The sequence below is a fragment of the Passer domesticus genome, chromosome 6, assembly GCF_036417665.1.
Source record: "Passer domesticus isolate bPasDom1 chromosome 6, bPasDom1.hap1, whole genome shotgun sequence".
Classification (NCBI taxonomy): Eukaryota; Metazoa; Chordata; class Aves; order Passeriformes; family Passeridae; genus Passer; species Passer domesticus.
Window position 1 is genome coordinate 2,931,758 of NC_087479.1, and position 72,089 is coordinate 3,003,846.

At 45.3% G+C, this 72,089-nt stretch overlaps 2 long non-coding RNA genes across 2 annotated transcripts; both read left to right on the plus strand.

Annotated features, from left to right (window-relative positions):
* The first annotated feature begins 2,056 nt into the window (after positions 1–2,056).
* On the plus strand, positions 2,057–18,361 carry LOC135302022 (uncharacterized). The gene is made up of 4 exons (XR_010363709.1): positions 2,057–2,283; positions 12,038–12,126; positions 12,942–13,052; positions 18,232–18,361. It is a non-coding gene; the product is annotated as an uncharacterized LOC135302022 (long non-coding RNA).
* Positions 18,362–44,929: 26,568 nt separating this feature from the next.
* Positions 44,930–53,446, plus strand: LOC135302432 (uncharacterized). The gene is made up of 4 exons (XR_010364044.1): positions 44,930–45,174; positions 49,854–49,932; positions 51,855–51,973; positions 52,410–53,446. It is a non-coding gene; the product is annotated as an uncharacterized LOC135302432 (long non-coding RNA).
* The last annotated feature ends 18,643 nt before the right edge of the window (positions 53,447–72,089 follow it).

Here is a 72,089-nt window from a genome sequence, read left to right on the forward strand (position 1 = left end):
GGCTGAATTCTCACTTCCCTGACCCAAACCTTTTTGCTTTATCAGTACTGTGGCTCTGCCTGGGAGCTCCAGCTGAAACTCAGGTGGTGGCTGTGCTGGGTGCTGTACACAAACATGCCCCTGGCATCTCCCTGGTGAGAACAGGCACCAGGCTGATGCATATTTGCAAACTCTTCTTCTCTCTCTATCACACCCCCCCACACATCACCTATTTTTGGAGTAACATTCCTATTGCTTGTTCCCCACACTCCAAAAGGGCCCTACTGAAACTGCCTGACTTTGTGGCTCCGGATGGAGCTGCTGCTCTGAGCAAGTGCAGACAGACAGAGCGATTGCCATAGCAACAGAAGTTGTGTGTGAAATCCCTGGGAACTGCTCCTCCTCCTCCTCCTCCTCTTCCCCCACCCATTCAGGTCCCTTTTCGGATTTCTTTTTTCCCCCAAGGTGCTAGTGCCAATTCATTCCTTGTGCTGAGCACCTAGGGAGATGCTTTGAAAGCAGCCTGCTGGGTTATGATAACACGCCACCAATTACCGCAGTGGCAGGACAACTTTGTAGAGCATCATATTGGAAAAATGCACCCTGCTGGGTCTTGAGAAAGTCTTAATGAGGAGAATTGAAAGAGGGCAGACAGTGGGAGGGTTGCTGCCTGCATTTAGGACCTCAGGGGCATATGCCAAATTTGTTCCTGATCAGATCTGCACTGAACTATTTACTTTTTGAGACGCTAAGTCAACAGATGCGCATCAAAACAAATTAAAACCATTTAACATCGAGCTGCTAATGGTTAGAACCACACAAAATAATGCAGGTTATTAACCCCATAATAAGGAGCTCATTAAAATGGGAATTGCCAATTAGGTTACTTAGGAGTTCCATTAGGAGAAATACAAGCAACAGAAAAACCACTGAATATTTGCCAGTTGCTGGGTGCAACGCACTGTGAAGACTGATGGCCAGGGAGATGTGTCCAATTGGTGCAGACTGGAAGCATTGCCAAGGGTTGCAATACAACCTAACTGTCTTAAACTACAACAAGATAAAATTCAAATGTCTCATGAACTCAAATCAGACCTCGAAGAAGTGCATTTTATGCAGGGAGTGCTGGAAATTTCATTGTTGGTGAGGGTTAAGGATACCAGTGCTACCACTCACATTTACGTTTGTATTGACATTTAACTTCCCTTGGCAAGCAGTGCTTCCTTCAGGTCAAAAGGGGCATTTTTAAACACCCTTTGGACATGTTCATCAGCCCAAAATGTACCAAAAGCTTTTTGTGTTGTAATCCCTGACAAGACAGACATTAAATAGGACAGCTATAGGCAACATGACCTTGCACATAGATATCCCCAAACTGCCTTGGAGAAGAGTTTTACTACCCTAGTCTGTGCTCTGCATTTTACTATTTCTCACATCTCTGGGTTTTTAACTTATTCTTCCTAGGTACTGGCACTTTTATGTCATCTGGAGGGAGCTGGCAGCCTCTCAGAACTTGCTTTGTTTTATATATGTAAAAATATATTCTCCCCAACTGAAAATGGCATGCACAGAAGAGACCTTTAAGCTTTATTTTGTTGCTGTATAAAAGTAGCACAGTAATGTCCTCATGTTGAAATCCCCATTTCCCAAATGGCATCCCTCTTGCTTTCCCACTCACACTTGAGCAGATTTCAGATACCACAGAATCACAGAATATGCTGAGTTGGAAAGGACCCACGGGGATCTCTGAGTCCAAATCTTAGCCCTGCACAGCACCATCCCCAGGAATCACACCATGTGCCTGAGAGTATCGCTCACACACTTAACTCTCACAAAACCAGATTTGAGCTGAGTGTTCCTAAACAGGCTTTTAGACATGTTATGAATGAGACAAACATTTAAAGCTTTCTGATTTTTAAAAAATGCTTTAAAAAAGGAAAATCCTTATTTTCCCTTCTGAAGTCAGAGAAAGCCCCAAAGTGTCTGGTGCTTCATAAGATGAGAGGTGGAAGAAGGGAGCAGGGAAGGCTGGTGTGATGCCTGAGTGCACAAGGAGGTTTTTGTGGCAGACACAGTTTCCTGAAGCACTTTGGAAGCATCCAAAAGCAGCACTTTTTCCTCAGGAAAGGATCCAGCACTGGCCCTGGGGGGACACAGCTGTGATAACCCCATTCTGGGGCACACCTGAAGGGGCCTACACCACCTACACCTATACCTAAGGGACCACACCATCTGGGAATAAGAATTGCTGTCAACCTAAATGCTTGTCTTCCCACTGAACTTCCAGAAGGTACATTTAGTCAAGTAAGTCACCTTCCACTTTGACAACACCCATTTTTATCCATGCTTTACTTTCAACCCCTCACAGAAATGGGAAATGTCTGCAGTGTCAAGCTTGATAGCATGTCAGGATATATCCCACTGTGGGTTTATACTGCACTGCCCGGTGCTGGGCTGAGCTTAGCAGGGAAAGTGGATTTTGCTGTGCTGGAATGCTGCCCCTGGAGCTGGCACACCTTTGGGAAGGGTTCATTGTCAGGGTCGGCTGTCACTTGTCTCTGCCCCAGCACGGGAAAAGGTGGTTCTGGGCAGGCCGTGCTTTGAAGAAGGAGTCTGGACTCTTGCTTTTGGTCTTCAGTTGCGTTTATTGTTCCTTATCTACAAAGTTTTTCTGTCTGTCCAGCCGAGGTCTGATCAGCAGGACAGCCAAGGGCACTCTCTCCCGCCCACGGGGCTGTTGTCTCTTTTATAGTGAAAACTGCGTATTAGATATTTACCTTTAATTTCCAATACTTTTCGCCCTTGTTGGCAAGTGCACTTTTCCTATGAACCAATCCACACATGCCAACATCATCCTGAACATGGATGCCAAGGAGAAGAAAGATGAAGGACAGGGCATGCCCAAATCCCTCCATCTTAGAACTCCTGACCCCCATGTACAGAATTTCAAACCCCCCTGTACAACAAACAAAACCCCCCTGTACAGGGCTCCAAATTTTTTGCTTTCACCCTGTGATTGCTACTACTGTGCTACTTAAACTTTTGTGACCTGTAATTCTTCATATAAGGTTGGCAATTTGCTCCATGAATTAAGGTCGAATTTCCAGGTGTCTTTGGCTTCCTGCCAGGGTCTCCGAGCCCCTGCCAGGGCTTTGAGACATCCAGGGCATCCAGAGAGATGCTCTGGGTTCCGACAGTTCATTCCTTAGGCCAGTCTGCAGTCCCTACTGAGAGCACTGCTCATGATGCTTGGTTTCACTCATGGTACCAACAACCATCCCAAAGACACCAGGGGAAAATGAACCCAGGAGTTAACTGCTCCATCCCACAGCATCCTCAGTTCCTGAGAGGGGATGGAGATGAGACACCAAGCATGTGGCAACTCCAGGCCAGTACAAAGCTTTGCCATATCAGGGGCTGGTGAGAAAAATGTGTGTGTACTTCTTTTTGATATAGCTAGACTGGCACTTCAAGGGGAATAATTATGGGAGCATGTCAGTAATAGCTTCATGCAGTCCAAGGTGAGCATTTGAATGTTATTTAATAGGAAGAACTGTGCTTTGAGCAGTCAGCAAATCAAGGTCATCTCAGTCAAAAGAACAGCAAAAGTGTTAAATCAGTATGGTCATATATTTTCAGTGAATATTTCAGCGGCTCCAGAGTTGAAACCAAGAAGATTTTCTTCCATGATTTGAATTTAGCTTTGTTTTGATCACCACTAAAAATGGTAAGTTATATTCTTTTATCCCACTGGTCTTATGGGAACTCAGTGCCTCCTGTCATGACTTCATAGGGAATATGAAGCCTTAAAGTTTGAGCAGGGACAGGTCCCGCTCTCTTTCATCTCTTCCAAGATGTTAACTCTTGTACATATGCTTACTGAGGACAGAAATTGAGATAAAACAGGTTTTACCAGCATTGTTTGAGAAAGCATTAAAAAGATGTTAAGTATATTTAAAATTAGAACTGTGCTGTAATCTCAGCTGGTATAGACTGACATATTTCCGATGGTGTAATGGATCTATGCCAAATTACATCAGCTGGCCACAGCAAAAGATGTTAAAACCAACTGGAAAACTCATCTGATATTTAAAAGCAACATATGGGAGCAGCAGAGGCTTTAGGAAGATACTTCATTTACGATATTTTGAAAACAGAATATGTCCTACAGTAGCATGGAAGGAGGTGTATTAACTTGTATCTATGTCCTGTGGGCAGTAATTATAATTTAAATCTTATTAATATTGCTCCACATCTTACTTAACAGTATTTTTCATGGTCTTCTGGGATAAATGAGTAGAAAGTGAATGAGGCATTGTCACATATGGGTTTAGGAAAAACAAATTTTAAATTAACTAACAGAAGTGTTGACCCAAAAATCAGGACTTGTTTTTGCAACTCAAATTCTACATCTTCTAAGGACTGTGCACAAAATATTGTAAAGAATGTGTGCAAAATTTACACATTGGAGAGAGACAATTTACAAGGGCATGTAGTTACAGGACAAGGGGGAATGGACTCAAACTGAAAGAGAATAGGTTTAAATTAGATATTAGGAAGGAATTCTTCCTTGTGACAATGCTGAGGCACTGGCACAGGTTGCCCAGAGCAGCTGTGGCTGCCTCATCCCTGGGAGTGCTCAAGGCCAGGCTGGATGGGGCTCTGAGCAACCTGGGATAGTGGAAAGTGTCCCTGCCCTTGGCAAAAGGATTGAAACTGGATGATCTTTATGCCCCTTCCAACCCTGGCTGTTCTATGACTCTATGAAAAAGTAGAGACTTAGCCACCAAATATGAAGAAATCAGTATTCAGTGGGCACAGAGGCTGTGCCTGGCAAATGAAATGGTCACTGTGAGCAGTCCTGTCTGCCTAAATGTCTTCATCACCCCCACATTCAGCAAAGTGGCCTCGAGAGGGTATCAGTATAACCTGGACTGCTCTGCTGAGCCAGGGTCTGTCTCACCTGTGGTTTACTCAGGAGTTCCACCTGCAAGCCTGTCATGCTCAAACACACAAATGGTGCTGTTTGTAGAACAGACACCATGAGAGGATGACACAGACAAACACGGGAAAGGAGCCTGCTTTCTCACCCTCCTTGGCAGCAGGTTGAAGAGCACAGTGCATATTTTGTAGTGATTCAGCATTTGACTACCTAAAGAAAAAAAAATAAAAAAATCAGTATTTCCAATGCTGTTTCCCTTATGTCTTTCTAATCCTTTAAAGAAGATGCAGTGGTGAGAACTTTATTGTAAAGATTGGTGTCATCTGTAAATGAAAAGTACAACTGCTGGTTCTCATAAAATATAAGCCTGCTATTTCTACAGGGTTTACAACGGATAATTAAATAGTTCCTGTAAAAAATTCAGATGGGTCATAATATTAAAGGATATTTTGTCAATGGAAGTAATGTTGATGTAGATCAACGTTTGGGATAAATTTTCAGCTTGGCTGAAGATCTCATGCTTTATCAATATGCTTTGGTCTATGCATTAAACCCACCACAGATCTGCTCTGAAACCCAGAGATTTCAAGGTGCTCTCTGTCAGGTCACTTAACAACTTGAGAACAGAAAGAGAAAGGGACATGTATCAAACATAAATCAAAAGTGGCATCAATACTGCCAAGAACTCCTGGTTTGCAAGCACTGACACCTCCCTTTCCACCCCACTGATTAAAATAAACTCTTGCAGGCATGGATAAGAACCACTAAGACTGAAATATTAAACTCCTATTAGCTGGCAAGATGGGATGGAGAATTTTCCTCAGAGATGTCTGCAACTCAGGCCCTGCTGAAGGCTGCATACAAAGGCACAGTAGGTGCCTAAAAGCAAGGGCTTTAGGCTTTAGTTCTGTATGAAATCTGTGGGAATGGTTTGTGTGGAAGGACGTGGATCACCCTCAGACTGCTCCCTGGGCACTGCACACATTCCAGAGCAGCTGATCACACTGAACCTGCTGGGTGCAGGGACAGCTGTGTGTGAAGCCCTTTGCACTCTGGCAGAGCCTTTTTTCATAATCAGATTGTCACCCTGTGGTAGGTTCTGCAGCAGGAAGGGTTAATTGCCTGGTTGGCAACACTGGTGATTCTTCAGGTTCTGACACCAACCACAGAAGAGCAGGTGAAGGAAGAATTGCTCTCCAGAGTTGTTTCTCCAATGACTGTGGTGATGAACAAAGATTAAGCTCCTGAGTTTCAAGCATCTGAAATTGTATGAGATTTCCTCAGGCCTGAATGTGGCCCTGAGCATCCTCCAGGCAGCAGAACCTGCCCACCATCACCACAGCACTGACTCAGGCCCACAAATTCTGCATTTTTAGCCTTAAATGGCTAAAACCCAGTGAAGTTTAAAGGCAAATAATATGTATTATGTACAACAAAATGACTGCTTTATACCATTATGTTTTGATTTCCTCAGGAAAACTAGGACAATTAAAAGCAGGAAGGAAGATCATAAATTTGAAAGGAGACATGGGGATCACCACTCACCTGAAAAGGAAGCTTTAAATAGTCTATCATTGACTCATCACAGTTTGGAAACAGTATAGCTTACACTTTTGCTTACAGAGCACAGAGTATATGTGACACTTATGAATTAAAATAGACTTATGGTAATCTGTGCCAAAACAGTTAAAATACCTGTATTAATTTTAATTATATGTGTTAGCCTTTCATGATGTAGATATACAGTGAATAATAGCTAGTTTTGGAACCATCATGTGAAAATGAAGAGTTAGTCTTCAGCCTTTCAGCCACAATAAATTCTCTGTCACAAGACTTGGTTGCTTACTAAACCACTCAGCCTCTAGCACATTGCCCACACCTAGACAGATAAATATGGCTCTTTAAACCAGAGAGACAGATGCATGTAATATCTAGTTAACTGTGCTCCATAACTGCAGTTTTCTGTAGTAGTCTTCCTTTGGATAAAATAATATGTTGGGACAGCTGAAATTAATAAAAACATCAATAATGTGTAAGTCCTTAATCAAGATAAAGCACTCCACTGTGCAAGAGGTTGTGCATCTTTATATTAAATCTTCTCTCTGTCTCTCCCCATTATTTAATAGATTAAATAGATGAAGTGTGGAGAAAAGTAATATTATCCTTATCTCCTGATAGTGAACTGTAATATACAGGAAGATTGAATAACTTGGGAAAGCTGGGCTAGGATCAGGAACTTCCCCTGGACTACTTGTCCCATCATCTCAAGGAGGAGCCTGCCCTTCCTCTCATTTAGTAACACCAAAATGGAGTGCAATTTGAAGATTAGACAATGAAACATTTCCTTTGAAAATTTAAATTTCCTTTAAAATTAACTTTGGGTCCTTGATTACAAGTCTCAAATCCAACAATTGTTCCCATATCTGCATATTCCCATTGTGGTTGTTTCTCTGAAATAATACTTAGGCAAGCACTACATTGCCCAGTCAGAGTAGGAGCTCTGGAGACCCTTAAAAACTATTTGCAACAGCTTTTTGCACACATATGGCTTTTCCATGACAACCAGGCTCAAAAAGCAGGTAGTTCAGCCAGCATTTGAGCAAGATGGTGCCTTACTGTGGCTTCTGTGCAGCCAGCAGACACTTCTGAAACCAACACAGTAACCACAGATGAGCAGATCCCAAATATTTTGATAGACAGAGCCCCATAAAACATCAAGATAGAAACTTGGCAGCCCACAGACAGCCATGACTTCAGTGGCTGCCTCAACCTGTATCCAAGCAGCAGCCCACACGAGTCAAGTGGTGGGAGGGAGTTTCTCATCCCCTTCCTGCAGAGCTTCCCTTGGTGATGCTCCAGTTGCTGTCACGGGCACTCGAGTGATGCTGTGTGGTTCTAATGTGCTGCCACCCTCCCAAACACGTGGGTGGATTTCACATCCCTGAAGTGTGGTGAAAGCCTCTCCACTGAGAGGAGCTGCCAGGAATTCCTTGCCCTGCTGTGAGCAGCACTGCCAGAGCCACGAGGTGAGGAGCTGCCACCTGTGGTGCAGGCCAGATAACAACGAGGAGTGTCTCTGCTGGGTGCAAATTCAAAAACAGAGGGCCTGCTGCAGACTCATCCCGATGTGGGGTCCCCAATGCTCCCTGTTAATAAGGGCTTAGAGGTGATGTGTGGGAAAACAAAGAATTTGCTAGCTGGCCATGCACATTTGAAGATTTCTGGATCATAATTTGCACTGTGAATCCTGGCCAGAAATCAGTGGGCAGACAACACAGAGAAATGGGAGCATTAGTGGAACAAGTGGTCCAGCAGTTTTGTAAGGAAATCAGTGAAATTCCCAATAAGTCTTCTCATATTTTCCAGATTGCGTGGTATTTTCAAGTGTAGCATTAATCTCCTGTCTGTGGTAAAATCTAGTTGAGGTTGTGAGCTAACAGGAGTTGAGTACTTGAGGTATGGCAGTGTAGCACACCTTTCTCACGTTCCCACTCTGGAGATCAATGATACTACCCCACGGATATCAAAAAGAAGGTGAGATTAATCTCTCCTCTGGCCCACATTAATTAGTCGCCTAGAAAAAGGAACAAATAGCACCACTGCAAAGGGCACCTGCAGTGCTTTTGCTGGGTCTGGGCTTCTCCACGTGATAATTGATGTCCTTTTCTTTGCCTGCCTAATGTCTGCCTTGCCTTGTCTGTACACATCTGGAGTATTTAACACCATGCCACTGGGATTTTCCACCTCATCTGCAGAGAAATTCCTTCCACTATACTTTCCCCCCCCCAGTTTTCAAGCCCTGATGAGTTTGCTTTCATTTCCACATCTATTGGCTCAAGGAACGTTGCCAAAAATGAGACTGCAAACATGCTGTGACCCCAGAGGCAGAAAGATGGTGACTCCATGGAGGTGGAGAACCAAACACAGGTGGTTTTAAACCCTATTCTTCCATACAGTGGAGACATTTCCAAGGCAATCCTGCTGGAGATCCAAGTCATCAGGTCATTATCCCCTTCCCAGTCTGAAAGTGGCCACGTGTGTAGCCCCCACCATTGCTTACTGATGAGCCTTGGTTCTGTCTCCCACCCAGCAGCATCCTTTCATGCCAAGGTTTGTCTCTGTACCTGACTGTACCCTGCTGCCTTCCTTTGTTTATTTTTCCCAGGCCATGTATGTGTTTTTTCTTTTGATGTTCCTAGTAAATAGGTCATTCCTTCCACCCTCTTGTCTATACCATTTAATCTATACCATTACCTGTTTGCCTGCACTCTTTTCAGAAGGCTCTGCCCCAAGTGGTATTCCTATTAGCACTTCAAAAGAGGATTGATCTGGGTGTTTTTAATGAATTATCAGCTGTAGCTTTCTATCAAATTAGCATCCAAGGAGCTCTTCTGGATTACTCCTCTCCACAGCCTCTGGGGTTACTGCTTTGGCCTCTCCTTAGTGAGCAATGTTACCCTGTGGAGGTTTCTGCACTTAGATTTGTTCAATTTCTTGTTATTCCCACTATGTCCCACTTTTCATTTATTGAAATCCCTTTAGGATAGTGCTTCTAATAAATGATTTGCAATTCACACTCCAGCTGAGTGTTATCTTTGAATTTGATTGATGTATTTTTCTTCTCCTTCCTCAGTGCTACTGCAGATGAATACGATGTCCAACTCAGCAGGAGTCCCTGAGGAGCCCAACATGGCAATATTTATAAGCATACTTCACTTTCTATTGTAGGGGCTGATTTTAATCTCTTTCATTGTTATTCTCTGTATCCACCCTACATGTTTCTTGTAATGCTTTGGGCCCGGTCCAGCCACTGTTAAATTCAGCTGTATCTGCATGGAACCCTTTAGGGATGGATCAGGTTCCAAAGGAATATGATGTCTGAAGAAACTGAGTAAAATTACTTACTGAAATCAAAAACCTTTCTGCAGAAGAGTTCTCTGTAAAACCAGTTGTCTTGTCAGCCAGCGAAACCCTTAAGGGTAAATTTACTGAGTGACTCAAGGGATCATATCCCTTCTTCCTCCCACCAGCGTGTCCCACTATGCTGTATACTCATCCCACATGATGGATAAGCAGCTGCTTATCCTTCACTCTCCCCACCCAACACTTCCCACTCCATGTGGTTTTCCTCCTCCCACCAGCAATGTGAGTATAATCTGTCTGTAGAGTCTATCACTTGGGTGCAACTGCCCCTCTTAATGTGACCTCTCTATGTGTGTGACACATTTCTGTTTTGTTCCTCCTGCAGAACAGCTAATGGTGCTTTCTGATTATTAGAGACCAAGTTTCACCTGGAAAGGATGCCAAGTTAATTGATCTGTAATTCCCCTTTTGGAAGAGAAGCGTGATGTTTTCCCTCTGTCAGTCACCAGGGCTTCCTCGGTTCTCCAGGAGCACTTGAATATAATGGATAATGGGCCTAAGAGTTTTTCAGCTAATTCCTTTAATACCCTTGGGTATGTACCATCTGGCCCTCTGTGCCAATTTGAATGCATTGTGCTCTTTATACTTCTTTGCTGTTTCTTTAATGATTTTGCTAACTCCTGGCTCTCATTTTCTTGGCTTTCCTTTGATTGCTCATTGCACACAATGTTTTTAGGGGACTTTTAGAAAACTAGAATAGGTGACCTTTTTTTAGCTCACTGTATCCATGGCAGAAATTAACTCGCTTTTTAAATTAACCTTTCATCAAGAAGCATTGTGTCACAAAAGTTTGAGCTCAGATTATTAGCTTTTATCCTATCCAAGCAAGACTGCATCTACAGGACATTTCCTGCTATTTGAAAGAGAAAGGCATCCAAAATCTTTTTTTAAGACCCTATATCCTAGTTTTGTCTTCTCAATACTGGTAGGGAATTTTTCCTTCTTCCTATTATGTCCTCTTTTCTCTCTCTTCAAGTGCATTTGTGTGACCCTGCTTGCATCTTTCAGGTACTTGTAGACTCAAGTCTGCAATTTTCTTATCTCTTTGCCATCTAATATCTAAGCCCAACTTATCTTCATGAATCAAACCCACTCCAAAGGATCTGATTATGTGTCTATTCTCCTTTGAGGCCTCTGGCTTCGCAGTGTATGGCATTGAGATTCCAAGGAATTAGCAGCAACCTTCCAGCTGTATCTAAGACAGGCAGATTAGGGTGATGCCCACTGAGGATGGCAGGGAATTTCACAATGCCAGCTGGCTGCCAGAAGTTGCACATAGATTCTCCTCCTATATCACTTCCCAGCTTTCCTTAACATGGCTGCTTCCAAGAGTCCTTTGGGGATAATTTTCCCGGAGTGATGGTAGCCCATATTATTCCACTTTCATGATGTTATTTCCTGGCCACATTGCTAATCTCTGTAGGTGCCACAGGATAAATTCTCTGTCAATTGCATTCAAATCTCCTCCTGTTTTAGCATCTACAGTTTCTTTCTGTAGTGTGGATTTTCCCTGCTTACTTGTATGTGACTTGCTTTCATTTTCCCCCAAACTTTTCTTTCTATTATGCAATATTCTTCCCAGAATATTTTCCATTTTAAATGGCTTCCATAGGATTTCCTTTTCCTTTTTTAAAAACAAACAAAGCTTTTTTTCCTTTTTCTACATAGACATATTAGATATGACAAGTTTATACCTATCTACCTCTAATACACAGTGTCCCTGAAATAGGTACAGATGACGAAGGGTCTACCCACATGCTGAAAGATGGAGTAAAAGGTAAGTGAAGTTCATTAGATGAAGCAGCACAAGTGGGCAGCACAACGACATGGTCACAGGATGGTTTTGATTTGAGTGTGAATCATTCCCTGTACAATCCACTGAGGCTGGAAGAGGACAGTCTCCTTCTCTCTTGTATTTAGGCATCAGGTGAGGGTGGTTGTTGCTGCCTTCACTCCACCTGACTTTGGAAGATTTTCATGACATGGACCCCAGCGCTCCATTCCTTTGGCACATCCAGCGAGGTGGTGCCTGGATATGGACTAGTCCATGCCTGTCAAAGTGCTGCATGGGAAGCAGAGCAGGATAGGACGCTCAATAACTTCCCTGAGCCTTCAGGCTACAGAGAAAAAATGACCCCCTTTTTCTTTGCAGAGACAATAAACAAAAGGCTGCATTAAAACCTTTGTTTGCAGGAGATCACGAAGATTTCAGCGATACCATACTCCCCTGCAGGAGGAGGGATTAAGAGGGTTACAGAACAGATTTACAAGCCCTGGAGAGAGTAAGTATCCAACGGAAATCTTTGGCAATCCCCTTCCCTTCCTCTTCTGCTTCTCACCCTGGCTTCTGGAAACATTGGAACAAAACCACCAGCTCTTGCTTATTTTAATGTGTTCTCTATTTTACCCTGAACCCAAATGAAACATCAAAGGTCTGCCTGAAGCACTTGCAAGTAAAAATAGCTCTAAGGCCAATATATTTAAGGCCCTTGAATGATATCTCTGAAATAAGTCATCCTAAGCCCATGAGAGGGGAATGGTGTTGTTTGTTGTGTGTGGTGCTGATAGTGGGCAGTACTGACATGTAAAGAGCAATGGGGGATACTGCAAAACAAAAGGAAGGTGAGAAAAGGGGCACGAAGACTGCATTGCACTGTATTGTGGAAGAAGAACAAAATATATTTAAGATAAAAGCCAGTTTCAAGCTGCCTTTATTTTCTTTCCAATCAGATCCTTCTCCTTCCTTCTGAGAAATTTGGATTTGAGTGTGTCTTTCTTGGTACATGAGAGAATGGTAAATCTCGGTACATCCTTGGTACATGAGGCTATGACCCTCTCTCTTCCACAAAGTACTGCAATTTGTTTATAACCACCCAGGACTCATTTATTCTCTGTGATGTGCCTGTTTTTGAAGTAAGATAAATCAAGGCTATGAAAGCATCAGGCACATCCTATGTAGTCCCTTTGAATCAGCCTTTTGTCTCCATTGCTCTGCGTTTGAATAAAGCACTATGCTTTTATTCTCTGTTACTACAAACTTCTGTCCTAAATTCCTTTCCTTCACAAGTAAATAATATTTTCTCTTTCCATCTTCTAGTGACAAGGTGAACGCAGCTTTGCAGTCATTAATCTATACTGCCTTCACATCTGCAGTCTCTCACACAAACTTGGGCAAGGACAGTTTGAGCCACTGTCATACCAATACCAGGTAGGATTTTCTGGACCAGATCAGTTTAAGTCCTGTCTTCCTTTGACCTGATGTTTTTCACCACCATTTCCCAGTAAATGGTTCCCAAATCCAACATTTCTAATCAGGTTTTCTCAGATATGATGGAGGTATATCATCTTAGGATGTAAACACAGGGTACTCCACAGATTCCTGCGTGTCTTGGCCTGTCCTGGCAGACAATTTATGAAATCCCTTGAGTCATGAAGGAGGCTTTATTTACTAGGAAGGTACTCGAAAGAAGTTGGAAAGTATACTTGATTTTAAGCACACACATCCTTCAAAGGCTGATGCACAGACAAACCCACTGAAGTGAATCCTTATGGCTCAGCAGTGAGGGACATGAATGTGGCCTCATGGAGCAGATGCAGGTTTCAAACCACTGTCTGTGAGCAGTGCAGCTGAGTCCCGTTAGCTGAACCAGAGGAAAGGACAATAAGGGGTCAAAACTGCCCAGATACACAAGGGGCAATTGCTGGAGGGTGTGAAAAAACCCCAGCCTCGTGGCCCTCAAGGCTGCTCTGTTAACATGAGGGCTTGCTGCAGTTATTTAAGCAGGATGAACAAGATAAAAAGGGCTTGTTGGTGTTGGATGCTGAGGCAGTGTTTAAGACATCCCTGACTCACAGCTCACAAGCTGGGACTCGTTTTGCAAATTCAGTCCTTGTTCAGATAGGATCAGGGAATGTCTCTGGGCTGGATTGCGAAGGAAGCAGTCTTGCCAAATATGCTCTGCCCACAGCACCGTCCAGACCCGTCAGATGATGTTTCTTCTAATTTTACTAATGTATGCTTGGCCTCAATTCCACGCTACCTGAGGCTACAGCCGTAATAAAAACACAGCACACATGCTGTGGGTGGGTGCATGCAGCTGGTGGGAGTTGAGGCACGTGAAAGTGAAAAACAAAACCCTTTCTTAATTGAAGGAGAGGAATCAAGAAAAAAATATTCTGCTGAATCCTTTCCTTCTCCCTCTTTCTCTGTGGCTCACCCTCTCCCATGGCCCTGCCTGTCACTGGAGAAGATGACAGCAGGTTTCCTCTGTGCAGAGATTGTTCCATACCTGAGCAATGCTTGGATTTTCAGGCAGGATTGGGCCTTGTGTTGCCACACACAGCTTGTGTTCAGGTGTGGCTCCTACATCAGGATCATCCCACGTACCCACCTTGTGGGTTGTGCTGGTGGATGGGGTGTTGGTGTTCCAATCCCTACCTGAGGATGAAAACATCCTGCTGCTGTCTTGCCATGGTCATGCAGGACATACACCCCTGGAATGGAGTGAAAGAACCCTGGGCAGGTATTTGTCTCCTACCCATGAACTGCTTCCATGAACCCTTCTGGGGGAGGTGGGTTGGGCTGCAGCTCTGGACTGGGTGAAAATCTCATTGAGCACCTCTGGGTTTTGAAAGTTTGACTTCTTCAAGCCACGAGCCCTCATGAATATGGCAACTGCCAGCATCACTGCTGTGTCTGTAGAGAAGAAATTAAAATAGACACCTCAATGAAGGCAAGGGACTGTTGGGGAAGAGAAAAGCTATCCCCGGGGAAGGGGCAGGGAGGAACTCCTTGATGCAGGCCTTGTTTCTTCTCTCAGGCACTAGAGGGATACTTCATCAGAGGAGAAGAACATGTTAAGGTCCTGATACCATCCTCACCACTGAAACCAGCCAGCCACCACAGCTCTGGACCTCCCTGCCACATCATCCCACTAACATGTGCCCCTGATATCACTTGTTCTCTGACAGCTATTCCTACTGGAATGTCTTGCAGGAAGAATCAGCATGGGTTAGAGAAACCTGTAGGGAGTTTTGAGAAGGCAGTTTATGTGCTGGGAAATTTGGGATTTTCATGGGCTTGCAGAAGTTTCAAGCTTCTGACATTAGTCTGAATCCTTTTTTTCTGACCTTATAGTGAACACTGCAGCTATTAAGAGTACTTTCAGTCTAAAAATTTATATTCACCACACATAGCACAGTCTATTTGTGTTGACTTCCAACAGCAGCATTTTATTTACTGGCAGCATTTTTGTTGGCTGATATTTAGTATCTCCAGCTGCTGATGCCCAACCCTGCAGGATGATATGCAAGTAAAGATGATGCAAGAAATAGAAAATGGTCACTTCCTTTTTCCACTTCTTCTGATTAATTTCACACACTTGGTATATTAATGATTGCTTTTTTCACTGGTCTGTGCTGTCTCAGACGCCTTAAAAACACTGGCTCAGGCAATGTACTGTCACATCAGAGGGAGTTTCGTTTCCTTGCTCTCTCCAGGGGAACCTCCACCCCTCTCTAGGCAAAACACATGAGGTGCTAAGGCTTAAAATTTATGGAGCCTGATTTAAAAGCCAGGATGTCTCCTGGTCTCAAGGGAAGGGAAATGACCCTTGGCTTATTTTGCAGTCACTCCTTTTCAGAGAAGGAAGTGCTAATAAGCGCTCACTTGAGGCACAACAGCTTAGCACAAATGAAGGCCAAAAAGCAGACACATAATTGCTGTGACTGAGAACAGAGGAGCCAAGAAGAACACGTGAGAAGTTTCCCTTGTGAGCAGTGCTCTGTTAGTGTTGCACACTACAGTCTGAGATGGGAGCTACCCAACATCCAGGACTGCCCCAGGGATCCTGCTTCCCCTCCCAAAGCAGCTCACCTGGAGCTGGGGATGGGTCCATGGTTGCAGCATGGGAGAGGAGAGATAGAAAGGAGAGACAGCCCTGGGAAAAGGAAATGCCTGAAAAACATCACAGGTGTTTATTGTTATTCCATGTGGTAGGAATTCCACATGGAGACAGTCCATTGCACGCTCTGCACATACATGAGCTCTTGAGCAGTTTGAGAACAGCTCTGAAAACCCATTCTGCTCACTGAGGGGAAATCTCAAATGGCATTTCAAAGCAGAGGACCCTCAGGCTCTTGGGAGCCCTCCTGGAAGAATATCAGGGCATTTTCTTCCACGGCACCCAGCCCCTTCCCCTTGAGGTGAGCCTTCCCACAGCCTCCCTGATGGGGACATCTCCTTGTCTGTGACACTTCTGAGTAACCCACCCTGGTTTCCCCTCCACACAACCCAAAAGTGACCATGCTCCAGGCCTCACAGAGCACCAACCACAAAACAACATGAACACAACCTGTGATGCAGCTGGAAACCAGAAAGGGCCATTAGTTTGTCTTACCTGCCTTGGCAGTCACAGACCATCAGATTTCACACAAATACTGCATCCAGCGACTTGGTCACACCAAATGTCTTGATCTTCTCAAGACTGTAATGTCTTAGTCAGAATCTGGGAATGGAATGGACTGATGCTCAGCAGCAGCAGAAAAGGGCTTGGGTGAGTTGTGCCTCCATGACACCATCAGGCAACCTGCAACTCACTAGCGCGAGGAAGGTAAAAGAGGACAAGAGGAGAAGAATCAAGATTCTTGTTCTCTGGGCTGAGGATAAAAACAGTTTTGAACCTCAGATGGAGTATTCACTTTGACCCTCAGCAAGTTAGAGTCTAGAGTCAAAAGGGGATGTGGAAACATCCATGTACAACTGTTGCACCACTTTTCTTGTTGCGCTTCCACTTATTGCTCAAGAACAGCCCACGACCTTTTTGGCCAGTGTTTGTGACTAAAACTTCAGCATGATAGTGGCTGACACCCTTATTAGTAACTTTTAATAGTTCCCAGACAATGTGTAAAATGAACATAAGTTGTTTCTTAAAGACTTGAAGCACAAAGTCTTGTGCCTGCTATTTGAATACTATAAACAATCTATAAGAAAATCAGTTATGAGGCAGTAAATATAGGAGTCCCGGGCAATAAATTATTTTGTGTTCCTCATTTCTGTGGCTGTGGCTTTTCTTGCTGTTATGAAGTGTCAGAAGAAGCATACAAACTGTCACAGATGCACACAAACACACATTCCCACCTGATTTTTCAGAGATTAAGCTCCTCTCTAATGTCCACATCTTGGAATAGGGAGAGAATGGCAGCACCTCAGCCTCTCCTGAACAAACAATCAATGAATCAACAGAGGGGATTATCCTGCTGTATTTAGCATTGATTCAGCCTCTCTTTGAGAACCATGTGCTGTTCTGAGCCCCAAAATTTAAGAATGTTAAGGTACTTGAATGCATCCAGAGGAGGGCAACAAAGCTGGTCAAAGGGCTGGAAAGAATGTCCTGTGAAGAACAGCTGGGGATTTTGGGCTTTTCCAGTTTGGAGAATAGGAAGCTGAAGACTGAACTCATTGCTCTCTGCAGCTCCCTGAGGAGGGGAAGTAGAGAGGCAGGTGCTGGTCCCTTCTCCCTGGGATCCAGAGAGAGGGTGCATGGAAATGGTTCAAAGCTGCTCCAGAAGAATTTCACTCTTGACATTGCAAAATATTTCTTTACTAGGAAGATGGTCAAACACTGGGATTCCTTGAGAGGTGGTTGATGCCCCCAGGCTGTCAGTGTTTAAAGAAGCATTTGGACAAAGCCCTTAACAACATGCTGTAACTTCTGATCAGCCCTGTGATGGTCAGGCACTAGGACTGGATGATCATCAGTGGTCCATTCCAACTGAAATAATTCTATTCTATTCTATTCTATTCTATTCTATTCTATTCTATTCTATTCTATTCTATTCTATTCTATTCTATTCTATTCTATTCTATTCCCTTTGTCTTAGCATTCAGCTGCTGGCAAAGGCCCCTGCTTGTCCTCCACACAAAGTCTGACTTTGCTGGGTTGTTCAAAGTGAGTCCAAAAGAAAGAACTGCTTGGTGATTGTGCTTTGATGAGTCCAGCCTGCCAGCTCAGCTGCCTACGCTCGTGCTCTGTCCAGGGGAAATGACACCTGGGCATTTCCAGTAAGCCCAGCATCCTTTCACTGGCTGCTGCTGGGAACTCCCCACTGAATCATCCAACCCTCTGTAGACACACATTTCCTTCTGTTTTCTTCTGGAGAAACCAATCTGTGTGTACCCTCTGAGAGCATGTGAGGTCTGACAGAGGTATCAGGCAGGCAGAAGTGTTTTCAGGAACATTTCAATTTTCAAATTTTCATACTTTTTAAAACTTTCAAAGTAAAAGTCTGTCACTTTGTACTGTCATATGGGGAACTGGAAATATCCTGTACCTTCAGAGGGAAGTAAATGAGCAAAAAATATAACCTTAATGCATGTACTCCTGCAGGAACTGCGAGCTTGTATTGCTGTCATATTCTGCAGACTCAGCCACGTGTATGATAACCACATTGAGGAAAATTGCAGCTGGCCTTCCTCTCCATAATGTCCAGGAAGAGGGAGAGCAGGAGTTGGATCCCCACACCGTGCAGGTTTGCCCTGTTGCACATACTTCACTGAAGAGTAGTGCCAGTAGCTAGGTCAAAGCACGTCATGCAGGAAAATATCCTTCCTTGTTACACAAAGTGGGATGGTGAGGTGTCAGTGGGCTCCTTACTGGGCTTGCCAGACTTCATGCTGTTTGCTCTTGTTGCACCCTCAGTAGCAAGACTCAAAAGTGCTCCCAGTTCCCCTCGTTCAGTTCTCTTCCAGGTGGAATCACCCACCCACCGTGATTTAATCACTGCTCAGCCTCCTGCCTGACAAGCAAAGAGCATCCTGGCCCCCAAAGCTCATTTTCCATCTGCAGCCTGACTTCACTGACCCTCCTTTGCACCCTCTGGTGTCTTCATGTCCCCTCACTGCCCTAGCACAAGCCACTCTGGTAAGAGATTGCTCTCCTGATTGCATGTCACTCCACCTTCCACCCTCTGTGAACGAGCCAGACATTTCTTGTCACATCTCTGCACAGAAAACATCTCTAGACATTGCTGGCACCACTTCCCCGAGCAGTCTTCCATCCTGTGGGCAGACCCAGGGTTTGTTTGGGATGGAGAGCTTGCAGCCATGCCAGGCTTCCCAGGTAGCATGTGCCAGAGCATATGTGGTTTAGAGAACAGAAATGTAAAGAACAGGCTGACTATCCCTTCCCCTTGCCAGCCAAGTTCTGCACATGTTCCCCAGTGAAATTTCCAAATGAGGTCAAGGCATTTAACTCATTATCATCATAGAGTTCCCCCACCAGACTGAAGGATGTCCAGACAAATGACAAACACTCCATCTAAGCAATGTGGGTCACCAAAACCCACCACTGCAGCACAGCTGCTTTGGACTGGATCACAGCAGCTCTCTCAAGCCAAGAGTGTTACACAACCATTGCCTAGAAAGGAGGAAATCAACAAAACTTCAAAACAGCAGAAAATGAGAGTAAATTAAAAGTAAGCTCAGCCAATAACATTCAGACTCCAACAGCTGGGAACAGAAGGTCTTGGTGGTTCTAGTGGCCACAAGCCACCAGGAAATGAAAAGTAACTTTCTCTTTGGCAGTCTGGAGGCCAGCAACACCATGGCCCCTACCAGCACTGAATTAGTCCTAGGTTGACCCCACCTGACAGAACTTCCTGCGACATCTGGATATTCTTTGGATGTCTCTGCCAAGTTGCAGCTTGTTCCCAGCCTGCTGAGGAAATGAGACCTAAAAACACACATCTGCCTGGGAGCTGGCAGTGTCAAAGGAGAGAAGTGTACTGAGAGCTTGGCTATCCCTGTGCCAGCAATCACCTGGGCACAGATTGGGCACAGGCTGCAGGGATGGTCCAGACTGGTGACAGCAGCCCCACAGTGGCCAAGGGGCTCAGAGGTGGCCAGGTCCTGTCCCCATCCCTGACAGCTCTGCCCAGGGGTGACACACACAGAGCAGCCTGCATCCAATCAAGCTCCAACAGGATCCACTCTCAGGGAGGGATTTGCCTTTCCTTACACGAGCTGACTGTGCAGGATGGTGAGTCACGGCACCTGGGGGGCAGCTGAGTGAGCAGGGCTCCCCAGGACAGATGTTTCTCTGTCTGTCCAGCATGTTCCCTACAGGTCCATGGGCCAAGCTTGCCCACATGTAACTCCAGAAGAATTTTCCCTCTCTTGTGCAAACTACCACCCAAGTACAGTGCTATCCTGTGGGTTAATTTAAAATTTTGGTGCCCTCTGCAAACTACAGGGCATGTGCATTGTAACAAAACATCAGATCTGGTCTGAAAAAATATCATGCTGTGTCAGAGAGGCTCTAAAGGACACAGGGATGACAAGGACATGAGCAAATGCCTGACAGTGATGGGTCATGGTGGCTGGCAGAGCCAGCTGGGGTGTCCATGCTGGCGCTGGCACAGAGGGTGACAGGCACTGCAGCTTTCCTCAGTAGCACAGCTGAGCTAAGCTGCCTTTTTGAATCAGAAAGCAAAGGCTGATTTGGTGTTTTTGTGCATGTGGAGGGTGTGCCGTGGAGCCAGAGTGTCTGGGACAGCCGTGGCCAGAGGAAGCTCGTGCAGGAGGAAGTCGGGGAGTGCTGGGCTTTGCTGGAGAGCAGGGGAGGTGGCAGGGGGAGCTGGAGAAGGGAGTCCAGCCTAAGAAAAGAGCACGGAAGGAAGAGGCTTGGAAAGTCCTCTGCTGATGTGGACGCGGAGGAGAGGGCTGGGAAAGGAGGCTGTCCCTACAGACGGCTTTGTGAGATGTGGGAGAAAGGGCTGAGGTTTCGAGGTGGAGGGGCTGGAAGGAGCAGGAAGGCACAGCTGGGTGAGGTGGAGAATTGCTTCCAAGTGGAAAATAATCCAGGAAATAGGGGCTGGAACTGGAGGGTGAAACCCAAGCATACTAGGAGATATGGAAAATGTCACTAGTGATTGAATGTCATCATTCAGAGCTGCTGGAATTGTTTGTGAAATGAGAGGCATCCTGGTGCAGCCAAGATGAACAAAACCCAAAACTTTGCCCTCAGGTATCTGTAGCAAATACACAATTGGTCTCACCTTGTAGACTCACAGCTTTATTTCACCATCATTTTTGTTTTGCTTAGTTAAAACCCTTAAGCTTTACCTGGCACCATTTAAATGTGATGCAAAGGAACAGAAAAGAGGGATTGGGTACATGTTGTTTTTTGCTGGAAAATCCCCAAGTGTCTGTACACAAGCAGAGAGCAGACCAAAGCCATGCAGTCAGGAGCAGGCTGGAAATATCCAGCAGTACATGAGGCACATCACCAGCATGTGCATCTCTTCCACTGCGTGGAGAAACCAAGCCAGCAAATATTGGTGTACACAGCCCCAAGGGCAATGGCAACTAGCCATGGGGCAGTGCCAGGGCAGCATTTCTAGGGGGCTGGGGCAGGAGAAGAGATCTGCTTTGTCACAGCCACAAGACAGCTCCCATAAGGGAGTCAGGTAATGGTGCTCTCTGGGGATGAGTTTTACCAGCCAGTTCTGCTAAACCAGATACAAGTATGCATGTCCAGAGCAGGGTGACAAAGCTGGGGAAGCACAAGGACTAAGAAGAACACCCGTGGAAGCTGCAGGTGTTTGGCCTGGAGAAAAGGAGGCTCAAGGGGCACCTTATCCCTCTTACAACTCCCTGACAAGAGGTTTAGCAAGGTGGTAATCACCTCTTGTCCAGGGGAAAAAATGATGGACAAGAGGAAACGGCCTAGAGTTGTGCATGGATTGGATGTTAGGAAAAATTTCTTTACTGAAAGGTTGGTCAGGCACAGGAAGAGGCTGCCCAGGGAAGTGGTTGAGTTACCATCCCTGGAGGCATTTAAAAGATGTATAGATGTGGCACTCAGTGACATGGTTTGCTGGTGGACTTGGCAGTGCTGGGTAATCATCTTAGAGGTCTTTTGCAACCTTAAAAATCCTATGATTGTAAGTGCTTCCTGCCCATCCCAGCCCAGCCCAGGATTAAAAACTGTGTTTGTTGTTATGTCCTAACACCTATATCCCTTTGAATGTGCCCTGGAGATGTCCTAACCAACTACTGGTTGAGCAAACTCCTTACCCACGGGCAGTGCAGGATTTAGCAACAGCCTGCAGTGCAGCTGGCAGCACCCAGCAGTGCTCCCAGTGCATGGCAGCCCCTTGGTTCTTGCTGCTTGGTCCCTGGCACCTGCAGCCACCAAAGGGTTTGCAGGAATCCAGATGGGAGGTGGCTGATGGCACAGCTCAGCAGGGCCAGGACTGGTGAGCAGAAATGCTGTGCTGGGCTCAGGCTGGCTGCAGCTCAGAAGAGATGTGTGAGTGAAAGAAGTGGGTCCTGCTGATGTGGTTTGTAACTCCTGGGCTGAGTTTCTCATGTTGACATTTGATGTGTACCTAGTGAGGCTTAAAAACAAGTAACTCCAAGAACAAACAAAGAGGGAGAGCTGAGCTGCCTGGGGTTGTGCCTGGAGACACCAGAGTCCAATAAAACATGAAATGCAGCTGTGGCAGAGCTGTTACAACATCTGTGGGCACCCTTTGTGCCAGCTGTGGTTGAGGTCCTTTTGCTGCTTTTCCCTGCAAGCTAATGAGGTTTCTCTCTTCTTAAAGCAGAGGCAAGAATTCACAGAAATAACAGGAGTGCAGCATATCTGAGTGCCATCCCCTTCTGCCAAGTGTTTGTTGCAAGCAGCCAAAATGATCAAAAGTTGACCTGGAGGGGAAAAGAATGATACAGACATGTTTGCAAATCCTGACTAAAGGCACTGCATGAAGAAAAGCTACGAAATTGTAGCTTCTTTTTAGTTAAGTACAGTTCCAGTGAGGAGTGGCATGTATTGTGGCTAGCACATACAGAATTTGGATGTATTAAATATTTCTAAAATTATATGGACTCTGTTGTGTGTTATTATCAGTCTATTTGGGGTTTTTACCTGCAACAGCCCTAACAATTAAGTCTGTGTAATTCTTGCTAAACCATCCTGCAAGGTCAGAATTGTGGTCTGTGCTTAAGCAAAGAGAAGAGCTGAGGTTCCTGAAGAACAGCTTGCCAGGCTGGAAAACATGGAGCACCTGCATTCCCCCATCACACATGGGAAAACAGGCACTGGTTTTCCTCACCAGCACTTTTCCTGGGCTTCAGTGTCTGTACTGAGTACTGCCAGCCTGTGGAAGGAGGTAACCATGTCACAGGCACTGAAGTGATTTCTAGTAGCAATGGAAAGTGTCCAAAAATGGATTCCTGCAAACATGATCTAAGTTCACCATTTCTGCTCCTGATGAGAAAATTCTTAGGCAGTTCTGGATGTCTTCTTGATTTTTAAATGTGACTTGGAGCATATTAATGTTAATTACAACACCAAGAGCTTTGCAGGTTCAGCTGATTAGGATGGAAAAGCAAAGTATATCCTGTCTTGTTTCATGATTCAGCCCTGTAATTGGTAGTTTCAGTTCTGATGCCAAAAATCACCATGGTAGTAGAGATGCAGAAATAGTAAGCTGCTGTTCAGATTCCCAGCCTGATCTTTACTGTCAGAGTTGTAAATCTGAAACTTGCACAAAATAAAAGCTGTATCATCTTTCTCAGCAGACAGGGAATTTATAGAGCATAATATACAATTACCCTACAATATGTATTTCTTTCTTTAGTAAGTCTGTCACTAGAACTTTCCACTAAATATGGAAAATTTAGTGTAAATGTATTAAACATTTGTCATAGAAAAACATTAACAACTATATAGGCATATATGTAGACATATATATGTGTGTGTATATATATGTATATATATATACATTCACCCACATACATACATACCTACATACCTACATACCTAAAAGTATATATATTTTTTTTCATGGGTTGGCCATTTCTCACTGCAAGAACCTTCTGTTAATGCTGCATACAGGTATTTACCTGATATATATATATATATATATATATATATATATATATGATGTTTAGGCAATGGTTCTTATCAGCCCTGCCTGCCCATGACTGTATCCCCCCAAGTATGACTGAGCTTTTACAACCTTCTTGAATAGCTGAAAATAAAGTTCTTAATTATGAAAAGTCAACCTGGCCTGCTTGATCTTAGGCACCTTTCTTTCTGCTTTCAACCTGAAATCAGCTTTCTATGAGGCAGAGAGGAAAATCCAGTGGAAAACTGGTAAAGGATGAGGAATGCACTCAACACAGAGACCCAAAGAGAAATAAAGGCAGGGCTTGTGTTTCATCTTTAGGCATGAGGTAAGAGCATGGCCATGAAATACCTCAAATAGAGACATTATCAAAACCTGAATCTTGTTTTTTAAGAGATTACAACAGCTTTGCTCAGGGAACCTGACAGAAAGGTCTAGAAATGAAAGTGATGCTAAGTATATCCAAAAGGGCTTTTTATGTCTACAGACTCAGTGCACGATGCACAATGAGCACATACAAGTGTTGGACAAGCTGTAGATATAAAAACGTTGTCAGATTTTGCACAGGTGCAATAGAGAACCATAGAAATGAGCAGAAGGTTGCCCAAAAAGCCTGTTTGGTTTCACTCAAAGAAGGCTACGTGGACAATTGGTAAGTAAGCACATTTCCAGGGAAATGGCATATTCCTGGAGATGTTTGGAGCCAGGAGGGGCTGAGGCACAGGGTGATGTAACCCCACCAGCTGGGATCAGGAAGCTGCACTGGTCCAGTGCATCCAATTTCTGTGTTTGACCCCGTTGCAGCACTCATGGTTTGATTTGCACCCTCATATACCAGTGAGAGTGTTCATTCACTGAACAAACTGGGCAGGGAGCTGCTGGTATCTGCTTCTTTGGTCTGCCTGGAAGCTTTGCTGCAGCCTCAACATAAAGTTGTAGGGCTGAGCTCGGGGCTCACTGGAAGAAACACCGTGACCTGCAGCATTCAGGAGGCTGGCCTAGGTGACCTAAGTGTGTCCCCTTTGGCCTTAAGCTCTATGAATATTCCTGCAAGACCAACTGCCCTAATCCCCTGCCAGAGAGGTGGGGGGGATACTGATCTTCTCTCGTAAGACTTTCCATCTCTATTATGGCACACAGTCTTAAGCATCTCACGTTCACCCATATGGCCGAGCACATACTTTGCATTTGTCTTCTGCTCTGGTGTTAATGATCCTACCAGATGCATTCACAAATTCACCCAGCATGTGCAGCCCTTTTGGAATTGTGCATCGGGTAAGAGACACCAGCTTCCAGGAGCTGAGCATAGGGAGTTTGTGTTCACTCATTCCAGCAATTTGTGGAGAACAAAAGAAATAGGTAAATTCCCTTCTTCCTCACAAAGTCTCCTGCCACTGACACAAGTGTTTCTTAAAAAAAAAAAAAAAAAATTTTCCCCCTCCTCACATGTCCCCAGACACTGAATTTGCAGTATCTGATACCACACATTTCCATAGCAACAAATAGTGATGACCCAAACACAGGATTATGTGACTTCACTCCGAGTTGAGCAGAATATTAACAAGGATACTGATAGCTAATACTTTCCACTCTGTGGCACCTCCCTGCAGAGGATTTCAGGGAGCTTTACACACATCATCCCCAATTTGCAGATGGAGAAATGAAGAGGAGAAGCAAGTGATCTATTCTAAGACCAAGAAAAGAGTCTGGGTTCAGAGTGCCCAGAAGGGAGGGAGGGAGGAGAAGAGTCACAAAGACCAGGTCTTCTGGACTCCAAGCAGCTGTGGAGCTGTCAAAGTCCTGCTCTGTCTAATTCCTGTGAGCTACTTTCTTTGGGATAACACATCCACCTGGCTTCCCATCCCCTCTCTCTGTTCCCTCTGAGGGTTCCCTGTGGTAAAATGGCATCAGTAGGTCGAGCTGTCTTCTGTTAGTATTCAGTGTGCTGGTGTTATCCCTTCCCAACAAGGCCCAAAAGCTTGGAGGTTGCCTTCACTCAAAGTGATTTTCTTCAGGTGATGGCAAGGCAGAGGCTGTTTACAAACACAGGGTGCCTCAGACCTGAAATACATGAAATGCAGCTCCAGGAGTTTAAACTTCAGCAAAGGGACATTAAAGAAGCAACTGGATGAGCAAGCATCATGCAATGCTCTACTGGAGTCAAGGGAGGAGGGAGAGATCCCACTGTCTGAACTTGCACAACACATCGTGGAAAACAACCTGTATCTCACTGACGGTGAGTTGAAAAGACTGTTGCATCTTCAGAAACTCAAGGAGCCTTTTAATTTCAAAAGAAATTTAATGAAAATGATAAAAGGAAGTGCATCCCTATCTCTCCTCCCTCAGATAATTGGGTGTAAATACCCAGCTTCTTTTCATGCATCAAACCTTTTATCTGTAATTAGAATTGGCTTCATCCAGATCCCCTGGTATCCCATGCTAAGAGAGTTCTGGTGGTGGAATAAAGTGCCATGTGATTATTTATTTACTCTTACAATACATGTCAGAACAACTTCAGGAGATTTGTCTGGGTTTGGAAATAGAGCTCTCAACGGCTGCCCCAGCTTAAGCCCAGGAAGAGATTCCTTCAGCCCTTCTCTTTGATACTGTGCTGCCATGGTTTTCCCCCTGTCTTCGGAGAAATTCAGGGGGAATTTGTCCAGTGAAGCGTTTGGGCATGAGTTTACATCCAGGTACTATAGAAAGTACCTTTAGAAACCAGGGGAAGTTAACCACATGCTTAAACCATGCTCGAAAAACCTGAGGTGTTTTGGTTTGCTGTGTGTTTCAGGAAACCAATAAAGCTTTAAAAAACAAGACCAAGTAAAACATTTTTTTCAGTCCTAGTTATCTGTTTCATCTGGGACTACTTGAAGACTTCTTTTACTGGAAAATACAATGATAATTCGGAGGGAAAGAGATTAGTGTTGAAGATGTTTTTGGATGTGTGGGTAGGATAGGGAAGCAGGGACTGGGTGCTACCTGTATGCCTCAGCCCAGTGAGTGGGATGCCCACCTACTGCATGGGAATCCCCTTTTGCTGTACTGGGGGAACCCACATAAACCTTGGTTCTTCCTTCCATCCCTCTGGGCGAGTGCCCAAGCACCATTTTGCAGAGCAGTGGTTACATGAAGCCTGTTTTTCAGGGTCGCTCTCAGAAGGCTGTAGCTTGCAGGGAAGTTGTCAGCTATCCATGTGATGTGACCTCGACTCTGCAGCAAATAATAGGTTTCTTATTATTAGTAATGCTGAGCCAGATAAAGTGTGAGAAGGACTTTTCAGACCTGCAGATGTGTTGCATAGTATGAGAGCACAGAAAAAGGTGTCCTGTACTCAGTCTGCCCCTTCTCACCAAAAATAAACCTCCCATCACTTTTTCTACCTTGCATTTGATAGGAGTTTGGGTGGGTTTTTTTTTTTTTTTAAACATTCTATGACTCTCAGGGACTTTTAGAGGGAACTAATAATACTCTGTGACAAAAGACCTGACTGGGTTTAGGGTGGAATTTCTGAGTAGCAGACCTTGCCGAGGATTTGAGGCAATCCCATATCCAGTTGCTGTCCTGGTTCACAAAATGCTATGTATACCACAAAAAGGTGCAGAGTAAACCAGCTGAGTGTTAAAGCTCTAAGCAAGCTCATAAATTAACATCCACTATGAAAGAAAATACGTGTGTGTTACTGCACAGTTATTACACATCTCTGCTGGAGAACAGCTGCAAAATCCCTGAGCAGCTACTGGAGCCGCAGGCTACGCTGCACAACTCAGAGAGATTTCAGCTATGGCTCATGTACCCTCTAGGGAGACAGACTGGGCTTTGGAAAAAAACTGAAACCAAACCAAACCCGCAGCAAACCAGTCTTACTCTGGGCTTTCTGCATGTGACACGAGCAGTCAGCCTGTCAAAGGAGAATTCCTTTAGGTTATAACTCCAAAACACGTTTTCTTGTGGCTCATTCTAAAGAAGAGACATTTGCAATTTTTGAATGACATAGGGTGTTGATGATAGAATTTGCAGAACGCTGTGATACTGATGGAAAGTAAATTTGTCTTTCGTTCCTATGACTGGAATAAAGTCAACAAAAAGTGCTGTGTCCAACAGGATCATGTCACACTTGTACCTGGATGCTAAAATGTCTCCAAATCTTCAAGTGAATCCAGGGAGAGAAGTATTTTGCATGGCAATCCTCTTCCTATCACCTGACACATTCTTCCTACTAATGCCAGCCTAGAAAAAAATTAAGGAGAGGGGATTTTGTATCAGTCAATGAGCTACCTAAAAACTGTAGAGCAAAGCAGAGCATCTTCCAAATAAATTCAGATCAGCAGTTAGAAGTGACTTGGAAGCCAAAGCATGTTAGGTTGATGCCAAAAGCAAGCTTCAGTGCATCCTGCTGAAGTCCAGAGGGATCATCACACCCTGAGCTGAGTTCAATGGCCTTGCAAACACCCACCACCAGCATCAGGAGATGTGTTACAAGGAAGAAGCCTGTCTGGAAATTCAAATTCATCTCTGTGTCCTCTGATACATCCAGATAAATGTAGCAAAGAAGCCATCTGAATTCCTGGACAGATGTCACCCACGTCCCCATGAATTCCACTGGGAGCTCACAGCAGTCCCCATGTGTTAGGACTGTGTTGGCAGACCTGTCTCTAATTGTTTTCTTAAAGTAAAAAGCAGGATGTGACAGGCTGAATTTTGCCCTGAATTCTGTGGATAGGATGACTCAGAGACTGGGATATCTCAGAGGCAAAAGAGATCAGTGCTTGCTGGGCAAAAGGAGGTCTTTGCAACTAGGAAGCAGATGCAATTAGCCCCTGCTTTTAGGGAGCTGACACTCAGCTGTGGTGGCAGCCAGAGACTTCTCCTCACTGTGTCACTGTAGACACTGCTTGAGTTAATTTGGTGAAGAAACACTGCAGAGGAAGTGACTTTGATATTTTCTGCAGGAAAGCATATATAGACCAGCCAGTGCCTTGTGCTTTACGCCCCTGGCCAGGTCAGGGTGGATTTTACACTCAAATATACAAGAGTTGTAGCACAATGGACCTGTGTGTGAGGGAGGGAGGGACCAGATGCTCAGATGTTTCCTTCCCCAGCCTGACCCAGCAGTGGCATGCACATATCTTGCTTCTTCTTCCGAAAGATCGTGGTCATTTCCAACTCCATGCAGCACTTCCCAAGGGCTCAGCTCCAGGTTGCCTACCACTAGGATTCATTTACACCACTTACATGACATAGAATATTCCTTGTTAATAGTTGTTTTGGGGATTTTGTGTGTGTTTCTGGTTGGCTTTTTTTTTTTTTTTTAGATAGATGAAAAATTTACTTGGACCATTTAGATCTTCTGCAAAGAAAGTGCTTAATTTCTTTGCAAGTTGCCTAAGCCCTTTAGAAAAACTTAGAAGGAGAGGACTGAGAAAAGAGGCGGACAATGGAGTGAAAAGAATATGTTTGGAAATGAAACAAAGAAAATTCAAAATCTTGTTCAGCCTTTTCATCATCATCTTCAACTTCTCATATCTGTCTTCTAGACCACATCCCTACGCAGAACGTGTTTGCATTCAGCTGGGCCAAAAGTCTTGGTAAATTCCACCTGTTTGCCTGAATAGAAACAGAAACCTCATCCAGCTCCAGGACTTTAGTCAGCACGAAGCTATAGGTACATTTTTCTTTCCTAAAGTGATTATTAAAACCTTTTCCCATCAAATCCTCCCAGAAGTAGAGACCAAGGAAAGGCTCAAACGTGGACTGAGCTGTAATATCACTATTGCTCAGTGGGGAGGCTAGTCCCCAAGGTAACTCACACTGGAAAAGTTTGTTTGCCATAAAAGTAAACAGTGCTATAGTAACCTGCCCTGTGCAGAATGGCCCATGCCAGCAAATCTAGTAATTCCTTGCATTCACAGAAGTAACTGCAGGGCAGATGCACCCAAACTGCCTTTAAATGACTCACTTTTGAGCAGCACATTGCTCAGTGCAGGCTCTTGTTGGAGGATCATGCCACTGTCTACAGTTCTTGCCTGCACTCTGCCCCAAACAATCCCAGCTGCTCCTCTCCCAGCTCCTCATCTGGGTGGTTTATGTCTTCCTCATGTTTCCCACCATTTCCTGACCTAGCAGGCAATGAAGCCCAGTTTCATGCTTCTTGGAGCCTTCACCAAGACTCTGTGTTTTTCTTGCCTGGTGGTCAGTGTCAGTCTCACTGGCTTCTGGCTTCTGCTTTGTGCCAGGGCTCTCCTTCTGACCTGCTTTGCCTCCTCATCTCTTTCTGCCACTTTACTGCCTGTTCCATCTGCCTGAACCAAGCACCCACCATCTCCTTAGCCTCTAGAAAGGGCATCTTTGCCCTGTCCTGTCCTCCAGCCCCCTCTGCCAAGGGCTCCCTGCCTCTCTGCCCCATCAGTCCTCTCCTCACACAGCTCTTGGGGGTCCCTGCAGCAGGGTCTTGGAGAGTTCAGAAGTCTTCACAAAGTCACTGCCAGATCACAACACAAGAAATTACTGAGGCTACGTGGGTACAAGTCCTGGCCCAGGAAGTAGGAGTGCCACATAATCCCAGAGGAAAGCAATATTCCAGAAACACATGCATCTGCCACACTTTTATCTTTTTACAAGCACCACAACCAGTAGGTCAAGGCCAAGAATGAAGTTTTGGAGAAAGATGTGTCTGATGACTGAATTGGTAGGACCTTTCTCATGTTTTGGTGAATTTGTCCTCCACATTTTCCATTCCAGAGCGAACTCTCAACCCCCTGCACTCACATCAGTTGTCCACCATGTTCAGCTGAAAAGAGAAGGAACAGATTAAGCAAGTTCAACCACTGGAAAATTTTGAGGCTGCTGTTGGTCTGGAGGAGGTCAGCTTGCCAAGACCTCTCCTTGGTGGGCTCATTCTGCTGTCCCAAGCACCAGTGAGAGCACGAGGACTGTTCTGTCCGTGCTACTGTTCCTGTCCTCGTGCTCTCCTGGCTTAGGAGGTCACTGGCATTTCCCCTTCCACTGGTCTCTCCATCCGCCACAAATTCCTACAGCATCTGCTCAGAAGGACTGAGATCTTTTGGAATCTCTCCTCCTGATCCCAGAACCACCTTTGCTGTCTTTTAGGCGTTTCTAAGAAGCAGATGAGTTCTGGGGAAAGCTGTAGGGTCTGTGAATGTCCTCAGTAGTAGACACTTCACTTTTACTGACCATCTTGCCCAGGTTTGTACAACTTTTAAGACATCCTTCCACACATTTCTATAAACACAATCCTCAGCCATTCAAATTAAGAGCCAGGGAGAGGCAACCAATTCCCTCCCTTCCTCATGCACACAAAAAGTATCACTACGTTAGGACACCTCATAAATAAAACATATGTCAGAAGTTTTTCTTGCATCAAACACTGTAAACAAATGCATTCAGTCCTTTTTGAGTGAGGAGACATTTGTGACAAGCAGAGCTGCAGGAAATCATGTTTATACCTGCACAGAAATTGCTCAAGATCATTATGTCCTTGAGAAACTATTACCTCTGTCCCCTCCCTCTCTCCCGCACCCTCAGCACAGCCAAGGTCTGGGATAGCCAAGGCTCTTTGGGCACAGGATTGAAACTATGCAAGTGCAGCCTGCCAGGATGCCACTGCTCTGTTTGCTCAGTGACTCAGAGCACTCTTCTCATTCCTCCTTCTTCCCAGTTATTCTTTGTCTCCTCTCATTTCCCCCCATGCCCAGATTGCAGTAGGAGCCCCTTCTTCCTCAGAAAGCCTGGAGGACACTCCAGGAGCAGAACATGGCCTCTGGGAGAGGGCAGGGAGCTGCACTCCACTCCCACCTAGCAGCTGTGACCCTGCTGTGAGCAGCCGTCACAGGGAGCGCGTGGAAAGGGTTGAGAAAACACCGAGATCAGCAGCTGACCATCTTATAAAGTATCAGCAGAGAAATCCTGTCCAAACCAGGCATGGTTTTGTGTGATAACCTACAGCTGCCTGAAGCAGGACCTCAGCTGGGCCCAGTTTAAAAGCTCAGGATTTCAGTGACTGATAACAATGTCTGGGGACAGGTAAAGATGGATGTGACAAAGAGAGACATCTGACTTCTCTAATTTCATTTATTAGGAAAGACAGCTACCTTAATTAGTTTTTTGGTTTGGGTTAGGGAGGTTTTTTGTTTGTTTTTGTTTCGGGTTTTTTTTATCCTGATCTGAATTTGACCATCCACAGTGCACTGTGAGTGAGACTAGCATCATCATTTCTCCTCTGTCTCTGATTCAGCTGCTTGCAACAAAACTTTCCAGAGACATTATAAGTCAAAACCTCTTTACCCAGAAGACACTTGTCCATGTTCACAGGAGATCTGGAGCCAAGCCAAACCTTTGGAAGATCTAGCAAATCAGGTGATGTGTCTCTGGGAAGAGGACACTTTGCTCAAGAAGGGCAGGTGATCAAATACTGAAAAGTCCATGAAAATGAAGAGGTTGCTTTCATTATTATTTGGGAGGGAGCAGTGATGACAATCACTTCCTCTGTTCTCCTCATGGCAGAGAGCAAACATTCATCACCAATTTGTCACTTGCACAGAAACAGAGGCCAGTGTGAAGTGAGAGGACATCACCTTTCCCTGGCCTGCCTGTGGGAACAGTGTGAGCTGTCACAACACCTCTTCAAGTTCATATTCCAGTTGCCACTCCAGTTCCAGCTGCTGAACCCTTGCTGTGTTTAGTAGCCCCACTTGCAATTCTTGGGTAATTAAATTGATCCACAGAACGTGTCTAAATAACACAGCTGAGTAAATGAAACACAGAGCTGAGTCTGCGAGGGAGAATTCTGAAACAGAGCTGCTTGTCAGACAGGGAACAGGTAAACAGCACATCAGTGTACACATCCCCTTTTACTGAACTCAGAAATGAATCAAAAGCAATGCCTGATAAAGGGCCAGAAAGGTCTGATCATTTGCACAGGGCATGCAATTTCATTTCACTGTTCCTGAATCTGCCCTCATAATTTTTAGCTGATTGAAAGGAAGTCTTTCCAAAATTATCTGATCATGGTTTATTCAAGCTTTAGGGAGTCTGTGGCACCCATTGGCAATGCCACACAGTGAGAATTCACCTTCTCTGATCAAGGGAAAAACTGTAGTTAACTTAGAAGCAGGATTTGTTTGTAGGGAGATGCTGGCCATCAGGTATATATTTTGCCCTCTTTGACCCCTAATTATTTAATATTTTAAAGTTGGGCTAGGCAATTATAAAAGAAAATGGAAATAAGATAAATTGTTTCTATTGAAATCTGGAAAATTTGTAAAATCAAGCAGAAAAGTTGTTGAAACATTAAAAAATAAAAATTAATCAGATCAAAAGATTGAGTTTAAATCAAACAACCTCATGTTTGTTTGTGTTCTTTTCCCCAAAGTTCTCCCTTACAGCAATTTTGAAGTTTCAGGTTTTCAATACTGCTCTGAACAAACTCTGGAAATCTTCCTGAGGCAGACCATCAACATTCAGTAGGACCTTCCAAGACTTATGCTGCTGACCCAGCTTGCGTTACCAGGGAACACAGCATAGCTGTATCAGACAGAGATCCTGCCACAAGTGTGTCCACAGCCACATCTGGGGTCTCTGCCAGTGCAGCCATTCCAGCACAGCCTCTGCAAGAGATACTCAGCTTCCATCACTGCTTATCCTCTCTGTTCCTGTTTAGCTTCCTAGCTCCACGCTGGCCCAAAAATGTGCATTTATCTAAAATAAAGTTGGAGCTTTGGATTTCACTTGGCTGATGAAATTTGGTCCTACCCCCTTTTATTTTGTTTGATTTTTTTTCATGTCCTCATATACATGCATCTATATTCATGTGCATTAACACGTATACAAAAACATATATTAGTAAAGACAGGAGACAGGCTTTTTAAAATGTTTTCCAGGTGGTTTTCAGGCCCAACAGCTGAGACTCTTTTTTCTCATTCTAAAGTACTAAGAGGATAAATATTGCCATTTAAAAAATAAACTTCCTCAAAATTGTCCTTTCTGTTCTGAAAGACCATCTTGTTCTTTAGGTGATTTATGATATCAATCTGTAACTACATGTGTATTGTTCAGAGTGTTCAGCAAACAAGACCTGAGTGTTTGAAATACTTCAGGGCAGGAAGACGCACAAAACAGTAAAACAGCCTCCCAGTTCTAGTACAGCCACTTGAAATCCAGTGTCTTCTTTCCCGTTAATACATCTCATGCTGTCATTGCCTCTTCATTTCCACATAAGGGAGCACTGACAGGCCAGCTAAGCCAGGCATTTGCTGTGCAGAAACCAAAACTAGCTTAAGCTGAGTACATTCCTACTTTTTAAAGTGTTAGGATATCGGCCAGCTAGGCCAAAATATTCTGATTTTTTTTTTAATTTTTTTTGGGTGAACGATTACTTGATGTCCAGACAAAATTTCAGTGTAGGAACGTGGGCCAAGTAAAATGCAGCAGCACAATGAATGTTAGGAGGTTGGTGTACCATGACCATGGAAACCACCATTTGGTGGCAGGGCTGGGCCAGCCCTTTCCCTGGCCAGGTCAATCCCAGAGGTTCCCACCATGAATCTGCTGCCTGAGGAAACCGATTTCTGTTTCAGGGGGCTGGGATGGGAAGGTCTCCAGAGAGAAGAGCAAAAATTTAGCCTTAAAAGACCTGAGCCCAGAGAGTATTATGGGAATCCTGAAGTCTACAGCCTGAGGGTTTCTGGGCAAGAGGGAAGACCCATCCCCCTGCAAGACCAGCCGTGTTAGGGGAAAGCAAGACAGTGGGGAGGAGAGGGAAGAAAGAGAGGAGTAGAAAGAAGATCTGGTAATTTGCTTAGAGAACCAAGGAATAATTTAGGCTGGGAGGCACTTCTGGGACAACTCAGTCCAACTTTGAGTTGGACTGAGATCAAATTGCTCAGGGACTTGTTCAGTCCAGCCTTCAACAGCTCTGAGGATGGGAAATCCCACAGCCGCTCTGGGTGACTTGTGCTATATTTGACCACTGTCATGGTAAAAAATTTTTTGGCCTTATATCTAACATGGAATTTTCCATGTTCCAACTTGTGACATTAGAGGGCACATCCCTGCTTGCACCTTTTGTTTATGAATTTGTGTAATCCCTGGCTCTGCTGGCACTCCTTGTCTCCACAGCCTTCTAAAGAAACAAACTCCCCAAGCTGCGTACCAGCTGTGCAAGAAAGGCTAATCCTGGTGGTGTAAGCCAAGAATGACCTTGGGGTGGTGGCAGGGAGATGGACAACAGATAGTTCCCTTTTCTTACACCTTCTTCCTGTTAAGACCCATTTTCCCATCATAGCTAATATTGCAGGCTGGGCTCTGGGACCAACAGTTCCACAAGCATTTGATTTGCCTAAAGAATATTGCAAAGGTTATGAGTTTAATCAGTAACTGATTTGCATAAATTTGTTCAGCCAGCACTACAATAGCTCTTTCTGGCCAAGTCTGAATGAGTTACACATCTAATATTATATATCTCACAAATGTTATATGTGTATTACCTACGTGCACATGTACTCACGCATACATTCATCACCTCGATACATCCTTTCATGTCAGGTATGTGAATTATTTTGTTTATAAGAAACAAAGTTCCCTCCCCGTGCCAGGATTAAGAAGACCTGCGTTCCTTTCCTGCCTCTCCTTGGGATCCCATGTGATCTGGCCAAGTCATTTCATGTCTCTGTGCCTCTGCCTCCTCTCTGGAGAGCAGGGGCAGCTCTTGAGAAGGAACGGCGCGGTTCGCGCTCCTCGGGGCTGCATCCCGGTGATGCCGAGCGGGAAGAGCGAGGATGTGTCATTCTCTGCAAAACAATGGCAGCTCTGACATTCCTAATGCCATGGCAATATGAATATTCAAAATAGCAGGGCCTTTGTTAGAGATCCTGATGAATTGGTGATTAATATCGCTGTCATTTCCTTAGAATAACGTGTGCTATGCTCTTATCTGGAGAAAAGGGAAAGAGAGAGGGCGGAAAGACAGTGCCTGAGTGTACCGGTACGTGGACTTCAGTCATGTCAGACAAAGCCTGGAGACTCAATTAAGAATAAACACTGGTTCCCAAACCAATCCCTATTCCTGTGACATTTACGCTGCTCAGGTTCATGTACTTAACGCTCAGCTCCAGGAACCCTCTCTGATTCCCAAGTGGTGCTGGTGTAAAGTGTCAAACCCACCAAACCCTGGGATGGCAATTAGACACTACAGCTATTTTCATCTTTCTCTTGTGGACACCCTGTGCCCCTCGCCAGATCCAGCTTGGCAAAACTCTCCTCTGAGCCACATAGTGCACAGAAAATCCACATTACACTTTTGTCATAATTAAGTTGTTTCAACAAGAAGGTGTCTTTGAAGGGCACACATATTTTAGTGGAAAATTAAATTATTAAGCACAGTATTTGGGATTTTTCTATTTCACTGGAACTTCTGAAGATAACTTTACCATCAAAGCGACCATATCACGTAATTGCACTCAAGCTGCTGGCCACAGTACATCTCCAGAACACCTTCTCACTCCATTATGTGGCTCAGACAGAAGAAATTTTGCCCTCAAATCCTTTTTATGCACACATATAGTGCATATTTTCCTACTAGACAAAGCATAACTGTATACAATTCCTCTGCAATGAATTACTTCTCTAGGATTTAACTACAAAGGCCCATTTGGAAACCATAAATGCAGCATCGACCCCAAAGGACAAATCCTACACTTTCATCAAGGCAAAACATAGAAACTACATAACTATGGAAAAACATGGGCCAGAGCACTAGCAACATCTCTTCAGAAGGGGTCTACATTTGACAAGTAGAAATGCCTACTTCAACCAAGGAGCTAAGAAAAGAGTCTAGTTCAGTATCTGGAATAATCAAATGGGGTGCAAATTTCATTCATACCTAAGCTGTGTAAATTAAGATGGATATGAAGATGTGTGTTTCTAAGAGGACACTTAAGGAAAGATAAGGGTTTAAGTGCTCACAGCTTTGCTTGTGTCAATGTTATCTGTAGATACCCTTTTTCCATAGCACTTGGAGTGACTTTTTAACATATAGATAATATGTTCCTTAAATGCAGCCCATATACATGCACTGTGAATGGCTCCACCATTAATAATGCAAATTTTGCCATTTAATAAAAATATTACCCCTTTCAGGCTTCTTCTTTCTGGTTTTGTTTGATGAAGCCTCTTTAAACATGCTGGATGCAGGATTTCAGGAATGGCTTTTCCATCACTGCTGCACCAGACTGCCCTGTCTGCTGAGAAAGGTGGTGGCTCTGTTTTGGTAGCAGGGAGGGAAGTTTCTTGCCAGGAATCTCACACTTGTAATTCTTAGAAAGGTCAGAGATGGGGACTAAATTTTAAACAGATGCAGACTTTGCTTCCCTGTTAAAAAGAGCCAGATCCTTCTGGGTTCTCCAGGCCAGGAATGTCCTGTGGTCTGAGGGAAATTCTGATGTCCTGGTTGCTCATGTTTTTCTTTGTAAGGAATCACTATCAGCTATGGCCAAAGTTAAACTCCCTGTTTTCACTACCAGTCCACTCTTTTTCCATCTTCCTCCATCACACTTGGCAAAATATCCATCTCCCCAGTTCTTAGTGCTCTCCTGACTGTATTTCCTTACTTTTACTGTGTGATCCCATCTCTGCCAGTCACTTTTCTGTAAACTCACCCTTCAAGCCCATCCCTGCTCCATGTTCACCAGCTCGTAGCATTCACTATTTTCTCCTTACCTGATCCTTGTTCAATGGCTCTTGCAAACAAGGGCTAAACAAACATACATGTATTTATATCTTGCACAAATAATCTTAATTTTGCAGCAACAAAACCAGCAGCAGAATTTTTTTTCTTCATTTAATCACAGTGCTTCTAGCATCTGAAAAGTTCAACAACACGTGCAGTAAGCCCTGTATGAAGATGAGTATATGGAGAGATATTTACCAGTTTAAGGAATTTACAAAGTACAGAAGGAGGAAAATGTACACTGCAGTAAAGGGAAATTGAGAAATGGAAGAAGCACAGGCGCTTATCAAGGTCAGGCAGGAAGCCTGTGGCAGAGCATGGTATAGACTGCACAATACTCAGGCACCAGCCCAGGCCTTTGCCAAGCAACTATCCAGCTTTTAAAATATTCATGGAAGAAAGACAGGCTTGTGCAATGCTCCACAAATAAGACAGAACAAATGACAAGTCATTACCCTGTAGAGGGGCAGACTGCAGAAACTGAATTTGAGGGGTTATTATCTGCTGCTAGAAGGTTGTAGATATTGCCAAAGGCTAATTTAAATTTTTTTTCTGGTTTACAGTGCTTAGGAAAAGAGAGAGGATTTATTCTCAGCCTTAAGCACTGCAGCAAATTCTGTCCAGTGGAGTTAAACTGGCCATATTAGCAATCCAGAATTTATATGTCACTGTTTTATCAGATTTCCAGAGACATATAATGTCTCTTTCTCCTGCCAGTAAAACCAGATGCAGAAGTATCCTTGTGTGTTTATTTAGCCCAGGATTGTTAATGGCTGGGAGTAGCACTCGCTGGGGTGTGGCTTCCATGTCTTGCACAGAGAAGTCAGCACTAAGAGACCAGAATTAAAACAGACAGAAGCAGAAGTGCAACTGACTGACCTTGGCGCCAGCAGAGTGGGAAAACATTATGAAAATCTGGACTCAGCATCCAGGTCAAGGCTGATTTTTAGCCCCTGAAATTCAAAGGTACTTGATACAAAGCATTAATATAAGTAAATTCTTTGCTTTCCGTTTCCTTGAGGAAACAAACTTTCAGGCTGCAGGCAGTCCTTTTCATCTCAACTTGAAGGGAAGAAAGAAAATGCTGGGTCGGTCTTTTCAGTGAAGAACTTTTTGCATAACTTCATTAAGACAAAACAAGATGGCATTATAGATTAAAGCAAAGACTTCTGTTAAGCAGGAGGTTAAACAAGTCTTTAAACACAGCTCCTGCTTTATGTGCTAATCCTGATTTCATGACAGTTTGGAGGTACAATCTTTTCCTCTGGCTCTATTTGGCTCAGCTTGAGTCTGAGCATCCCTGTTTGGAAACAAGTCTGGCATCTGCAGCGATAACTTTGAGCAAAAAGGGGGTGCTGCTCCAATTTTGGTGGGAAAATTATGGTGTCCATGGAATTATCTCCTCTCTCATCATCACAGAGCTGTTCATCCACAAAAGGCAAAACATCCTGAGCTGTCCTGCAGCACACAACCCAGGGAGCACAGAGGACCAGTAGGAAGGCAGGCAAATTCTTTGGCTGGCTCCAAAACCTTTTTTCTTTGGAGAAATGGTGTGGTTGTTCCTAACACAACTGCATAACAGTTCCAGCCTTGCTGAGAACCCAGACTGGGGTTAAAGTAAAGGTGAGGGCTGAAAAACCAGTTCCAGAGATGGGTTAAAGCAAGAGAGAAACTGGCCCATCAAGGGCAGTTTTGGGTTAAAAAACCCAAACCCAAAAAAGTCTTGTGCACAGAAAATGCCCATGTTCAACCAAGACAGCATCCTTACCAGTGTTAAAGTCACATTTAAAGCAATAAAACTCCTCGCTCTGCCTCTGAAGAAGCAGCAGCAAAAATCTCTGATAAATGGGAAGAGAGGAGAAGAGCATTTTACATTCTCATGGTTCCTTGGCTCACTCCAGCACTGTTTGATTAACTGGGAGCAAGATTTATGTGCTATAAAGTGCTCTGGGGAGGTTGCTGGTGCCAAACCTCTGCACCTGGGTTTTGAAAGCCTCTCTAATGTTATGAGAATATCTGTATATTCTCATTTAGGAAAAGAAAGCCCCCCTGAAAACCAAAAGTAACTACTGCTTTTTGGCAGAACAGCAGAGTGCAATTTCACCTAGGAGGGAGATTTGCAAAGATACTGACAACCACTAAATGGCCTGGTCCCTCAGAAATTGGATGTGAGCGAGCATTTCAAGGCCATTTAGCCCTGGGGAAAGGTGTCCCCTTACCCCTGATTAGTTTGGATTCTTCCATACAAGGAAGATTAAAGGAATATCTCATTAAATTATTTCAGGATTGTTATTGTTTTTCAATCTTAAATTATTCTACCCATGGGATTATTCTAGTATAATCCCATGGAAACTTGCTTCAGAAGACAAAGGAGCTCAGTGTCTCTTAATGGTTAGTGGAGTCACATTCTTGTGTGACATCTGCCTCTAATATGATTACTTGAGAATGAGCAGTGCAACCAGGGATGTTATCAGCCTCTCAACTGACTTGGAAATTGATTTTCATCAACTATTGTTTAAAACTATTGTGCTGAGCGTTGAAATTGGCCTGTTTTGCAAATAATTATGCTGTGCTGATGATATTTTCAACCCCTTTTAGAAGCCATCAACAGTCTGCAATATTTGGCTGTTGTGCAGGCATTGTCTGGAAATGACATCCAGCCTTCAGCAAGCTCTGACCAGGTGGAAGCTGTTCAAGGGGACCTTTTAACTCCAATTTCCACCAAGCAAGGTTTCTTTGAGCAATGTTCTTCTGTTTATCACCAGTCGATGCCACATGTGGCCAGAGCCCTCATTTGATTTGATTCTTGTTTGATTCAGGGTTGAATGTTGTGAACTGGGACAAACTTTATAGCCACGAACAGGATGGGAGGAGAGAGAGAGTGTCTGCACTTCAACAAAGGTGGAGAAGCAGCAGGAGCAAAACAGCCTTGAGGAGGGCAAGCTAATGGAAACTGGATGCTCAAGGACCAAGATTTTGAGAAATCTTGGAGGTCAGTGGTCCTGGCCAGAGAGAGGCAAAGGGAGAGATGATACTTTAAATGGAAAAGATGAAGCCCAAGGAATTTCTTTGGTCTCATGCCTCCTCACCAGTGTTCAGTGGTGCAACCTTGGTGGCCCGTGCCTGGATGGCCATGGAGCACAGCTGGACAGAGCTCTGAGTCTCACCCTCATGCACTCCAGGATTGAGGGTGACAGCCAAGAAGGTGGTGGTACTGGGAGAGGAAGAGGGTTTGGGATGTGAGAAGATGCCTTGGGAGGAGTTGAAGGTCTTTGAGATTGAGGTGGGAAAAAATTATTTTTTCCAAATCAGTTGGGGTCTCACTTCTGGCACACACAGAAGAACCTGCAGTGTTGGAGGCAGTCTCTGCATCATTACAAGTAAACCTGAATAGCAACTAGCAGGACTTTTATCTTCTAGCCTTTTTGTGGCTAGGTGCTGCCATTACTTGCTGCTGATCCCTCAGACAGGCAGGGAGCAGTGCCCTCTGCACCTCCCACCTCTGTACTCACGCCAAGCCCTTCAACCAGACAAGGTACAAGAACAAAATTTGCATTTAGCCTTTGAAGCAAAAACAGTATCTCCAGGGCTTCACGTGGATTAGGTCATTAGATCTCTCCTGTTGGACAGGAGCTCCCTGAAGGAATGCAAGGAAGTAAGCACTGTTTTGCCTTTGAAAGAAGTCAAGAGCCATGGATTTAACTTGCACTTGATCCTTCCATTTATGCAAGAGAACTCAAGGAAAAGAGAAGCTATGGCTCTGTATGCAATTTGAGGACACCTTCAGTTCAAATTAAGTGGTATTTGACTCTGACAACAAGCTGGTCTGCAGGCACCCACGCTGCCTGACTTGTTTCTGGGTATCCAGGCTCCCTGGGACTTGATGTTCATGTGAACAATAAGTGCATAAATTATCCAAATGTCAGGCACTTCCTGGCACTTACATGTACTGGATGCCTTGTACTCGCTGTTCAGTGCACAGAGCTCCCTGCTGGGTGATGCTGCTGCCATTGGAAATGACTGCAGCCATCTCCAGCCTGTTCTCTAAAGGCCTTGTGGTCACCTCACATGTCATCTGAAAGCTTTTCCTGGCATGCTGGAGGAGAAAGACACACCAGGTTTACCTGCATTTTCTACAGACCTGTGCAAGTTCTCCTCACAGGAGCAGAGATAATTGGCAGCAGGATCAAAAGTGCTGGTAGACCCCTTGGAAAAAAATCCTTCTTGCTAGCACAGGCATCTGCTTTGTTTTCTTTCCAAAGGGGTGCAGAGCACAGAGTTTGTTCAGCAGGTCTGGAGGCATCAGCCATCCTCTTTCTGAGCTGAGTTTTGAAGTCTCTTATGGTGCTGCAGGTATACCTCAAGACCTGTATTACAGATAAGTGGTCCATCTAATTTTGAAATGCAAAATAGGTAACTGTACATGCAGAAGGACTTTTCCAGCTGAACAAGTAACCAGCTGATATGTTGGAGTGAGACAATCCAATACTATCCCACAACATGAAGTGTGAGGAGTTAAATGAGCTTTAAGAGATTAATCTAGAAAAGAGATATTTCAGATGATGAGTTGATGCAGCCACTAGTGCAGTCTGGGCCTGTGACAATCCTGTTAACATGCTAGCTATAAAATTGCACCCACATCCATACACACATTTAGGCATATGTATGTATTTTGATCTCCTAATTGGTCTGTAAATGAGATGTTGGTATTGTCTAAAAATGAGACGTAGCACACAGTAAGAAATGCAAGGATTTTATCTGTAGACTTATTTGCAAAATGCAGACATTAAAATACAATGCTCTTTTAATTTTTTGTAATCTGGATGCCCGGGTGGGGAAAAGTTGTGGTGGTGCTGCTGATGGAGCTCCAGCAGCACAGATCAGCAGAGGACCCAGCCCATGAAGAACAGTAGGAACATCAGTTTCTCCTGTTTCCTTGTGAAAACTGGTGTGATTCCTCTTGCTGATGAAGTGGCAAACCCGTCTTCCAGGATTCCAGCTGGCATGGTGTAAGTCTGCACACTGTTCTCCATTGATGGTAATTTATGGAACTTTAACAAGAGGGAGTTTAACTGGTGCTAGAGAGCTTGATTTCTTGAACCTCAGACTGAATGTATGCAGAGAAGTCCAGCTATAAATAATTCCTGTGCTGTTTTATAAAGTATTCTAAGTAGCAAATATCATCTGTTAACCTTATTTGCAATTGGTACATGCAGCTAAAGGAAACAAATGAACTGCTGCTGAATTAATTCACAGCCCATCCAGAAACTTTTTTGCACTTTGTCTGGAAAGTTTCCAGGCAGCAGAGCATCTGGCATGCAAAAAGTGGGTGGCTTCCTAGGAAAGGGGGTTGGCTGTTTTTTTTTTTTTTAATTTAATACAATTTGTTTATAAAAATATCTACCTTTGGCCAGATTTAATTCTGCCAACCTGTCTGGAGTAGCCCATTTAAAAGAGAGTGTGTTGGTTCAGACAGGCCTTTGTTATTGATAGGAGAAGCTATAAGCCAGTGAGAAGACACAGCCCCTTCCTCTCAATAATCTTCTTAGGGTGGGAAAACCTCCTGGTGGTGTTCTCCTCTATCCTCTGCCCCACGTGGGACTAAAACAGCTCCTGTAAATGAGGCACTGAGGTTTTTCATGATCCCTGGGAGGGCAGGAGGACAGTGTGATGGTTTTGAGGGTTGCTGGTGAAGGTAAAGGAGCTCTCACTGGGTGCCTCTCACATGGGTTAGCAGGCAGATCTCCACTGGGCTGCAGGCAGCTCCTGTCTAGGCAAGAGCTTTATAAATAATCCCTCTTTTCTAGGAACGTGCCCAATTTCTTATGTCAGTTTGCAACAAGAGAGAAACAATAAAAGGAATTTCTAAAACTTCTTCTCAAGAAAAAAACACTTGTCCCAGAAATGCAGCTACAAAAATTCTCCTTCAACTCTTCTGCACAAGTTTTTTTTTGCTGTTGCATGTCTAGGTCAGGCCTCCCATGGCATGTGCTGCAGGATGTGCAGGATGTGGCCCAGAGCCCTCCTGCTTCCATGGCCCTGAGCTCACGCTTGTTCCAGTGGTAATAACAACACTGCTAATAAGGATAATGACTGCAGAGCTGGAAGAGCATATCTGGTGTTTTCACAGGTGATGTAACTTTTCTTGATATGGAGATGCCTCTCAAACCCCTTCAGCTATACTTTTTATTACACTCCATTTTCTTTTATCTTTTTTTTTTTTTTTCTCTCTAAATACACTTTTGATTCTGGTATAAAACAGCTGATGCACTCAGAGACAGGCAAGTTCCCACAAGCAATTAAATTTTGGGTGAAGACACTGGTGTCCTATAAATGACATTTATTTTGAGGGAGGGAGGAAACACAATGGAAAATAAACTATTTTAACTTCAAAAACAACAGTAAAAAATTGAAGTAATTTCCCAGAAGAGAAAATAATGAAGAGCCAAATCACTGCTTTAAGTACAATGTGAAGCCTTCATCAGTAGTAAAAACGTCTAACAAAATGTCTTGAAAACCCTGCAAGGCTGAAGAGACCCTTAGCTGTGGGGCTGGAGGTGGCACTGGATGGCACACATGCCTGGTCCCCTCCCAGTGGCAAAGGGCACTGTGGTGTTGCTATTGAGGCTGTTTGGAAAAGTTTTAAGCCAAAGTGTGGTCTCAGTTACTGTGTCTGGAGCAGCTCCACTAACTTAATCTCAAAATGCTACTCCAAACTGTCATGCTTGTGGATGGTGGGAATTTGGTCTGTTTTCCCTGGAGTCATCCTGCAGGCGTGCCTTCCCCTTCCCTGCAGGAGCAGGTCCTGCAACACATCCCTGCTGCTGCTACAGGAGCGAGGGGAAAATTGCACTTATGATTAATGCCCAAAGTTTTTATGGATGTTCATAAGACATCACTTTCTGTGACCACAGGAATTCAAAGCTTAGTCAAGCTATTAGATCTGAAATGTTTTCACTGAGATATTTTGCTTTTGAAAACAGAAACAAAGCAAGATCCTTATTCTTTCATCTTCTGCAAGAAATATGCTCCTGAGGAGCTACAGGAGGGTGTAAAACAGAGCAGGTTTCCAGGTTCCCTTCCCATTCCAACCCAGGGGCAATGCTGAAATCCCCACTCTGGGGTGGCTCCATGTCATCCTGGGATGAAGGAGAGACAGTTTGGAGCTGCAGCCTGCCAAGATGTCCACTGGGAAGGCTGCCCTTGAGTACACACCTCTGAGCCACCTTGGGCACATACCATGGAGCTTTCCAGAGCTCCCAGGGGATGGCACCCTCTGCTTGGCTCCATTGTTAGTGCTTGCAGGAAGAACTTGAGACAGCGTGGGCAGTGTGGGCTGGCTCAGGACGGAAGGCACGGCCACCATGAACGGGGCTGGAAGGTGCCCCAGCACGCCAGGCCTGGGCACGCTGCCGGGCTGGGGCTCACTGGGGCCACGGGGCTGGCTGGGAAAATCCATGGCAAGTGCTGCAACATCACATCAGGATGGACCAAAGCAGCCCCACATTCAGCCCCCACCTCGCCTTGGAGGGGGACATCCAACAGCTTCACTTGGTGCTGTGCCCACCTACCAAAGCCTGACATTTTTACAGGTCAAGAGAGGAAGCCACATCCCTGCCTTGCTGCAGGACTTCCTCCCTGGGCCATCATGCCACCCCTTAGCAGCATGTGGGTGAGCATTGCTTGGATTTCACCAGAGCAGCCAAATCTGTGCCCTGAGGGAGCCCATTCCTTCTGCCCCACACGCTCCAGCCAGCTGAGTAACCCTGAAGGAATCGGGCCCCGCGGCATCGGCCGAGCCGCCCGGCAGCACCGGCACCGTGGTGTGCAGGGCCTCTCCCGTCACCCAGCAGCCGTGGATAGTGTGCTCCTGCCGGAGCCAAGAATGAATACCAGAGGCATGAATCCTGCCCGAACAGCTCAGTTTGCAGAGCTAAATTAAAATGATAAAGGGCTGCAAGGCCGGGCAGGCTTGCTGGCACGGGGCTGGCAGCAGCGGCAGGGCCATCGGCTCCGCTGGGTTCTCGCCACCGAGGCGTTGGAACCAGGCAAGGGCTGCTTGTGCCACTCCTGGTGTCTTGGGAAGGTGTTATCTGCCAGGACGGAGAGAGATTCACCTGGTGCTCAGGTCCCACCCTTGCCTTGAGCTTGGCTGAGCAACTCTGGTGGGTTGAGCCTTGTTTCTGTACACATCTGTTTGGAACACCCACTATGGTCTGCACCAAGGGACACCATTGCCATTTTTCTCTTAATCTTGCCTCTAACTTTTGAGGTTGAAAGTTCAGGTTGTTGTTGTGAAGGACAAAGCATCTGAGGGATTTGCCTTTTTCCAACGCCCACCACTGCACTGATTGGAGGGATTCAGCTCATCCTCCCTTGGTTTAGGAAAGCTTCAATATTCACCTCTTCCCTTCAACCTAACCCAACTTTGACCCATGCAGAAGTCCTACCCTTACACACTGTGTCTCTGGTCCACCAGGAGAGACCCCTTGCGTTCCCTTGGCTTCCACAGCCAGAGGCACTTCCTATGAAATTTGATGGTTTTCCTACACCCCAACTTAACTGATATGTTGCTGCATGTGGGAATACTTGTGTCCACACAAAATTTCCTCAAAGTAGTCCCAAGGATAAGAAACCCTTCACAGATCTGGTTGTACCTCACCACCAGTGCTCCTCTTCCATCTTTTTTCCCACAAGAGCTCCCCTCCCCTCTTACCATCCACACCCATTTGTGAGTTTAAGTAAGCAGGAGTAAATACCATAGGAAGCATGCTCATATGGTTAGAACATCCCTGTGATCCCTGAACAACAACTCTCTTTGCTGCCTGTCTGTAGGAATAAATGCTATTAAAATGTGAGTGGTTTTCAAAGGGCCTGAATTTTACTCATTTTGTATCAGGATCCTTTGCTGTTCTTAGAAATTTTTTGCCTTTCCAATATCCAGCAAGATGTCAAGGAACCCCAAAAGCCTAAGATACACACATTGTGTTTCCTGGAGCTCACTGGCTGTTACAGTGCCCTGAGACATTCTTCCTGCTCTTCCTCCTCGGGGACATAGCTGAGCTGCTTCAAGGACAAATATTCCAATTATAGACAAAGCAGGGAGCTCTCAGAGGCAGGTGTTAACATTCAGCTTACTGCTCCAGCTTCTCCAGTGCCTCTTTCGAGGTTTTCAGGCAGCAAATTTAATCCCCTCTGCTTCCCTTTCTGTCCACAGCTCTCGCTGTTCTCTGAGTTCACATCACTGTCATCTCCTGGTAAAATGGGAAACATCTGAATGGCACCTCCACAATGGCAGAGCAGGGATGGACACATGCCAGGTGTGTGGAGCACCCTGAGTTCATGGGAGAGCATGAGTGGTCACCCCAAAACCCACCTAAGGGTAGGGTTACAAAGCTGGTGGCTCAGGGGAGTGGCCAGGGGACTCGCTCTTCATCCCCACTCAGCTGTTGGAGACATCCCTGCATCACCCACCTCCCCTCTGCCAAGAGGAGTTGAATACCATGGCCTACATCACTTGCACTCACAGGACAGCAGTGGGCTCTGTATCAAGGACTCTTGCAATGAATGTCCCATCCTCTCTTCTTCTATCCTAAACTACCATTTCTCAGTGGAAGAAGAGAGAAAATAAAAATGGTGTCAAGGAAAACCAACCTTTGTTTAATGGACCATGGAATCCTGAGGATTAGTTCCTCTGTGATAACTGCTCCTATAAATAGGTACTAGGTAAAACACCTATCATTCATTGGTAATATTCTGTTCTGCCATATTTTTCAGTTAACTTTTTCCATCACCAGAGATAGCAGTGACAGAATTGAACGGACAAAATACCTGACAGGGAATGGGTCATGAGGAAAAACAAATCTCAGTTTTAATCTACGATCTCGGGCAAATCTCTTATCTGCCCCACTGTTTATTCTTGCGCAGTTCTTGTGTCTTTCCTGTCTTTATTTTCTGTCTTTATTTTCTGTCTTTTCTGTCTTTTCTGTTTTTTCTGTCCAGACTACAGGTGCTTTGAGACAGACACCATCTCTCAAAGCTTGTTTGCAGCAATTCCCCTGGGAGGGCAAGGAAGAACATAATAAGTGCTTAGTGTACCATAAAATTATTTAGTAAATAATAGGCAGTTGTGAGTCACTGCCCTATAACTCCATGTCTGGTTCTTGGTGAGTATTTTTATACACAATTAAGAGACATAAGGACTTACACCCTATCTTCAAAAGGAGGAACCTAAGGGTCTTGACTCACATGAAGTTAAAAATGCAATGGTTGAGGCAGGCAGATGTCCTGCCTCTCTGGGTGGGGAACATGAAGAGGACAGCAGGGACCAGTCCCGGACTTCAGCTGTCCCACTGTGTCGGAGACAACCACAAATCCCTGAGGTCCCATTACCTCAATCTTTTTAGTCCCTTCTGAAAACACCTTCATTTCTTGACACTTAAAAACTTGCTGGCTTTTGGCATAAAATATCTGTTTCTTTTGTTGTGTTTGTTTTGCTTGGTTTTTTTTTCTGGCCTCTGAGAAGGATTTTGTCACCTGTATGATATAGTTTCATGACATAGAAAGGTTTGTTGAGGAACAGCTGTGATGAGTCTGCAGAGCACTTGAGAAACATCCAGCTGTGGGGACAGCTTCATCTGTGGTCACCTTATGAGTGATGTGTCCCACTGCCCCTTCCTTTCTTCATCTGTTATTCAAATTCATTCAGACTTTGTGATAGCTTGGTGAAAAATATTGGGTAATCCTGGCAAATGCACATCAAAGGAAATTAGTTTTTTTTTACGCAAGGGCCATTTCCATACCTGACAATGCTGTTGGGTCTCAGGCTCATGCTGGTAGGTCTCTTCCAGTGGCTGTTTTGGCAGTGCAAGTACAACTGCTGCCAGGTGGGCTGGTAGCCTGAGGTGGGATAAGGTGGGTTTGTCTTGGTGAACATGAAGATCTGGTAAGTGTGGCAGCTGGATCAGCCAGGTGCTTCACCAGGTTCTGAGGACTGTTTGTAGAGGTGAGATGTGGAACCAGCATGTTCTTTCTCTCATTAAAGAGCTTTACATGTATCCCCACAGATAAGGAAGCAATCTTAAGCATTTTCATGGGATAATCTTGTCTGACCAATTAAACCGACCTTCAGATTTTGTGTCCTGTATCAAAATGAGAACATCTGTGCAATGGTGCCAGCAGGAGGACAAATTAGAAATTAGAAATGCACAGCAATATATGTTACAGTGAAAAAATGGGGGATATTCAGAAGGCGGCTGTGTCAGGGAGAAAGCAAGTGCTTCCTTGGTCAGAACCATTCCTTATCCTCCACATATCCGTGCCACCAAAGCAGCATCACAACCTGATTGGCAGGGCTCTGCTTCTATGTTGTCACCCCACAAAAACGCTTTGCAGACAAAACTAGAGGTCCCAGGCCAGCAAGTGCCTTTCATTCAGGCAAAAAATGGCAGGGCTGTTCATCCCGGGCCCCTGTGCATTCCTCCTGCCACTTCTCCTTAAAAGGCATCACCCACCTGGCCCGATTATGAACATGAACTCAGCAGCCCCACACTCACCCTTGCATAGCAACTGCTGGATAGTGACAGATTTTCAGGGAATTGGTGGTTATCTGATACATAGTTGAGCAGCCACGTTCAAGGCTATAATTGATCCTTGCTCTCTTTTCTTTGTCACAAGCCCACCTGCTAACTGCAGCTCTTTCCATCAGGTTGTCCTCTAAAAAAACCAAGGGATTAATCTTGTGGTGTAGCTCAAATTACACAGGAGTTATTTGGCAGAATAATATCTGTGCACTGAGCTAAAGAACCAACCTGGGAGTAAAAAAAATCAAACAAGGCTGTTCTCTTAATGTTTAAAACCTAGAGAGATGGTGTAACGGCAACACAGAGGGCAGATTTGCATTTTTATTTTCATTCTGAGGGGGTTCTCTTGTGCTGTGACATGTGCTCCAGGCTAATGCTGCTTTACCTTAAACTGCTCCCCTCGGGTGAATTCTAACAGCTAACAGCTCTCATGTTATTCCAGCTGTAGGCAGAATGTGTGGCACTGTGCTTTTTATTTGAAAAAGAAAGTCACACTGGTGCAAATAAATGAGACTGGAATCACTGATACTACAGATTATTTGCAGCTTGGGAAGCACATGAGGTTGAAAAAATACCTCATTTATGGGCAGGTCACTATGGAGGTTAAGACCTGAAATGGAGTCATTAGCCATGTTCTATAGCTATGTTTGGTAATGTTTCTTAAATTATTCTTTCTACAGAGATAAAATCACTGCTTTCTTTTCTCCCTTTTCTGGTTTTATGATCACAGAATACATTAACATATATTCATTTTTTTGCACTTTTATAGTTGCCTTCACATGTTTATGAACACAAATGAATTTAGCACAGAGGCACTTGGACACAGACAACGTTTCACCAGCTGAAAGGTGAGGAAAAAGACCTGGGGGTAAATAGCACAGAAGCAGAAAGTGGCTGGAGGCAGCTGAGAATGCCAAGGAGAATCCAACATGCTTCACAAAATTGCCACCTGGATCTGCTGGTCACCAGCACGTGACCCTGAACTTGGACATCAGCACGGGGGAAATTCCTTAGGGAAGAAAGGACCGTGGAAGCATGGCCTGGGAGCTGCAGTTACTGCTTGACTACCACTTCTGCCAAAATCCAATGTCAGGACAGCACAATGAAATGGAAAACCCTCACTGGCCATGCTGCCACCTCCTGCTTCTGTCTCCCCATGTGCAGAATCCCTCTTTTCACAGGTCTCTCTGAGCATGTCAGGGAATTCTCATAAGGGGAAAAGCCTGCAATAACTCTCACCCATCCATGTCACAGGGATAGTGCTTTTAGAAGAAGAAAGTGGTTTTTTTTCTAATAGCCCTACCAAGAAATTCACTGACAGAAGAGCTGTTTGTTGCACAGGATTTGCAAACATTAAAGCCTGACCTCAGCCATGATTACATGGGACACTGCTGCAGTTGATATCACCTCAGCTCATGGCAATTGGGAGGTAAATTAAACCCCTGTTTGCAGAAGGGGCTGTGCATTCATATGCCCCTATAAGCCAGGGCCATATCGATTTTCCAGCCGGGGTAATTTCCAGTTTAATGAATTACTACCAAAGTGAGAAGAAAGAAGGTTTCTCCCACTCATTGCAATCACACAAGAGCGCTGGGGCTCAGCTGGCAGCCAAATCTGTAAGATGCTGTTAAACAGAGCAGATCTCCAGTTATACAGGGGACTTCTCCAGATTTTGAGCATTATTGCAAGTCAGCTCTTCTCAGGACAAAGCAGAAAGGTGCATGGCCTGAAACCCCAGGCTGAGCACCTTATCAAACCACCTCCAGTCCACACCTCCCTGCAAGAGCTGTGCACAGAGCTCCTTGGAAGGGGCAGAGTGACTGGACAGGCTTTAAGCAGCAGAGCACCCCCATGGCATCAAAATCCACACCGCATTAATTCCTTAGTCATAATTTTTGAATTATTTGGGGTTTTATCTATGCCCCTGTTCTTCCCTTCCCCCCACCCCCCAAGCTTATGAAGTAATTTATGCGTGTGCGGAGAGATTGACATTTAATAGGATGTTGGAAAAATGGAATTAAAAATTTCAGGAAGGAAAATCACCTGGAAAATTACATTTGATCTTTTAATTGAGATAAATAGGGAGAAATGAAAAGATGTCAAGGGATGATATGGGGCTGACAGGGAAGTGGAGATAGAGGCACTTAAATGTCACATGAAGTTCTACAGATTTGTTTTACTTTGAAAAAGAAGAAAATACTGGAACATTCTTGAAGTTTTAGGTGATTTTCTGATAAATTTAATAGCTGGTTTGGCTTTATGGCTTTTTGCAGGCAGTGCACCAGAACTGCAGATGAAATATGTTTCTGATCCATGTGTTGGGTTCCCCTGTTGTCATTGGAACATCTGTCAGATCACAGAACACATCTGCTCCCTGGTCAGTGACAAATCTGCTCATAGCTGCTAGAAGATTGTTCTTGCTTAAAACATTCTCTCACCTTTGATGAAGTATTCAACTACATGCTGGGGAGGTTTAGAGAAATAATGTCTATAATTTTACTAAATCTGGTTTGTATTTTTCTACTTAAAATGCCCTTTTTGCACTAAATTTGGAATATATGTGAAAAATTTTGGATTTTCCTAAATGTAACTTTTTTTTTTTTAAAAAATCTCCTCCTCTGAGTGGAGAATTTTGATTTTCTACTTTTTTTCCTTTCAAATTACGTCGCATCTTTGTTTTATTCCTCCTTTTGTCCTTGTAAGCCCAGTAATATGCAGTTATTGGAAAGTCACAGATGACAGGGCTTGTCACCCTCTTTCTCTCTCTCAGATTTAGATGTCCAGTGAAAGCTAAGCTCAGCCTTTTGCCCCTTCCTAGAGAGCGTGGGATAAACTGCCAGCTGGGTCTCCCTCTGCCCTCTGTAAATCGAGCCCAGAAGATCAGCCTGGGTGAGTACCTGACTCTCAAATGGCTGAAATTGCATCAGATGATTTGCACCCAGAGTGACTGAAGAGAAACGAGACACGGGCAAACAGATGATTGCAAGAAAGCTGAAAAGAAAATGCAGATTATCACAAAATCAATGTGATGTTGAGTGACAAGTGAGGAACAAAGGGAATTAGAATGAAGAGTAAAAAGGGGAAAGATAAGGAAGAGAATTGCAATTTCAAGTGCTTTAATAGATCAATATCAATAGCTTAAATTATTGATGTTTTTTGGTAAAAAATTCATGATTTCTCACAAGTCTACCTTCATCAGGATTTATTTCTAGGTTTTCCCAATTTCTGATATATGTTGCAAAATAAATGAAACCCCTGCATCTACCAAAATAGATTCTGGCATTACTAACAGCTTCCTCTGTCTTTCTCTGCTTCTCCTTTCCAGCTTCAGCTGTTGTCATCTGCCTTCACACATGCTTTGTGCTGCTCCCCCTGGTTCCAGATGGCCAGAGAGAAGAAGATAGACAGAGATCACAGTGCAGGCACTATGGAGCAGCCCCAGCAGCCTGGAGAAGAGACAATCCATTTTTCCCTTTCTGGGATCATCCTGTTGTGTGTTTCCTGACTATGCAGACGTGGTATAGCTGATAGACTGGCCCTTATATGTGTGTTTTTATGGATAAGCCTGTCCAGCTGCTTATTCCTGCAGCATGGAGCGTGGCCCTGTGTGCTTCCATCTTCCCAGAGCTTCTCTCCAGAAGGATTTGCACTGCACACAATGCAAACCTTCCATTTCAACCATTCTGGCTGGCGACAGGATGGCCTCAGTGTTGTTTACAGTTGCAATAATAGGTAAAAAATATTCATGTTGGAGGGTCATCTCATGGGGCTCAGTGAAGACCTGCTCCCAAATACTACAGAGCATGGGCACAGTCAACTTTTGTCATTTGGTGCCCATGTCTCATCACTCTCACACCCAAGAATTTCTTCCCAATGTCTAATCAAATCTTGCCCTCTGTCAGTTTCAAGCCTTTATCCCTTGTACTATCACAACACACCCTGTAAAGAGTCCCTCTCCAGCCTTCTTCTAGCCCCCTTTAGGCACTGTAAGGCTGCTGTCATTGTAACCACTGCTTCACTGGTTCCCATTCTTGGTTTTCCCAAGGCTGTAGTAGATTTTCAGGAAGTTGCATCATCTGAAAGGGTCACTGGATGAAAGGTTCAATTTGTAAATGCATATTCAAATCTGGAGGACTTCAGTGCAAAGCAGACCCTTAGACCTGTAAGGGAAATGTGAGCAGCATATACATGATTTCAGGCTGCAACAAAAAATCCAATCTCTGTCAGCATTATGACTTGCCATCCTTCATAGTACTATGAATTTGGAAGCTGAAAGAAAAATGGGGAACTTTGGAAGTTCTCTAGTAGCTATTACGGGAAGTGGTATAGCTGTATTCAAATAAATGTGTCCCACTTCCAACATTCTAATATATTTTGTCATTTTTCTGGAAGAGGCGAGAGAATATAATGGAAATTAGGTTTCACTTTCCATTATTCATTTCTAGCAGTTCTAGTAATATCTGCAGAAAACCTGCTAATCCCAGCTACACACCCACAGGGAGACTCATATTAGAAGCACGTCTTAAAATATTTCAAGCCATCCCACAGGTTATACCAGCATTATGATACCTCCTACAGATGCTAAGATTGGGCACATTGGGGTAGTTCTTGGAAAAGCATATGCTGAGAAATGGTGCTTGTGGCAGACACAGTGCCCAGGAGAGTGTAAAGGTGGGCAAGGATTAAGAAGCAGTGCCCAAACTGGAGTCAGAGTCCTCATAATTGAGGATAAAATTCAGTCCTAAATGCACTTTTCCTCTGGCATACTAGGCTAAGTTGCCTATTCTCTTACATTCATAAACGCTTTACGTCAGTCAGCCATAAAGTGCCTTACCCATATCTTCTTCCCTTTGAAATGGATATAAACCCAAATACCAGTGGATCCCTGCAAAGGCTCTTTGGCCATTTCTGCTGGCTTTGTAACTTCTGATGTCCTGCTGAGATCAGCCATGACCAATTTGATTTGGTGCTGACACGCAGCGTTGCCATGACTCTTCCTCTCACAAACTCTTTTCTTCTTTTCCCAAAGTCAAATATGGAAAAGCTGTGACAGCAGCATGAGCAAAAGGATATTGGAAATAATCCTCTTCATTCAGCCTGCATGCAAGATTTAGTGGCGCAGTAGCATTGCAAGGATGATTTCCACGCATCTGATAACACTGTGACACCCTATAATAAAACATATACCTTCTGTTTCATTTTATCCATTTAAGCCCTTTGAGCAACCAGCAGTTGTTGAGTTCCCCACTGCTGCTATTAATAGTCGGGGCAGACCACTCTGCCTACTTAGATTTATTACATTTTAACTAATCTTGATTGAAGTCTTCACATGTAAGGGCTCCAGGGCAGTCACTCACCAGGGTTACACACAACACACACACGCACACAGATTGCCCTGAAATTAGCTCATTAGATGTCACATAATAACCATTTAATGTGAAAAAAAACAGGTTTTGGTTTCCCCTTTTTCACACGAAACCTGGACAAGTAAACAGAAGGATCCCTTCTTTCACCACGATGGATGTATTCTGGACTTTTACCCATGCAAAAATCCCTCTGAAGTCTGTGGGCAGATTTCCCTGAGCAGGAAAACTTGTGCAACTCCGCAAGTTTTGTCTGCACTGAGTAGCCATGATTCAAAAGATATCACACACAGGGAAGCAGAGAAACTCCTCCCCATATTTTTTGCTGAATATTTTCTATGATTGATTTTATGTTGTGGGGTTAGTTAATGACATGTGAAAACCTGCTCAGGGAAATTTTGTGGTGCAGTTTCTCAGCTGCAAGATGAGATCAAACAAGCCCCATGTACATATTGCCAAGGATGATGAGAAGGGTGATGCTTCCCCCATGGCAAAGGGGGTTTGGAGGCTGGCTTGTCCCTCTGTCCCTCCTTCCTCCCCCAGGACAGCACGAGCAAGCTGAGTGCCTAGCTGAGAAAGGACTTCTGAAGAAACACTGAACACTGCTTTAAATACAGCTTTGCAGTTCCTGTAGACAAAATATTTTGTTGAATGTTCATGTTTCAGTTTCTATTACTCTAGTAAAAAGTCATTAATGCTCATTTTCTAGGTGATATATGAGTTTTAAATGTTTCTCTGAGAAGCATCCAAAACTTAAAAGTAAAATAAAATAAAATAAAATAAAATAAAATAAAATAAAATAAAATAAAATAAAATAAAATACTTCCCATTCTGGGCAGGAACATCATCATTTTTAGATTCAAACCATCACTAGTGTTTCCAGGAACTGAATCTGTTGGTGAACAAGCAACACACCATCAACGCACCCTGACTGCTCACAGACCTCTCTAGTTGAGCTAGGCAACCCTGGGAGCTTCTGCCCCGGGAGAATAGGCTGCCAGCCTTTAAAAACCCTCAAGATACAGCTCATTTTGCCTGAAGCTGATTTTCTCTGGATGCCTGCTGCAGCTGGTGCTGTGGGCAGGCAGAGATGCAGCAGCATCGTGGCTGGGTTAGTACATGCTCCTATTGCAAGGATAGGATAAATCTCTTGGGTTTTTAAAGACTGGCTTCAAAGTGCCTGCAGCTGGTGATCTGCAGCTCAGGCAGGGCAGTGTGTTTGTCACAGCTGAGAACATTGGGCAAGGAGCAGTGGGTATGGACTGAGAAATGGCATGGTGCAGGGAGGTCCAGCAGCAGGGCTGGATGCAGCTCCTGGAAAAGGCACTGTACAGGAAATCTGATGGGTTCAGAACACGTGGAGCTTCCTGACCACAAACAAACCTCCTCCACCTCTTGTGCACAGCAGGCCTGAGGCATGCAGGGTGCATTCAGTGCATCCACCATGTGCTCCATGTATGGCCTGAAGGTGACCAAGGCAGGACCATGGGATTTGGGGGTGCTGTCAGCACTCTCCAGGCTCCTGTGAGGAGTGCATGTGAACTGCAGAGACCTTCTCATGTACTCCTGGAAGCTGTGAAGAAACTTGCCTATTGCCAAAATTCTGCCTTTCGAGGAGGGGTGGCATGAGCCTGATAAGAAACTGTTTTCTTGAGAGTTCAGCAAAAATCCCCGGGGGAATGATGACCAGGGAGGGGATTGTTCAGTCTGAGGTTTGGCAATGGGTTTTGGGTCAAACCCAAAGCCCTTTGGTTTGACTTTCAACCTATAAAGCCCTCCTAGTGTTTGGCCTAGGACAGAGATGACAGGTTATTTCCTCTTGCTTTCTGCCTCTGGCACCCTGGGAAATCTTTTAGGTGTTGGGCACAGCCCTGATCCTGCACTGCATGGTGGTGACATGCAGAGGCAATGCTGAAGAGCTGAGTGATGCTCACAGGATTTGTGGGGCTGGACTGGATGGCCCCAAAGGTCTTCCCACCCTGCTTTGGGCGGGATCTTCTGCTTTGAAGAACTGCTTTGACCCACAAGCTGAAGAATTATCATTTGTGCTGCTCTGATGAGGGAAACAGGTACAAATTTCACCCTTTTACTGATCTTTCTGTCCCTGGTTGTGGAACATGCCTCTGCCTGCCTGGTCAGCGAAGGAGCCTTTCATGTAGAGCTGGTAACTGGTGGGATTTGTTGTCAAGAACAAAGCTGAAGGGAGATGTGGGAGTCAGTGTTAGGTGTGGAAAGGTGATGTGGACACTGCTTCAGTGCTTGCAGGGATGCTTTAAATAGAGCAAACCATGTGTTTCAGTGATGTCTGCTGGGAGTAACACAGTGTGTTTGGTTTGTGACACTGGCACACACCACACATAGCTAAAGGGACCTCTGCATACCCACTTGAATCATAAAAACATCAGCTGCAGGGGATTTGCATCTAATGTCTTTCTTGGCACAAACAGGACCTCCCCACCCCCAGCATCCAAATAATCCATCCCCTATCAGCTTTTGCCATAATATGTAATACAGATCAGCATTCCCATCAGGGAAACCTGAACACTTTTATAAGCAATTTCATAAAGAGGTGCTTCTCTGTGCCCACATAAAGCAGCATCTGGAACAAGGGAGACAACACAGTTATGAATCCATCCATCCATTGGCAGAAATATATTTGCGAAATTTTATGTCTTTTTCTGTCTCACCAATTGCAAAACTCTGTATCTTATCTGTTGCTTTAAACAGTGTCCAGATTTCCTTTGTAAATAATTTTTAATTCACAGCCATCACTTTGTGACTGTTAATGACACTATTCACAAGATATTTTTACAGTTACCAACAGCTTGATGTATGTATATATTCCAGTGAAGAAAATAGTTGAGCAGCCAAGCAAAGCACAAAGATTACAATGTTGTTTTAAGACTATTGAGGCACAACAGGAATGGAAGAAAGTTTTGTTGGGAGAAAGAGAGAAATCTCAGTGGAGATTTTGGAGCAAAGACCCCGAGCTATGACTGTGATTTCTGCTGTTTTTTGCCAGCTGGGAAACCCTCTCCTTTTCCCTGGGTGCAGATTTTCCTTAAACATTGTGACTGCAATGTTTTCCTGGGTTTTGAATAGAAGGCAGGAGCTCATGGAGCAGCGCAGGGGAGGCAGCTGCTGCTGCTGCACCCCTTCCCCAGCTGATGGGGTGCCCTGGGATGGAGCACTTACCCCCAGCCCAGCCTGCTGTGCTGAGCCCACAGGAAAAACAGACCTTGCCAAGGGTTGAGTGCGGCAAAAGCCCTGAAATTCATTCCTGGGCTGACCTCAGCATGAAGTTGGGCCATAGCAAGGAAATGTGTGTGGGAGAGGAGGCAGGGAAGGGAAGCATAGCTGTGAGGAAGGGGAAAGCTGGGATGGAATATCCATGATCATCAAAAGCCTGGAGGAAAAGCTCCAGGGGTAAGCAGTGGGTACTGGGGCAGGACTGAATCCTCCAAATGCTGGGGGAAGGCTTTTGCAATCCAGGAGAAAGAGCAAGCAAGACCTGGCAGAAGTGTTTGTTCAAGCTGTACTTCTTTGGTGCTGCTGTGGCCAAAGTACATTGAAAAGAAAAACCCTGTTTAAAAGAAAATAAAGGGCTTAACAGAGCATATCAATTATATGATGACAATACTTATAAAACCATCTGCTGGTCTCCAAATCCTCACTTAGTCATGAGCAATTGCTTGGTGTATTTTACTTTCTAAAGAGAAAGAAGTTCCCCACAGAAAGCAAACTTAGAGCTGCTTGTTGGGCAAAGCTTCTGTGAAGTGAAGCAACATCCCAGTTGCTGAAACCCCTGCTGTAAGCCAGCACATCAAGGAAAAAGAGCATTTCACTCAGCTTTTCCTCCTGGGAAACATTTTGGAGGAAGCTTTCACCATGAAGCCAGAGCGTGGCCCCAGCTCTGTCCCACTCTTTTAAACGTCACCCCAGCTTTGCAGCGGGCTTGGGTAGGCTCAGCCAAGCCTGGCATGACAAGAATTCCTTAAAAATGATCTGCATGCTCCCCCTGAGCCTCCTCATGCTTGTGCTCCCCCCCGCCCTGGGGAGGCAGGAGGACTTTGTGAGGCTGCCGTGGTCCAGACAGACTCGAAGCAGCCCCACGGGGGTGATTGATGGGCACTGTGGTGGTGAGAGCACTGAAAATAATCCCAACACATGTTTCCCAGCACCTGGCAGCCAACCAGAAGACAGCACTAGCATTTCCTAAATACTGGAAAAATGACTGTCACTGCAGATGCCTCGCTAAATATAACCTGGGTGATGTGGCAGCCTGTGAAAGGCTGGAGGGGCAGCTACCCAGGACATGGTACAGTTCTGGTCCCATCTGAGCCCTGGCTGCCATCCCTGCACTGCAAGATCTCCAGCACTGCTCGTGGAACAGGCTTTGAAGCCACAGACCTGATGGGGAAGGCACAGGTGCCAATAAGATACTGGAAATTAGAAAGACAGAGCTCTCTGAGCAAAAGAGGCTCTTGCTGTCCATGGATGGGAGAAATGATTTAGGGTGTCTCTCCATGTTTAAGTCTCTCTGGGAGGGGTTTTTCCTCCTGTGAGGCCAGGCACTTGTGACCATGTGCCTGCATATGACCCAGGCAAGGCTCTACATGCAGCACCCAGCTGAGAGCTGGGCAGCTTGCACACCTAAAATTTCCTTGCTCTGGTGAGTGTTTTCACAGAGCAAAGTGCTACCCTGTGGCAGAACACAGTGTTTAATTTTTAAAGGAGGTGGGGATTATCCTCCTCAGCCCCTCTCCCCTTTGCCCCCTGGCCTCACCACATGGATTAATTTTCCAGCAGAGTCCAGTGGTTCCTCGGGTGACTGCCAAGCATCAGTGCTGGGAGCTGCTCAGTATTGTGTTACAGGACAAGCCAAGGGGTGGTGCTGCCAGTGTTTGCTTCAGCAGCTTGCTGGGCCACCAGATGCATCCAAACACATGGTTCTGACGATACCTGGGTCTCGTTTTCCCAAGCTGGCTTTTGTAGGAAGGAGTAGAGTTGAGGGGACCTCTTGGGTCGTTTGTGAAATCTGGGCTCTGGGACAAGCCCTGGTCAAGGTATTTCATGCTTCTGAGACTCAGAAGTATCACTTTAACAGCCAAAATGTTAAATAATATGCCTAGGTTTGTGCTTCTAAGAGAGAAGAATTTGTTTGCAGAAGTTTCATTTGCTCTCCAGCCTGCTGTCATCCCCCTGCAAGAGGTGTCAGCCCTGGGCTGCTCAGCTGCAGACACAGCCCTAAGGAGCTGTGTCATGAACCCTACCAGGGGAGAGCAGAAATCAGAATTTTAAAGGAATGGTATTTTTCTCTACTGCTTACTCCCTCCATGGGACTCAGGAGTGACAAGAAAGGTGGTGGAGCAGAGCCTTCCAGTCTGGGGGCACAGAAAGCCCCAGTAAAGAGGAGTTTCTAGCCAAGAGGTGAAAGGCTGGGTGAGGCTGCAGGGCAAGGTAGTCACTGCAAAATGCCCAATCTGCCTTCATCTACCTCACAGGAGCAATGGGCCACTGAAAACATCCTGACCCTGCTTTCACCTGACTTACTCAGGGTCTGCCAACAACCCCACAGTTGTTCTCCTGTTACCTGTGCTTGATAAAGCTCATGTCATGACACCCTTCCAGAGATGTGCTGGCAGTGTTCTAACATGTGGAAATTGCCACAAACAAGGAAAAAAATCTGAAAGTATTTTCCTGGTTTTGTACTCTAGGAAATAATGGAAATGTCTTCTGCCTTCAGTTTAATTTCAGCAGTGCAGAAGGAACATCTCAGTGGGAGATTTGTTTTTCTGGATTTGGCCTTGTCACAGAATCACAGAATCTGAGCTGTGTGAAGCTGCAAGTCACCTTTTCACAGCTCTCATTAATGAGCAGAACTAAAGAGAAAAAAAAAAAGAAAAAAAACCCAAAGAAGCAGAATAGAATGAAAATGTAAACTCTGGGCTATGTCCTTTCTATATGTTTGTAGAGTACCTGCTACAGCAAGCTCAGGGATCCTGATAACTTGATCATCAGACCATTAACAAAGGAAGGGAACTGCAGAAATCCATCTCCAATCCATCACCTAATATACTGGCAGAGGGTAATTTTGGATATCATTATCTGAAGCTGCCATCTTTTAGATGAAGATCCCCATAAGCAGTTCCGTCCACTCTTTGGAAATTCTCACTTGTCCCTTTTTTTAAATGATTCAGTCTTCAGCCCATAGAGATGAACAATTAATTTTCCACCCAAGGGGCACAGGGTTTGAGACTTGCAGGTGTTCTCTCCAATAGGAGCTGTCATAGGAACGGTTCCTACAGCAGAGTAGGTAAACAAACGGATATAGAACACAGTCCTGCAAAGGACAGCTGCTGAGAAAAGCTGTAAGGGCAGAAGTGTCATTTAAACAAAAATAGCTAATTTGGGATCTCCTGTACAGGATCCTTATGAGTTGCCAGTGTTTGACCATATTTGAGCATATGGTGATGGCTGATCCATTTTTGTCTCCAGCATTATCTGTACAACCCAGAATGCAGCGTGTGAATTTTTTGATGCAGTGAAATGGGCGAAAGCAATCTCAATACATGGATGTGCAACTTCATAAGCACCTCCTGAACTTTTGGATTTCCTTTTTTGCCGTGTGCTTCCCTCCAGCCTGGCTGTCTGTGCCCACCTGTTGCCTCTGCTCTTATGTTTCGGTTGTAAGTGCTTTGGGATGGGAAGAGTCATCTTCATGTGGGGCACTTGTGCAGGGTCTTAAAGCACTGACCTTATATGTAATGGTCTCCTATAGCACTATGGGAAGATTTAGGAGCTTTCTGGATTGATAAACCTGAGAAGCTCTGTCTGTAGGTATGTAGGGAGTTCTGTGCCCACACACAGGTGCAGACTGCCTGGTGTGGACTTTTTGTGACCCCTGGAAGATGGGAGGCCTTGGGGTGTGACCAGCAGGCACAGAGCTGGATGTGGGGGCTGCTGAGCCTGGGGGAAGGGACACATCCTGTCCACAGTGCCATTTCCTGCCAGTCCCAGGGCTCAGCTGTGTGTCCATCCCTGGAGCCTGGTATGGTGCTCCTGGGCAGGGTCTCACAGCATGGGACAGCAAGGGGCTGTGGTGTATGGAGTCAGCAGCTCCTGATCCAGAGGGGAGAGTGGGGCTTTTGGGAGTGAAGAACTCAGCTGAAGTGTGACTGGTGGAATTCTGTCCTCTTCCCAGCATTCCATAGGGTAAATCACCCTCTCAGGGCCTTCCTCCCACACTCATGTTTGTCCTGCCATCCTCCACCTCATCTCCTGCCATTCTGTGTCCTGCAGAGCTATTTGTGTTTCACACCCCTGTTTATTGCATGTGGTGGAGTTGAACTAGATCCTTGCAGGTCCCTTTCAACTCAGGAGACTCTATGGAGCAGTGGGCACAGAAATGGGTTCCTCAGCCCCCCTTTCTGGTTCCTCCCTGCCTCCTGAACAGCTGTCCTGCAGGCAATGGGAATAAAAGTCTCCTGGCAAATCAGCTGATCTGGGACTTCATCACTGCAAATCTCATATCCTATAAGAAGATTTCCCAGGATTCCCCCTCCCTCATTTCAGTATGCTTAAGGATGCTCTCAGGTGGTTTTGGTGAGAAACCCTCCATGTCTGAGACTCACAGCTCTGGGTCCCTCTGCTTCAGCTGCCCTCCAGTGGGATGCTGGCTCCCAAGAGGCATTAGAGGGCATGAAGCAAAATCAGCTGACAAAAAGCTCCCTTTATCTTCATACTCATCCTCTTTATGAAGGCCCATTCTGTGTCTTCCCTTGCATTCAAGTTTTAGCAACATTAACAGGAACCTCAGGAGCCATTAGGATTTTAATATTCATCCACTTTCCTAATTGTTTGCTTCCCAGTGCCTTCTCTTCCTGCCAGGAGATGGAAATGTTCCTTGCCCGGAGCCAGATTCCTCCAGCTCCCTGACTAATTTCCCTACAAATTTTGCAGCCAAAGCAGTTGGCTGGTAGACCTGTTCAACACTTTAATTGTACCTAGGGTGAAATTCATCTCCCTAGCTCCAGGTGCCTCCATCTATCTGGTTACCATCTAACCTGCTGTTGTCTTTTTAGAATCAATGGCTTCAAGAAGGATCTTTCTCATGCTGAAATAGGTGCCCAGAATAATTACAGCCATCCTTTAGTCTGTGTTACGTGGCTGTGGAGGGAGCTCTCATAAGACAGCAGTGGTGTAAACATTTAAAATGCTGTGAGGTGAATCCTACTCTCATGTCACAATCAAAAACACTCTCATGTTCTCTGGTAATTAAAACTGCTCAAAAAGAACATAAGGAATTATGGAAAATCCCCAGCTGCATGGAGAAAAGTCATCAAAGGACCTGTCTTCTTTCTCGTTGCTCTGATTGAAGAGTTCCTATTTCCTCCTAATTCCAAACATCCTCTTGAACCTCCCAGTTCCACTGGCAGCCCCAACAAATTTATGGAGTTTCTGTATCCATTTTCTGGGGGTATGCACACAGATTGTTATCTTATCTGTAATGAAGTGTGCCTTTCTCTAGCAGAACTGCAGTTTTGGATGCCTGAAACAGGAGCTTCTGAGGTCTGCAGCCATGAATTTGGGGCAGGCTGATGAGCTGTACCAGTGCTTTGCACACAGAGTGTTTCGGGTTGAAAGGAACCTTAAAGTTCATCCAGCTCCAGCACCCTGGGTGGGCAGGGACAGCTTCCACCAGACCCAGCAGCTCAAAACCCCATCCAGCCTGGCCTTGAGCACTTCCAGGGATGGGGCAGCCACAGCTGCTCTGGGCAACCTGTGCCAGTGCCTCACTGCCCTCACAGGGAAGAATTTCTTTCTAATATTGAATCTAAACCTGCCCTCTGTCAGCTTAAGGACATTCTCCCTCATCCCCCTTTTCCTACTACTCCATATCCAAGTTTCTCCTGAAAGCCTCCAGGTGGGGAGGAGAGAAAATTTCACTTCAGTCGTGAATCCTGCTTATTCAGTCTTCTCAGTGTCTATAAAACCTTGTGGAGTCTTTAACTTAGTGGGACTTTGGCACATGTTAAAAGTCAGCCACTTAGTGAACCTCCCTCTTGAATGAGACACTAAACACCAGGACCCTTTGAGTGGAGCATTAGTGTTTATTTTAGGTCTTCAGGTTATGCTCCTGCTATATGGCTCTCCAATGGACTGGAGACTGTGAGTCTGCAGATGCACATGTGCACAGACACACAGCTGGACCCCAAACTATCAATTACAGCACCAAAAAAGAAAGTTTGATATCTGCTAAGACACCCAGCTGGAGAGGAAAAGAATAAAAGAAAAAAATGGGGGGGGGGGAAGAAAAAATAAAAATAAAAGGAAAGGAAAGCAATTTTTAAAAAAACAAGAACAGAAGTGGCTAGAGAACTGTCCAGAAGTAATAAGTGAAGTTTTTAAGCTAAGTTTGAAGACTAGCTGCAACTTGCCACACAGGAAAAAACAGAAGACAAAAGCACCATTATGCTTTCTTAAAAATGTAAGAGTACAGCACACACATTCCCTGACAAGGTCATTAAACATGGGTTCAGAGACCCACAGCAGCATATGCCTGGTACAATGGGTGTTTACTCTCTGACTGAGCGAGGTGCTGGTATGCATAGGGGTTACTGTCACCTGAAGAATATAGTTTTTGGCCCCATGTGGATCATAACTGCTTGGTTTGGTTAGTGCACAGAAATGCAGCTAAACCCTCCCCTTCAGATATCTAATTTGTTTGGAATGACAGGCATGTCCTGACTAAAACTTAATTCTGCCAGGTGATATAACTTGTTTGAATTCGCAGGAATTTGCCATTTGGAAAAAGGAAAAAGGAAAGACATTTAATTAGGGATGGAGCTAAAGCAGCTAATTTGATCTTTCTATGGAAAAAAAAACCACCCAACTAAATTACAGGTTAAATATGAAGACTGTGTGCTCTGGGTGAAGCATGCTCCCTGCTTGAAGGTATGCTTTGATGAGGCTTCTCCAGCTAAGAAACACAGCACACATTTCTGTGAAGCAATAACTTTATCTGGCTGTTTGTTGCCTTCCTGCCTCTGACTCTGAGCAGATGGCCCAGCCATGCTAGGTGTTTATCCAGGGGGCTTCACTCTGGCACTGGGTTCTTTGTGGCATGTGGCACAGCACCCACAAGGAGGGAAAGGCAAAGCTGGCTGCCGTGGCAAGAGGAGCCCAGCTGCCTCTCCGGAGCTTCCCACCCCATGCACTGCCTCAGCTCAGCCTGTCCCCTCGCCTTCCCGGGGGAAGGAGACTCCCTCTCCCCTTGCTTTTCCCTGGAGCTGGGCAATCCCTTTTTTCCCCACAGTGTTTTATCACCCCAAACCCCTGTGGCACAGCTCCTGTGACAGAAAAAGTGTGGTGGGGAGTTAGAGGCAGGTGGGCACAGTGCCATCATGGTCAGGGCTGGCCCAAGCTTGGCCATGAGACCACTGCCCACAGCTTTGCTGTGCCCTGGAGAGCCCCAGGATGCCTTGAAGGAGCATCTGTGTTTGCCACATCCTCAAGGATATCTCTGCCCCTGCCCAGGTGCAGAATGAGCCTTGCAGATTGGTTTGACCTCCTGCCCACAGAAACCCAGGAAAATTTCCTGTTGACTTCCAGCACTGCAGATCGTTAATAGTACCAAGGGCACATCCCAGCAGCAGCGACTTTTGGGCTTCCTCCTCCTCAGGGAGGTCCAGGACTCCATTTCTCCTTCTGCCTCCCCTGGGACGCCCAGTCCAGGAGCATGATTCAAGAGAGCTTCGTCACCCGCCACATCAGAGTGCTTCCAACGCAGATGGCTTCAGACTCACTTCCCCTGGCCATGAGAAGATGGTCTAGACCACTAAAACCACATTTTCTGGAAGCAGGTTCTCAGATGGAGTCACTTCCTGACAGGGCTCTTTGTCTGTTATCAGGACTAGCGAAATGAGAAAAAAAGCTAATTATTTACTGGAGGGAGATTTTTTTGTTTAAATCTTTTCTCTTTTCTTATTAGTGTCCTTCCAGTTTATTACTCATCTGTGGCTTTTTTACAAGTTGTCTTTCAGGTGAGGCGCAGTGAAGTGGTGTTACATTCCATACATGTAGGGGCTTAGCTGCAGTTTCATTGTGTATTCAACCCTGTAATTAAGACTCAGATGGAAGACTTTATGCCTCTAAAGCAAAGAAATTCTAGGTTTCTTGGCAAAACATTTGGCTGAGTACATAGAGAGCACCTTAAGTACTTAAATGGTCTCTACGTGAGGAAACCTGATGCCAGAAATGATGTACCTTAAAGGCAAGCTGTTGGGAAAAGGCAAACAAATCAGCACTAAAACGCTTGATGTCTCAAGGTACATTCTTCCTGAGTATTATTTTTTTCTTGGAAGATGCTCTGTGAGAGGAATTGTATTCTCAAAAATGACTTGTTGCTGGCACCGGGTTGATGTGAGCCACATAAGGTGTGGGAGTCAGCAAAAAGCACCCGGCTGGTTCTCAATAAATTATGAGGGACTCGACCACTGCCTCCAAGCAAATCAATACTGCTGCTGTGGAGTGCCAACAGCAGGAACACTCCGTGGGAGAAAGCCAGCATCTTCCTTAGGGCATGTCCATGCACGGCTGCAGTGCCTGGTCCCTTCAAGGGGCCAGGGAGGGCCATGGGACTGCAGGATGAGCTGCATGGCAGGGTGGGTGTTTCAGCCAGCGTGGGGTGTTGGCACAGGAGGGCTTTACCCAGAGAAGACGCCCACAGGGAAAAGTGGAAGTGTGTCTGCTTGATCCCAGAGTTCTGCACGGGACAGCCATGGGCTGTGCTCCTGCCTGGGGATGGGCTGGGGCAGTCACAGGGGGGAGGAGATGCTCTGTATACAGTGTGTTTTCCACCTGGGTGTGCACTCATCATCTTCCCCTGCCTCTCCTCTCTGCGTGCCACCCTGCAGCCTTCCTGCATCCCCCAGGGCCTGCTGATGGGCAAAGCACTGCTGGAAGAAAGGCTCTGGAGATGGGGGTCAGCAGAGCAGCCCTGTGACTCACCTCTCCAATCAACCTGCTCTTTTATTTAGTGTCTCCTGCTGGAAGGCAGTGCCACTCAGTGCAGACCGAGAAGCTGGAATTGTTAGGTGGAAAGAAGGACACAGTCATTGGACTCAGGAGTATCACCCCACCTTGTGCTCTGACTCCTGGGTAGAGCAACAGGGGCTCACAGCCTTAGAAGCCACCACTGGGGTAGTAAAAGGCAGCAAGAATATTAATGCTAACAGTAATGGTGTCTGCTTCACACAGATTTTCTAGCAGTTGGTCTCAAAACACTACAAAAAGGGATCAATAACTTTTTTTTTAATAGATGGAGAAACAGTGGCACAGAGCAGTGACCTTGTCACTGTCACCCAGCTGGCTGCCACAGAGCCAGAAGCAGAATTAAACTCTTAGCCCATGCTTTCCTCAGCCTAAAACCAACTCAGCTTTGCCAATTTGACTTTTCACAGTGCCATTCTAAAACTTGGCAGAGAAAGGTCCATGTATCCTCCACTCACCTCCCCTGTGTTTGGAGCCTATAAAATGCTAAACGAAACAGCAAAACTAGAGCAATAAAGATTTCTATCAATGGGGACCTCCCACTGAACAAGGAATGTATTTAGTTTGACCTTCACAAGTAAGCATTTTGTCAAAAGTCTGGTTTTTAGGGTTATCTGTGCTTTCAAGGAGATGGTCTGTGTATCAGATAAGCCAGAATTTTTTGGGATGTGCAAATTACAACAGCTTTTTTTTTTTTTTTTTTTTGTTATTAGGCATCAGAGTAAATAAGTGTAAGCCCTACATGGAGCATCTTGTTGGGGCATACAATGTATATGCTCCAGGGCGCAAATATTTTACACACCCTCCCCTTTGATTTTTTTTTTAATGGAATATGCAAATCATGCATGTTTCAGCTGGGATTGTCTCTCTTTGATCTGACTGTTCTCCATCCTGGAAATTCTTGCAGCAGGGATAAACTGAACTGAGCTGTGCAGCTACAGGGAATTTCATTCGGTACTTTCTCCAAGCCTGTTGGGAGCAGCAAACTCACTACAGAGACCTTGGAGGGTGGCAAGAGGTTTGAAATAAAGTCTCTGCAAAGGAAAGGCCAGAGAACACTGCTCCAGGCCATTGCAAAGGATGAGCCAAAGGGCTTGGGTACCATCCATGAGGATTCACCAACAAATGGGGCAGTCACATGACAAAAAGCCATGATTTCCTTTGACTGCAATACCTGTTGGCAGTATGAGGTGGTAGAGGCACTGACAGCAGGTCACGATGTGTGGAGAGCAGCATTTGACTCTCCTGCCCAAGCCAAGACCTACACCAGTCAAATCCCTGTCAGCACCTGCTCTTGGTGCTGTTATAAGTGTGTTATGTTTATGGCTCAGTTTGCTGCCTTTGCCCAGCACAATTGGCCCCACAGGGTCTTAAAAATAATTCAGGGTGTGAACCATCCCATGACAGCACCTTCAGGTGTCCTGCTAAGCAGGGCAGGAGCTGCTCCATCCGCAAGTGAGTCACAGGAAAATGGTTTTAGGAAGCACAGCAGGGGGAAAGGCTGGGGTGAGAGCCACCTGCACCCAGCCAGGAGGGCAAGCAGGGCTGCAGAGGAGAGGTCAGCTGGAGCAAGGAGCAGTGCCTTGGCTACGCTGCCAAAACAGCTCCCGCCAGGGCTTGAATTACCGCCTTTGTGCAAACACCGCGCGGCCACCGCCACCAGCTCCCGCCGCTGATGGAGCAGATAGGGCTGAAAGGAAAACAGAACACGCAGAGAAAGCAGCATATGGTGATATGGGTGGGTTTGCTGGGTGAAACCTGCTCCTGCTCCCGCTGCAGCCAGGGGAAGTTTTGCTTCTGACCATAGTGACAGCAAAAGTGGAGCTCAGGGGACTGGACTGGACTGGACTGGACAGGAGGGGTGTTTTGGCACACAGAGAAATGTGTGATGAAGGGGCATATCCATGGCCTGGATGACCACCCAGCTGTATTCCAGGCTGTGCTGTAGTGAAGCAAGCAGGAATTTAGAAGTTTTCAGAGATAACCATTTGAGTTGTCGGCAAAAAAATCTAGTTATACTGGGGAAATGAGGGAGGGAGGGAAGGAGGAAGGGAAGGAGGGAGGATGCCCTTCCTGAATTTGGAAAGCATTCCTGTTTATTTCTGCTTGCCTGTGGGGGAGAGGGAAGCTCAATGAATCATCCCAGCCACATAAAGAGCACAACTAAGATTTTACCTGAGCGAGAAGAAAGCTTTTTCATGGCTCATAAAGGCTTATTGATTTGTCCTTTTCTATTTATGTGCCTCTGCATTTCCAGGAGCACAAGTGGAAAGAAAACATCCCTGAAAAAACTCACAACACTATTAGCAGAGATCTGACCCTCAGCCCCTTGACAGGGATGCAGCCCCTTGCCTGCAGCAATGGGTTTGGTCCATCCTCTGCTGACAAAAACAAACCAGCCCTGTCATGTAGAGTCCCTGGCGTGTGGAACCCTGCAGCAGTGCCCTGTGCCCTCCACCGTCTCTCCCCTGCACACATTTGCCTTTCAGGCAAGTGCAGGACACTGCCAGGGGTCAGCTGGGGGGTAGCCAAGACTTTGGCCTGCAGTGTCTTGAGGCTTATCAATGGGCTGTTGTTCAGCTTGGGATTCCTGAGCTCCTTAGTCACATCTTTGCAGGTAACTATAAATCACCTTCTGCAGAACCTAGGATTTTGCAATACTTGGCCCTCTGCAATTTTGCCTCTTCTGCAAATAACGAGAGAGGCCATTTTTGCTCTGCTTCAGACAGGCCTTCCAGTTACAGGCTCTGGGTTCACAAAAAATTACTTGTGCTGATTCTGCTTCCTTGCTGAAGTTATTAAATTTCATTAAAAGCAGCTAGAAATACATTAAGTTTCTCTATGCTCTTTTTTTTCCATATAAGGAATAGTTGCCAGTGGGCTGGAAAATTAGCAAAAAACATCCATAAAAACATCACTAAACAGGCTCAGGGAAAGACTGGGATGAGATTGCATACCTGCCCAAAAGCACATGTCTGCTCCAGGCCTTTCCCCTCAGGTGGCTCAATGGTTGTTGCTGCTTGAAGCCCTCCTGAAGCCCCCAGTGCTGTGACACTGATCAGTGGTGCAGAAGCAGGTGACTTTTGGGGTCTCCCGTTTGCCCCACACCAGATCCCATCCGCCTCTATGGGTGATGGAATCCCAGAGGGCAAACCCTGCATTCACACCCTTCCTCTGTCCTTCACACTGTGCAGTTTCACAGGGCAGCAGCTTGGCTGGGAGCAGGGCTGCACAGCTAAATGTGTGTCCCAGGCAGCTCCAGCAGATGGTTTAGGAGTGCTGCAGCCATGGTAGGGCTTTGCCAGGGACAGGGGCCCTGCCACCATTCCCACGTGTGCTTTGGGACCAAGGGGATGTGCTGACCAACCACGGTGTCCAGCAGCCTTGGGTGACAGCAGTGCCACCCCCTGTCTGTGAGATTTGGCTCTGGGTCGGCTCATCCAATGGCAAAGTATTCCCACTCCCTCCGCACTGAGCAAATTAGGACACAAACAAGTGCATTGCAGAGTTTAACATTTACTGCCTCATTTTTCACACAGGCTCCTTCCCTCTCTACAAATTGGCCAAAACCATGGAAAAACCCCACGCTACTGCAGCAAACCATCAGCATGGCTGTCATGTCTCTGTGCCTGCTCTGCCCTGCCCATGGGAGCAGCTGCCGCATCGGCTGCCGAGGCTGCTCAGGGCTGCATTTATTTTTAAATTTATTTTTTATTACGGGGGATAGTTTTGACTTTTCCACTTTTCAGGTTCACTCACCCTCTCGTCGGTGTCTCTCCCTCTCTGAGCTCACTTAATAATGCATGACAAGGGCTCGCTCTGCCCCAGCAGCAATAATGCAGCGCGTCCCCGCTCCGTGCGGGGTCAGGTTTCTGCCGCTCGGGAATTCGACAGATGGAAACGCTGGGATTCTTTCCATGGCCCTCCTGCCTCCCAGGCCCCCAGGACAGCAGAAGATTATCGAGGGCATATCCCGGCACAGTCACAGGCATGGGAGAGGGAGGACCCATGGCGAGGGTGGTGGGGAGGAAGAGGGGGTGTGAGTCATTATTTTAATGAAACTGGTGAAGATGAGAACGTTTCCAATGCCTGGGAAGGCAGTGCACTCATAATCATATTGCTAATTAAATCAGTTTGGCTTCCTTAAACTGATTTTCTTTCACTCTCATGACTCGACTAATTAAAAAACTCAGACACAAGGCCCCCTCACCTCCATCCCCAAAATGATGCTGGCATTTCCTTTCCTTTGTTTTTCCTTCATCACATCAGAAGCAGTCCTCTGTTCCAAGGGAGTGTGAAGATGATGTCCAATGCCTCACCCAGCAGGACTGAGGCCATTATTAGAAGCTCTAGTTCTTCTGCAGAGCACTGTGCTGCCGCCCCTGAGTCACTGTTGCTTTTTTATATCCACTTCTAGAGATGCAGGGGCTGGTCCATATGATCAGGCTCTTCCCCTGTCTGTGCAGGGGATGCTGCTTTCACATCAGCCCTTTTTGTGCCAGTTGCCCCACAGGTGCCAGCCTGATGCAGTAGAGGAGGAAAAGGAATTTCAGAAGCTAGTCTAATGGTAGAGCAATGTGTACCTTATTTCCCTAATCTGTGTTGACTGTGAGAGCTGGGGTCTTCAGGTGAGAGAAGACAGGACAGAAAAATGTGGATTAGGAAAAGCAGAAATGACAAGAGGTCACTGAAAAGAGAAGCAACCAGGAGGATGTCACAGCCAAAGCTAAAAAAGATCAAAAAGACAGCTCATTTGAACAGCTTTGTTATACTAAAACAAAGAACTAGTGGTAATTTTATGTGTCATATGTCTTAGTTTCTTTACACCGAGAAGTATGGATGGGAGCAGCAGCATGCACAGAGCAGGGGTATTGGGATTTAAGGATAAAGTGTCAGCACATGCTTGAGTATGCACAGGTGAAGCCATCCTGAAACATGGGTTGAAACCACACTCATCCTTCAGCCCTGAGGCTGCTTCCCATCACCTCACTTTCAGTGACATTGGGGCATGATGGTTTCTGACTTCAGCCCCAGTCCTTTCTATATGTGGAGAGACCTGGGCTTCTTTATCCCCAGAAGTCATCTTTCCTTCCAAAAAACCAAAATCCCAGCTACCTTCCGGATTTCATCCCAGACTGAATAGCTGCTTGTTTCAGCAAGAGGCATCTGCACAGTAACAAAAATATTCATCATTTTAGAGCAGGAAACATTGCAAAAGCCAAAGCTGGTTATACTTTATGGTTATGTCTTCTGGCTGAAACAGTCTCATAAAAATAACATTGGTGTGAGAAATGATTGCTGGGATATGGACACACCAGTGGGTCAGAGAGTGTGGAGTTTTTGGGACCATTCCCCTGCTTCTGCAGCTGCTTTCAGTGGAGAAAGGGTTGAACAGGAACCCATTCTCAATGCCATGCAGTACCAGTGCCTAGCTGGGATGCCCAGTAATGGCTGAGTGACCACAAGGACAGCAGGTTGCTGCCTAGGCTGGGTGCATTCCCTCAGCCTTCTGCAGCTACAGCTCACATTTTACCACCTAATTCTGCCCCACACAGCAACAAAGCTGCTGAACATGGGACTTAGACACA